Consider the following 72,089-nt stretch of genomic DNA (forward strand, 5'->3'; position numbering starts at 1 on the left):
GACCTTGACCTTTGACCAACTGACCTCCAAATCAGTATGGGTCATGCACAAGTCATGATCAATCGCCTCACTTAATCTTTAAAGTTAAACCCAAAGCATTGTTTAGTTATTGGTCATACAAGCTTTTAAGATAAATGTCATAGTGACCTTGACCTTTTTCCAACTGACAGGGGTCATCTTCTAGTCATGATCGATCTTCCCACTTCATCTTTAAACCCTAAGCATTCTTTAGATATTATACATAAAAGTTTTATTTGTGACATCTGACAAATCTCGTCAGATTGTATACACCCACTTATTGGGGGAAGGATTCTTCACTTTAATCCTTTCATTTAATGTCAGAAACATCTTTTTCCATCTAATTGCATTTTTCATGTATCTTATTTCTTAAAGTAGACTTATTTATCAACAAAAGCTGAAGTAAGTTTTGACGGCATGGCCAAGTGTTTAACATGTGGGACTAGTATTCTAATGATCGCTAGCCCCATGGGTTCAAACCCCTAAGGGGCAAGTCGTTGTCTTATTGAGCAAGAATTTTACACTCACTGCTCAGTGCTGGTTGGTTCCAGGAACAGAATTCGTAATTGTGTCTATAGCTTCCTACACAATCAAACTAAAATAAATTCTGTACAAATCAAAAGCTGTATGTTGAAGTGGGTTACGCAACTATTCTCAGTGCTTGACAGTAAAAAAAGGAGCATTGATTAAGTAGAAATTACAAAACAAAGATTTCACTATATATGAGTTTTACATAGTGACGAGAAATTTGAATGCAGAATTTTATAACCAAGAATTTTGTAAGTTCACAATGGGAGTATTTCACTCGAAATCCATGAAAGATATACGAGTCTTGACATTCAATTATATTCTGCAGTCATTAATAAAATTTACAGACCTTGAAAGAAAATATTATAATTTTAGAGCATTTACTAATAATATAATTATACTAAGTAAAATATCAATGGTTTGCACATCAGTGACAGCTACTTTATAATTTATCTACTGCAAAAATGATTGTTTAAATTTTAATGTGAATACCTCTTAAATGCCTGCATGAAAGAAATATGGTGATATATTAAATGCCGTAAAAGAAAATGGCACATGCACAAGATCATTGCTAAACAGTTAAAATCTTGCTTAAAAAAGTAGCATAATATTTTGTCCTGGAACATGTTATTCTTTTTACTTACAATATTCATGTGTGTTAAATACTAGAGACATTTTATGTCACAACTTTTTCGTGAATCGATCAGAAGATTATGGAAACAATATAATTTTACTATACTGTGTATTTTATAAAAGTATTTCAAGAGATATAGTATTTTACCCTTAAAAACTTATTCAAATATGAAACCCCTTGTCCAATAGTGGTTCATGAAAAACCTCAAACATGTTACAATTATCTGTACATAAATAAAGGCACTATAAGATACAATTAGTCAGTGTGACAGAAAGTTTGAGGGATAGACCACTTCATACTCTGTTCTTTTGTTGTTTTTATTTGGTTGGATTTTCATCACACCAGCACAATATAGGTAACATGGTGACTTTCCAGTTTCACCTCAGGTGCCCCTTATCACGGAGCAGAAAGTGTTACATGAGGGATGGAGTTCTTATGATAACTTGTACTTCATTTTATAATGGTTTACAACCTTACTGAATAATAAAAAAAGCTAAAACGTGACGTGATTTAGCACAAGAAACACATTGGCAGTAACAAAAGTTATCATAAGAACTCCAGGACATATTTTGAGTTATCACAAGAACTCCCCGACATTTGAAAAATCGGGTATAAATTTGTTATTCGGGGCTTTATGTTTGCAATTTTGCATTATAATTAGGTTATTATGTATGGCAAGGATGTAGACTTGAAATAAACAGGCCAATACTTGTGAAATGGCAATTAATTTGAAAATTTTACTCAAAACTACCAGATTTTAAGCAAGAGACTATGAATTAGTTTTTGACACATAATACAATATGTAAGGCAAGCTTAATCATCAGAGATTAATTTAGCACCTAAAACTCACTTTTTAAAGATGAAAATTACCATTTTTGACAAGAGTTTTTGCAGCATATACAATAGTTTTCCGACAAACTCTGTGACAGTTATCACAAGAACTCCTTGACAAGTTATCATAAGAAATCCATCCATTGTGTAACACTTCCTCCGCTGTGCTTATATAATGTACATTATTTCAGGCACAAATAGGAACCCGAGTTGAACCACAGACGCTCTGTAAGCTAGCTGGATAGCTTCCTCACATGTAGAATCTGACAAAGCACATGCCACTCAAACCTACAGCAATGAGGCAAGTGGTTTAAAGTCAACAGCCTAAACCACTCGGCCAGGGACGCCCCTCTCCATACTCTGGATGCACATAAAAACACAAGATCAACAACTATTAGTTTGCTATGATATTTGTAATATTTTTATTATAAAATATATAATGTATATCATCATTATCAGATTTAATGGCTATCTAGCAAATACACAAAGCATGGTAGCTCATAAAACTACAAAAACGTCAAGGTCATAACTTAACTATTTAACAAGTTGGTTTCATCATAAGGGTTATTCCTGAATCAAATCCATTAATAAATGATAAAGTTGTAACAATTTAGCTAAATTTCATAATTTTACCCCGACAGTCAAGGTCATAACGAGTAATGACAGACTGTTTTAAAGTCTTAGATGAGAGACAAAATGTTAATCAATTAAACTTGATTCAAAATAAAGCCCACATGTAACAAGGTAAACAAGGATATCTAGCACTAGTTTCTCATAAATAAATCAGCAAAAATAATTCAAAAATTTCAGAATGGACAGTGATTTTCCTGCTGATATAACACACTCTGATAAAAGGTCTCTTCCCAATTGAAATTTTCTTTAAAATCATGCCGTTTCAAAAATCTTAACTTAAACATGCTATTTTACTTCCCAAATAAGCAATCTTAGAGATAATTTTTCCCAAAATCAAGTGGCTAAGGCCTCTTCCAATTAAGTGAAAAACATCACTGCTGGACTAAACTATTATACCCCTCACAATCTTTTTAGAAACAGATATGTGAAGAACCAAAAGATAACTTCAATCTCAGCTTCTAGTCTAACAACTAAAAGAAAAAGAAAACAAACAAAAATTAATAGTTACAATATGTAAAATGTCTATTGTAGCTATAAATAACTTCATCAGATGTAGATTGGTAAATAAAAATAAATTACAAGGACTATGAATGTGCAGATACTAACAGGTGAGTTTCATATCAATTAACCTTTGTAAACTATGTACCATTAACCTGTGTAAACTATGTACCAGTGAAAATATAATAGCATAGTAAAAGCCGAAATTTTTCCCCATACGGCAGCCCGAATTTGCCTGCAATGAATATCATTTTTTTGCCACTAACTGCCGAAAGACTTACTGTTAAGCAAGGTTGTTTACAAATCGTTCCCGAGTAGGTAAAGGGAGCTACTCAGGGCGTCTCAGCAAGTTTAAAATTCTGCTGTCGATATTTCTTTTATTGTTTTTATTGAGTTTTAATGTTATTACAAACCGACACAGTAAAGTTCATATGGCGACGTTCCAGCTTTACTGGTAGAGGAAGACCTCAAGGTGCCCTTCCACCCATTATTTCAAAGGCACAAATGGGTACCCGAGTAGAAACCACCCATGTTTCGTAAGCAAGCTGGATAGCTTCCCTCACATGAAAAAAATTCAAAAAGTCCCTGTCTGGATTCGAACCCACAGTGATGAGTGTCGATATTTTAGATCCATATATCAAGAAAAAGAGTGTGTTGCAAGAGTTGCTCCCCTTTTCCACCGGAAAGAAAAAACAATGTCGCACAAACAGTAAATCTTACAGTGGTAAGTGGTATATTAAAATATGCACTGGATTCTTTTTCGTTTCTCCTCAATTGTGAAGAAATAAAATTCCCCCTCCTATTGCATTTTACCCCTCAAAAGGGCCTCAACCCCCTTCCCCCAAAAAGAAGGGGGGAAAAACACTGTAAACTCAAAGAATACATCAATAAATGTTCACAAATTAAATGAATGTTTGTTACATTGCATGTCAATTAATTGTTTTAACATGATTTAATCATAATTATGTATGAACTTAAATTCACATTACCCAAGATGAATATATGCATATTGTACACATTACATACAATATATAATGTTATGAAAATGCTCATAGAACAGTTAACTAGTGCAAAATTGTCATTATTATGTGATTATTTATTAAATAAATAATTTTATATGAAATAAAAAAGTAAAGTTTAAAATGAACTTATTTTTGTTGTCATTAATAACTTATTTAATTCTGGTTCTTAGAATATCATAAACATAGAAAAAAGAAAACAGAAGACCATTTACAAAGATATTGTTATAAATAAAAGATGACTGTAATATAAAATCTCTGATAACAGGGACCATCTGAAAACCAGACTTTTGGCCTTGTCCAGACAGGGTCCTGTTTTTCAGAGTTTTTTACTGTACCAGTGAAAATATATTAAGTGTAAAGTACCAGTGAAAATATAAGAGCAAAAATAGGAAACGTTATCACATCTATTCTTTAGAATTATACCATTAAATAACTAACTATTGGAATGAAATCAATTCAACTGGCATGCAAACACTATAGCCTTATAACAATTGCTGTTTTATGATAGTAAATGACACATTTCAGCATACTATCTCTGTAACGATGATTCTATATATAAAATGTATAATTATATTCTCAAGTCAACATGTCAGTAATCTAGAAAACTGCTACAATTTAAGTCTAATCATCAATAATCACAAAGTTATCAAGTTTTGGTAACGATGGTGTTTTACTGAACTTGGACAGTTTACTTTGACTAGAGCTTTTCTTGACCGTCGGCTTTTTAAAAGGGTTTCCAATAGGGTTTATATGCGTAGTATGACCCCCAAGGCCGTCAAAACCCTTCTGTATAATGCTACGTTGATTGTTACTGCGCTCCCCAAGTTCACGTTTCTTAAATATATTCATGGAAGCTAATGTTGTTATAGAATTAGAACCTTTGATAGCACTTTCACTTTTGATACGTTTCAACTTTTGAGCATTTTTCTCCGCTGCAGACGTTATTTTGAGGTATTTTGTTTGTTCCTGGTTTTCTGTGTCTTCGCTATCACGCGATCTTTTCTGGGATTTTCCAAATGACCTTTCAGATAAAGCAGTATCACAGGAAGAACTGGGCTTCTCGGAATGCTCAGCTTGTGTATTTTGAACAGGTGATGTGAACAAGTCTGGTGTCAAGTCCAAGTCAATATTCTGGCTACCCTCCGGGTGTTCTAATTTTGGTGTCGATGCAGAAAATGCCTGCAGTTTCATACTCTCGTCCAATAAATTTGTAAAACTTGAACTCCCTGGATTAGAACTAGGACTTATTGCTGATTTAAGTCTATCTCGTAACTTCCTGTTTTTGTTTTTTAACATTTCAACCTCTTTTTCGGAGAGTTTAAGATCACCTTCTGAGCGTTCCAACTGCTCCTGAAATATTGCACATTGTTTAGTTAGATCATTAATTTTCTTATTTTTCGACATATCTGTCTGTTGAATTTTCTCGTAATGTTCCTTCATTTGACGTTTTTCTAATTTTAGTTTCTCATATTCACGCTTCATAAATGCCACTTGCCTTGACAAATGTTGGACGGCACTCCCACCTTCCCCGGCACTGGAAATGATATCAGCTGCGTCAGATTCGGCACCTTAAATAATGAGAACACATTCTATTTTGTCTTTTATTTGCCAAATTATTACCATGATTAAACAACAGCATTTTCTTACAGCTTTATTGTTAGCATAAATCTAAGACTTTAAATTTAAAATGGGTTTGTCTATAATTGGCAAATTTTCCAAAACTATTTCAAATAATGATAAATTTTAGCAATAGAAATGTATCATTTGAATATTCTTATAAATTATGGCTAGAAAAAAGATTGTTGATAAAAGTTACAAGAAATAAAGTGACCATTTATATGATAAATCATAATATTTTGTTCTAGAACGTTTTATTATTTGCTATGTAATGTAGATAATGTCCATCCATGTATCTCACATTTACCAACAACAGCGCCTAAATAATTACTTTGTGCTTTGTTGCTATGTCTGATGCTAAATACTATCAATATTATCTACTAGTATCAATTGTACGAGGGGTGTTCGGGAAGTTTAAGGACTTTTGCTGTATTTTTTTCCTTTATGGTGCGTTTTTATCCATATTTCACAAAATGTTATTTAAATATGTGCTCAATATGTAGTATAACGCTTACTAACAAGAATAGACAAATACGCTCAAAATTTGTTTCTATAGGAACCGCATAATGCATACCTGGAGCACTCAGATTTTATCGTATTTATGATAATGGTACCGATATATTTAATTGATTATAATTTTCTTAAATTTCAATGGATAACTTCAAGAAAAAGCAAGAGCGTTAAATACAACGTCAACGTCATTTCCTGAAAATTCTACCTGTAAATCGTTACAATGGTTTGAATAACAACAGTTTTAACATCACTGGTGCTTACACAAATCAAGAGAAAAATGACGTCAATAGGCGACGTTGAAGTCAGGGCAATCATCAAGTTTTGTATAGGAATAGAAAAGACACCAACGGAAATGTATCATCTAGTACAACAAAGAAATGCTGTAAATCACTAGTATTAAGACGGCATGACATGTTCCGAAATGGAAGAGAGTCAATAGAGGATGCCTGGACCTCGCGCCGATGGATTTTCGAGTTTTTTCCGGAAATCAAAGCACAGCCGCATTGTCGACGCTTTGATTCCGGGTTGGAACTACAAATTGAAACCCAGAGAATAGTTTCGTCATTCGACAACATCTGGTACGAGGACAGGTACGACAAATGGTTCAAGAGGCATAGAAAATGTATCGCTGTGAATGGAGATTACGTCGAGAAGTGAGTCGATATCGGGGAAATTTGACGTTAACATATTTAGCACTGACGTGTATGTTTTGTTTTATTTAGGAAATAGATATCAATTCTGAGTGCATTGTTGTAGAATAATGCACGGTTTGAGTCCAAATGCGTAGTAATATAATCACGAAGGCCAATACTGGCCTGAGTGATTAATTACAAAGCATTTGAACGAAAAACTTGCATTATTATACAATAATGCACGAAGAATTGATATCTATTTCCATTCTAACACGTCAAGAAAAAATATAATTATTATTATAACGTTGGACTTTATGTTTGGTGGTTGAATTTGTTTTCGCCTCAGAGTTTCCAATAGAAACGTTCTTTAAAGGCTGTTCCAGTGGGTTGAAAAAAACTGTCGTTAAATCTACCGTGTGTAGAAACATTTTGAAAATAACGAATTTTGAAAACGTTGATACAACTTTGTTTGTTTATTTATTTCAGTTTATAATTTTCCAAGCGAAATACAAATGATTAAAAGTGAAATAAATGTAAAACTAAACTCGTTTGCGACATTAAAATAGCGTACTTGATTTGATTGTTTTGCACGTGCTGTTTGGCGCTACATTGTGACGTCACGTAAACAACACTTTAAACGTCTGTAAAGCGTTAACGACTGAATTTAAGATATTGGTGTTCGGATTAATTTTCTTAGTTAGACCATTTTCTTTCATTCTAGATAGTTTTCACAACAAAATTCGACAAAAATTGTTTTAATTTATCAGATTTTTTAAACAAAATGGCGCCTTCAATGTGGAAATACACAGGGAGATAATAAGAACGGCGAGTGCATTGTTGTAGAATAATGCACGCTTCCGGCCTTCTTTGTCTTTATAGAAAAAATTCCGATAGTGTTAGAATTGTAATTTACTTATTGTTTAATGTTTTTCATTGTAATTTTTACAGCTGGCTGTAAAAGAATTAAATATTTTATGGTGTTTTTCTTGTTTTTCAATTCCTATTATTTATTAAACTACAGCAAAAGTTCTTAAACTTCCCGAACACCCCTCGTACTATAGACCTTTCATTATAAACCAGTTCACTTTAAGTATAATACTTCCATATTAATTTGTATTAAATTTCAATCCAAAGACAGTGAGTATTCTATTCGTCCACACCAGTTCATTAAAAAATAATTCAGTTTGCTTTATATGCATCTGGAAGGGAAAGTTTTAGTAGAACGATGAATAAAATAATTCTGTACAAGTGATCAAGTAACAAAAAATACAAAAGAATAAAATCAATTTTTCATATTGAGATAACAGTTGATAAGCCAGCACAGAGTCAGTGTTGATTGTGGGGCGAGGGTAAATGTTCAAACACTATAAAAATAATAAAGACAATAGTCATCTTGTATTGACAAAAAAAAATGGGTCAAAGACAGGAAAGGCCGGGTTGCATTTGTATACAAAATATCATGAGGCTGTGATGTTACAAAAAATGTTAACCATAATGACCATTTAAATGTCAAAAATTTAACTAAGTCGGTAAACAGGAAGTGGATGAGCGACATACCTGAAATCAAATCCCACGGTATGGGACCATGTGTCAATGCTGTATGCCAAATATCAAGAGGCTGTGATAAGTAGTTGCTGAGAAAACTGTTAAGGAAAATTCCTAACACTGACCATTAATGTCAAAAATTTAACTAAGTTGTTAAACAGGAAGTGAATGAACGATAGACCTGAAACCAAATGCCACAGTATGGGACCATGTGTAAATGCTGTATGCCAAATATCAAGAGGCTGTGATTAGTAGTTGCTGAGAAAAATTTCCTACCACTGACCATTAATGTCAAAAATTTAACTAAGTTGTTAAACAGGAAGTGGATGTACGACAGACCTGAAATCAAATCCCACAGTATGGAACCCTGTGTCAATGCTGTATGCCAAATATCAAGGGGCTGTGATAAGTAGTTACTAAGAAAACTGTTACGAAAGTTTTTCCCCACCCACCAGCTGCCCACCGCCCCACATTCACCACACTATAACCCTGGGGTTTCCACCAGTGCAACATGGCCAAAACTCATCTTTTTCAACATTTATAATATACGCAATTATATTAATGATTGCAGGCATGAGAAAATAACCCATAACGTCATTTATCACATAAACCGCGACGCAAAAGTGTAATAAAGTCATTTAATAAAAACGATATTACACTAGTGTAATAACACTTTGACATGACGTCATTTGCGTTATGTTAAAGCGCGCTTATGTTAGCGTTACACTATGGGCGCGTCATTGAAAAATTACCCATTTTAACAGTTTACTGTTCTTATTTTATAAATGTGATAAATAGAATATTACATTCTTGTAGATTCAATACTAAATTTATTGAACTCGTTGAATAAAACAATATTATGCTCGCCAGAGGCTCACATAATATGATTTTATTCAACTCGTTCAATAAATCTAGTATTAAACTGCACTCATTTAATATCCTCTATTTATTATTTTTATAAATTGACATATTCGAGTTTCAAAAATATCTATTTCCATTCCCTTTGAAATTTGCTTATTGTTACTTATTCCTATTTAACTTTAACATGTCACAAAGTTTCATTCACACTTTAAAATAGTAGGTTTGAAACAAAAGATGTGAGAGAAACAGTGAGGTGCTTAATGATTATCAGTGCTTCAACCTTAAACTGCAAAAACCATGAAACTTGAGTGTTTAGCCAGATGAGCCAGGCCAGCTGTCTGACAAGACACCATACTGACCACAGATCAAGTTTTCCATTCTGATACTGAAACATTTAAATGAACTGTTACAATTCAATGCAGGGCAAGTCCATTAAACAAATTCAACTGGTTAATAAAACAACAAGAGAATTCAGAAATAACTTGTACCTTAACTTAAAGGAATAATATAGGGTTAACGCACGTTTTTCCGTGTTATAACGTCTGCAGAGTCCCGAGGAACGGCTGGTGCCCAAGCCCGGTAGGGCAAGGGCTTCAACAGTTCCGAGGGACTCTGCAGACTTTATAACACGAAATAAACGTGCGTTGACGCTATTATAACATAAAATTTTAAAGCAGATTCATGATGTATATTAAATATAAAACACAAACATAAAATCCTTGCAAGGGGGACATAATTCTGGAAATAGTCTTGCTAGAGTATTTAACCTTCTCAAAAATGTCGAGTGATAATAAGAAACATATATATGAAGTTTGAAGTAGATACATTAGGAAATAAAGAAGTTATTTAAAAAAGACAACATTTTTTCAAGGGAGGTAATACTGATATTTTTTGTGCTAGAGTTATAAACCTTGTCACATATGATGTGGTTGATGACCAGAAACTTATATTTAAAGTTTGAAGTAAACACCTTAAGAAATAAAGAACATATAGTGAAAAAGCTGAAAAATTTAAATCAGAAATCTTGAAATTCAGGCTGTTTGTTGCCATAGCAACCAGAATTTTCAACATAAGAAGAAAAGAAAAAGATGTGCATAATCTCCAGACTGCCATCTAGCCATATTTCAAGTTTCATAAAAATATTTTCAGTACTTTTTGAGTTATCACTGGATCCAGTTTATGTGTTAAATTTGCCATATTTTCAGACTATTTGTTGCCATAGCAACCAGAATTTTCAACATAGGAAGAAAAAAAAAAGACGTGCATAATCTCCATACTGCCATCTATCCATATATCAAGTTTCATAAAAATATTTTCAGTACTTTTTGCGTTATCGCGGGATCCAGTTTTGTGGACGGACGGACTGACGGACTGACAGACAGACGGACAGACGGACGGAGGGTAAACCTAAAGTCCCCTCCGGTTAAGCCAGTAGGGGACTAATAACATTACTCTACCAAAGACAAAACAGGGGCCTCAGAAATTCCTAGAATGGTTACAGATTGGCGGTAGGAAAAGATCAGTGACAGATTCAATTTCAGAATCGGTTTTTTAAGCACGCAAGTTTAAAAAGTTTTCTTGTTTCTTCGCCTAACACATTTATTACGCAAACAAGTTTTGTATCCTTATAATGAACATTTTGTTATTTAAACTTGTCTGGGAAGGGTCTTCATTAATGTTGGTAAAACTTGTGGCCCAACCCATTTGCTTCAAACTGTTAACCCGTTACCCCATGAGCATTTTGTGAAAAATGGCTGTTTTCATTGAAAAGTCTCCCGTTACAAGTTCAAGTTGCTATAAAACTATAAAAACTGCTTCAATACTAATCAAACTTGGCACAAATGTTGACTGGACCATTGCCTTTGTAACAACATGCTCAGTCTGAAATTTCCTGTTACCATGGCAACAAGGGGACATCTCAAAAATGCCAAAAATCACTATTTTGCGTTGATTTTTTCCATCAAAATTGATTTCAAAGTGCTGCCACTTCTCAATGGATTGAGATAGAGTCAAAGGCTTTTCAGCATTGGTTACACGTTACATTATGATCGACCTTGGGCCATTTTTAGCCTTCCACAAGTCCAAAATTTTCTTGGCGATGAGGGGGACTCCTCCCCCCTTCAAACCCCCCAAACAGAAGGGGGCACATCCCCCTTCTGGCAACCCCCTGATGTATCTTTTGGATGGGGGACGCGCCGAAAAAGTGGTTAATTTTTTAAACAACATTTCTCAAACAAAAATAAGTGTCTGGGGGCCTAAATAAGGCACTTTTTCACCATTTGAGAAAGCAAAAGAGGGGGGTGAAAAAGGCGTAGAAAGGCGTATATATCTGGTAATGGCTTAACATACATGTTTCCTTATTCATATTTATTGTATTCTGTTTTGTATCAATGTAATCTCTATGTTACGTGTACATGTTTCAAGCAATAAAATATGATTACATAAAAAAAAATCAGGCATAAAACATTATTCTCTCAAAGAAACATAATGAACATTTATCAATATAAACATCAATAAAACAACGTTTTCTTATATTCATTTTATGCTTTCCATTTTTGTAAGTTAATCAGGGGACTAAACTGAATGACAGATTTTATTTGTTTACATTGACAACTGTCCGTTTCTAAGAAAGGGCGACAACCAAGATAAGCGGCAATGTCTATACGCCGTATTGCCGGCATAATTACTTGAATATGCGACTGAGGCCCTCGAATTAATAATTCCAATATAACAAGAGCACATGACTCTGGCAAACAGGCCAAATCATCATTTTTTGTATGTTTTCTGGGCCCTGCATGTACAGTACAGATATCGAGGAATATGCAAAATCCTCCGAGGATCGAGGAAAATACTCGCAACTCCGCGAGAGTATTTGTCCATAAAAACGAGTGACTCCGCATGAGAAACGTGTGATGAGAGTGACTCCGAGACGAAAATAAAAGCGCGTGACTCCGAGAGAGAATTACTGCGTAACTCCGTGTCAGTGTCTAGCTGGTGTAAATAAATGCAAGTGCAATCTCATTTTAAATTTAATTCAATTCTTTAGATTACCATTCGAAAATAAAGATGATTTTTACGGTTGTTGTTTTCAATTTACCCTGAAACAGTTGAAAGGTACATTTGATTAGAAAAAATCACTACCGTAAGCGTCATCAGTTCTCAAGTTTATTTTTATCCCAATTAATTAGGTCAGTAGCAATAACCACAGGAACCCGAAATTCTATCAAAAACAAAAAGCGATTTAAAATATTCCATATAATAACGGCCCAACATTTTTTTATACTTCTTTAAGAAATGAATTAATTATATAAACTTCTTAATCTTAAATGTTTCTATATGAATCAAATACCGATAACGTGCCGTTCTAATTTATTTCAGGTGCCAAATATTGTGTTGTGTTTATTTTTTTTCAATGTGGAAAATGAGTTTCGATCTTCATAATATTTTAATCATTGATAACATGTGCACATCAAAAAAATTGACTTTCCCAACTTTTATATTGGTTCGTATAGTTTTAAAAATTGTCATAATGTGCATGTACGTTTCTTCATAATCCATTGTTTACATGTATTTTAGTTACGTGTCAACCTGTCACATCCGCTGTTTTAATTAGAAGACACTTGATTTATATATAATTTTTGAGAATTAACATTAACTTAATCGTTTCTAAATAAAGCTGCATCAAAATTAGTAATATATTGTTGTAATTTTATTCCAAGAATATCTCCGAAAATGACTGTCAGTCTCATTCTGTTATCAAAGTCATATGTATGCGTATGTCGATATTGATATCAAAAGTCAGTTGTCTTGTGATGATCATTAATAAATTAAGATTTTTGTTTTTTATTTCAGGCATTATGGAGGAATTCAAGAGTTATAGAGGTGTTAAACAAGTTGACAGAGGCCGTTCAACTTACCTAGCGCACTGCTCCCGTAATTCATTCACCTGTAATCAGCATTACACAGATTGACAAAAAATAAAAACAGCAAAGAATAAAATGATCATTTTATTTGTCTTTTTGTTATATTTGTTTATGGTTTGTACATCATCTATATCATGTCATTTTATAAAAATAATAAAACAATTTTGACAAAGATTACACTACTTCCGATTTCACGTACATGTACTGTTCATAGATGATAAAACAATAATTTTATAATAGCATATGAACATATTTGATCGTCACAGCAAGCGGGCATGCGTTGTACATGTACGTATGTGGATTGAAAAAGACCGCCATGCCTTTAAAAAATCACTGCCAATCTCAATGTTCTTGTTTTATAATTCATGGTTTTATTTTTGAGATGACGCAGAAATACTAAATAAAATAGGTTTTTGACACTGGGCGTTACGGGAATTGCGGGAAATCATCGGTTATTCTTTCCTTTAATTAATTAATGAATCAAGTGTGTCTACTTTCGTTTTCACTTGTGATACATGTACTTTACATCAACGGAGAATTTTCGACAACATTGTTATTTTGAATGAATAATACATGCGTTGAAGGATTTTATTTAGAGGTAGAGCATTAAATTAATTAATAATTAAATAAAGCATACGTGTACCAAATCAGTCTTATTTTCTCGGAGTCATTCTTTTTGACTCGGAGATTCACGGAGTCCCGCGGACAAAATTGTCACTCGTTTTTGTCTCGGAGTCACTCTTTTTCACCCGAGAAATTTATAATCCACTCGGAGTCACGCTTTTTGAGATTACTCGATACTCGCAGAAATTTGCATATTCCTCGATATCTGTACTGTATTGCGCATAGGTAAAACCGGGCTATAACAAGAGCGCGTGACTATGTTAACGCATGGTTTTGGCCCCGTTATAACATGCAGGGTTCCCCGCTGTCGCTCGCGCAATGGCGCCAAATGCGACAAAATATTAATTCTGGTGCATATAATCTTTAATTGGCGAATTTTACTGGCGCCAACGTAAGATAAAAGCATCCGACAACTAGTACACTTTAATATCATAAGCGGCCGCGTCAATTACATAAGCGGCCCTAATGTGAAAGGTCACGCGCGATTAGTTTGTTTTCAAACTGTATCATCAATTATGTCATCAATTGTGTGACACTTCGGGAACATGACAAGATAAAAGTGTCAATGTGTTAATTGGAACAATTTACGTCTTTAATCCTCTGACTTGGAGCACTGATAATTTACACATGTGGTCAAATGGTGTTAGTAGCGAATCAGAGAAATGAAAGATCGTCCGTAATGTTGACAAACATTGAAATTTAGGTAAGTTGGCTCGTCAACTGATTAAAGATAATTACAGTTTGAAATATAAAAATTGGATGACAATTAAAAAATAATTTCACTAATAATTGATCTAAAGCCACCGTTTACTGCAGCGTTTATATTTTCATATCTGAATGTAAAGTGCTGAAATGTCTAGTCACATGCAAAACCTATTAAAATAAACAATATTCTTCATTGTTAAAAAGTACTTGGTATCTATTTCATTTTTTGTTCTTATTAATTTTTAGATGAAGTCAATTTGCAGTAATTTTTTTTTGTATTTTTTTTTTTTTGTATCTGTAGATCACCAGAATGTCGGGTAGAAGCTGGAAAGATCTTGGCTCAGTCCAGTCAGTGAGAATGAATAAGTGATAAGAGCTGCAGTGCTATAGGCAAAACGGTGGAAAACAGGAACTCCAAACCTCATAGCTAATATGAAATGAAGTTTTTGATTACATTTATGTTGTCACATGTATTTATTCAAATGGAATTTGAAAACCACAGAATACTATGTCTATATTTTAGATAAACATGTGCAGCTGTAATAAAATGAAACATTGTAAATATATGTTTGTAATCTTAATGATATAATTGCTAAAGACAGGCATGTCTCCCTTGCAGTATTGCTGGCTCCAACTTTGGAGCCATTGGCTCCAACTTTTTCTGATTGGCGAATTTGGTGGCGCAAACTAATTTTGACCCAGAGGGAACCCTAACATGGGCAAAAGAGGGAAAAATAGCCGATTTTATGCTATAATTAAGAAAAAGGAATCACACTATTATTACATGGTGTGACTTTCAAAGTGAATACCTCCACTAAGTCGCCCATTCAAAAGACAAAATGGGCTATACAATGTATATTATGCATTTTTAAAAATAATAAGTCAGAAAATTGTCCAAAACTCTTCAGCACACCCCCATTGCCAAATATCTAAAACTGCCATTATAAAGTCAGTTATATGCTTTTTAAAATATTTGCAAAATATAATAACCCAAGTGTAACAGCATGGTACATGAGTCACCTAACATTATTAGTGCCAAATATGATAAGACAGATTCAAACACTGTTAACCATACCAAACCTTACACTCATGACATCATGTTTTAGATTGCCCCATTTTTGCTGATAAAAGTCATGTTGAAAAAGCAATGTATTTCTTTTTACTATTCTAGAAACATTAATTTCATTTCCTACAAGTAAATCATATTTATCACTGAAAGTAGATAGACCTTATGCAAAAACAGATTTAATCGAAAGTCTTTATTTTTCAATAACAAATGTTAACATATATTAAACTTATTAAAATCTTGAATATCCGTTTATAAAACAGTAATGGCAAATAATAAAGCAAAACGGATAAAACAGTAATGGCAAATAATAAAGCAAAGAATCTTCTTTAAGTGCTTTTCTTTCTGTTTTTTTTTACCTTCATATTTCCTTCAAATGTTGCAATCACATCTTAATACAGTCAAACTATCAACATGGACAAGACTGTTGGAGGTGGGGGGAGAAGACCAAGTGAGGATGGTGAAAATAGGGGCATTAGGGTAGTCTTGGAAGTTATACAAGAACAGGACTGGTGAAGAAAATACAATCATTTGTTAATTTTACGAAGCTATCTGTTAATACGGGGAAGTCAAAGACCGGGCCCGCGAAGCGGGTCCGGGCTTTGGCTTGCCCGGCTGTAGACTACACGTGAATATTTAAAAGAAAATCAAATAAAAAACAATTAAGAAATATATAGAATTCTATACCTATCAATGAAATTTTCAGTGTCAGTTCTAGTCGGGCGCCGCCATTTACAATGTATGTCAATGATAATAGGCGGGGTAGTCCGATAACGGAACAAATCTCAACTTTTCGGATTAGTAATAATCGTCGAGTGTTCCGAGTGAAAACGGAAGCGGTGTATGTAATATCGAATGACACCTTTAAAACGGAAAGAATGAAAGGATTTTTTTAACGACTTCCCCGTTCATAGGCTTTGCCTAATTTCATATTAATTACAGAGATTTGACAGAAAAAGCCAAACCTATATTTACATTTCTTTGACAGTAAATCCAAGCTTCCAGCAACAAGGATCTTACAGAATCTCATTTCTTTGACAGTAAATCCAAGCTTCCAGCAACATGGATCTTACAGAATCTCATTTCTTTGACAGTAAATCCAAGCTTCCAGCAACATGGATCTTTCAGAATCTCATTTCTTTGACAGTAAATCCAAGCTTCCAGCAACATGGATCTTTCAGAATCTCATTTATTTGACAATAAATCCAAGCTTCCAGCAACATGGATCTTACAGAATCTCATTTCTTTGACAGTAAATTCAAGCTTCCAGCAACATGGATCTTACAGAATCTCATTTCTTTGACAGTAAATCCAAGCTTCCAGCAACATGGATCTTACAGAATCTCATTTCTTTGACAGTAAATCTCTCATTTCTTTGACAGTAAATCCAAGCTTCCAGCAACATGGATCTTTCAGAATCTCATTTCTTTGACAGTAAATCCAAGCTTCCAGCATGTTGGATCTTACAGAATCTCAAACAGAGATCTGCCGAGAATTTGAAAGTACTTGGCCCTGGGCCCATTTGGTCTGAAAATGATGGGCCATTTTGACCAAAGTATGAGCTTTGGGAAAATAAGTAAACATTGACCTAAATGACTGGTAAAAAATTGTAGATAGTAAGTAAGTAAGTAAGTTACGACTATTTAATGAGGCTTACACATTCGGTTTCCCGATCTTCCATGTGGGCCTCATAATTGAATTTCCTTTGTAATGGAACTTAAATCATATTTTATGACAAGTGGTTCACTTATGATTCAGTTTTTAACAGAGAAGATAACCAACAATTAAACAAAAGGGCCATGATGGCCCTGAGTCGCTCACCAGAAACAATTGCTTTTTAGTGTTGGAAATTATCCATTGTCAACATTTTCTGATATTAAATTTGAGCCAATCTAATTAATATGAGCAAACTAAAAAGAACTATCTAATAATGCTACAAAGTTTGGTGATCATCTATTAATTATTTAAGTAGGAAATGATGTTCAAAGGTTTTTCTATTTATGGCTTTAGTGGATACTAAAAGGGGCCAATCAAATTAATATGAGCAAATTTGATAAAAGCGTACCTAAGAATGCTACAGACAAAGTTTGGTGATCATCCATCAATTAGTTTTGTAGAAATTATTAGACATTTAAAGGTACAGTGGAGCCTTGCTAATCCTAACCCTTCTTATCCAGAATTCTTTCTTATCCGAATGAAGTGTCCAATCCTGATTTTATTTGCTCTATTTTCAATAGTAAAAAACCTTTTGGATCCGGAACCTGTCTACTCCAAATTCTGGATGATTTCTTCAATTTTTATTCTTATTTTACTCTATAATTAACCTCTCGGATCCGAACAGATTTTGCCAAATGTCACACCTACATTCAAAATAACAAATAATCACACATCTTGCAGGTGTAAACAACACCAAACTGATAGTAGTAATCTCGCTTGATTATTGGGAGAAACGTATGATCTGCGAAGGTGTGAAAATTACACTTAGCTTGCCTTGATATCTACTATAATTGCTTAATAAAATTATTGCTAGTTTTTCATCCCCTTCATAAAATATTTTGATATAATGCAATAGAAATATATTTTAATCCTTTGTAATGAAGTTATTGACACGTGATTAAGTAAGGAAATTGATGGAAACTGTCTGTAAATTCGGATAATCGCTTAAACGGAAGAGAGGTAAATCGGTAGACCAAACAGGACATATAGGTGAAATTGTAAATCAAACAGGACATGTAGGGAAAATTGTAAATCAAACAAAACGTACAGGGTATATTGTAAATAAGACACAAATATACGTTTAAGGTAACTTAATTATCAATTAGCTAGCTTTTTATTATCTGCTGCATTCATTTCAGGGTCTTTCACAGCTTTAATTTACCGTATAATCAATGCGCTTTTTTTAGCAATGTGGATTTCCAAGTGTGAATTCCAAATGTTGCTGTGGCCACGCTTCAGTGCGTGTGCTAATTACGTCAAATTACACAATTAAATCTGCCCCAGGCAGTTTTATCCAGTGGTGAAATATACATGTCAGGCCTTTCATAGAGATTTTAGGGCCACTAGAATTTCGCTTTTAAGATCATAAAGGGCGAAGTGAAAATATCTACAGCGAAGTTTTCCCCAGACTTCGCCCTGAACACAGTCCCTGACTTCATCAGCCAAAGCTTGCGTGAACTTGAGTGACCTTAAGGGGAAATCAAGTTGTACACCTGTCAGATTATACTGTAACTTACAGCTTTTCTAAAAATAGCAACTCTTTTTTTTTCAGTTACCAATAATCATTTTAAATATTAAGTAGTTGTATAATTTTTTTGTTAGTTTGTTTTGTTGGATGAAATTTACGGTAGTAGAAATGAGTATCTGTGTGGGAAAGGGATTATGAGAAGAAATGCGGTAAGTAGATAAGGTGAACAAAAGCTTAGAATAGGGGAATGGATAAACTCAAGAATATTCGCAATTACAGGGGAATGGGTCACGTGTTGCTGTTGTTACCAGTTTTGACTGGATGACTAAATAACCCAGCAGACAGTTTTGTTTTCATATAAATCTGGCACAGATTTTAGATGCGCCCTTGGCCATATGCTGCTGATTTTCCTGCGCCATTCTCATTTTTTTTCTGGGGTATATGGCACAAAATCGCGTCCTCAGCAGATCACTGTCCAAGTCTGTATCAACAAAGGTGTGACAGAAATTTTAAGTCTATTTTAACATAAGAGGTTTGGCAGTAAATACAAGCCTATAGAAACATAAGATTGGTAGTTAATACATGTTTGGCAGTAAATACAAGCCCATAGAAACATAAGATTGGTAGTTAATACATGTTTGGCAGTAAATACAAGCCCATTGTAACAGAGATTTGGCAGTAAATTTGAGCATTTAACAAAGGAGAATTGGCTGAAAAATACATGCCCATAGCAAAACACAGTTAATAGAAGCCCATAGCAACAAAGTTTGGTAAATATAAATGCAGCAATATGGCTATGACAGTAACTTTAGGAATGTCACAGAATTATAGGTTTGACAGTAAATTCATGCTTGTTTTACTCAGATATTACTCCATCTTAAAACATGAAAATATCTTAACAGAAATTTAATTTAATAAATATTAAACAGTAAGAAACTGATTTCAAAGTAATATTACAGTAATAATACATTTTTTTTCATTCTAATATTCAATAACAAATTTTCATTATTAACATGCAATGTACTTCTTTATCATGTTAACATGCATTTGCGTGATTTAATTAAACATCTTAATATGGTATACACAAAAAAAAAAAACAATCATTAATGAATGGTGAACTTTATACCTGTTTATACCAGGATTATGAGCTTAAAGGTTTGTCAGACACATGGTGGTTTTGCAAAACTGCAAGAAACTGTATGATGAAAGACCAAAATTTTCATCATCTTCTAAGTAAAAACTTTTTGTTGAAATTACCATCAGGAGATATGGACCAGACATCCTGCAGGACTCTTAATTAAGACAAGACTTAAAGTTAAGATCCACCTCTTGTTTATACCTTGACCTTTGAGCAAGGGTCCTGAACCTTGCATTTCATACATTGTGTGTGCTTATGGTCATCATGTATGTCGAACTGATATGTTTTATTTGTACTAAGTTTCTTGACGAGAAGTGATTTGTTATGCTAGTCAAGGTGCTCAAAATCTATCAATTTTTACAAATCAACAAGCAAAACCAAAGATGTATAACTACACATGTTGACCAACATTCCTGTAAAGTTTCATTACTCCTGGTCATATACTTTTTGAGTTAAATACAAGTTGTAAGTTGCAAATTTTTTAATAAGTCCTCAAGGGCAATAATTCTAAAAAAATTCTGAATAGATCCTCAGGCAAACCCAAGGTGTATAACTACACAGTCATGTTGACCAGCAATCCTGTAAAGGTCAAATATTTTTTAAGTTACATGCGACACAAGTTGAAAACTGAAAATTTTACTAAGTAAAGGTCAATAACACTAACAAAACTGAATTAAACCACAAGCATAGCCAAGGTACACAACTTCACATGCTAATCAATATTCTGTATAATCTCTTAACGCTAGCTCATGCACTTTTATGTTACATGTGACACAACATTTTGGAACGGACACATAGATAGACAAGAACAATTTAAATGCCCCCTCCCATGTGGTCGGCAAAAATCTTTTTTTAGGTTTTATGCAAAATCATCATCACTTATAATCATTATCACATATCATGCCAGTTTTCCTACTTCGTATATTAATTTGGCATGGCCTTACATAAAATATGCAAATTACCTATTTCACAATGTTATGATATATATATTACAGGTACACAAGTTTGGACTGACCACTTTTAGGTATCAAACAACATCAGTGCCTTCAGTTCTTTGATTAAATCATTATATTTCAAAGTAAATTAAAATACAGTTTCTAATGAACATTTCTAATTTGTAACATAAGGGTGCAAAAGAAAAAGAAAAAGGCACCCTATGTTGGATTCAAAGTTGCGACAACCAGCTGACAAGTAAATAAATTCTACACTCCTGATCACCAAACCTGATTTTGAAATCTGTTGTTAGAGCATTAAAAGTCAAAAAGTCTGTGAAAGTTTGGTGACAAAGAGATTGATCTAATATCAACTAAGAAATAATCCAGTGTTTAAAAACATGTTTTCAGAAAATTTTCTTAATATTCATCATTATCCTAATATGTTTATAAATGGCTTTTTTAGTTTTTGTTTCTATATACATACATATGTATATTTTTTTATCTGAAATTCATATTAATTTAATTTCAGCCCCTATAATACATGTACAAGTTATTAAAGGAAATAAATGATTTTTTTGTCATTATGTGGCCTCATTAGATTTTAATTAAAGATTCTTCATTACAATCTAATTATAAGCATGAATTAATCATTTACATAATTATTATCTTCCTCCTTAGCAAGAACCAAAAGCAGGAAAAAAAACCACCCAAGAACAGTACAACCCTGCCTTAAAGTCACTCATATCTAATCTAATGCTCAGTAGAGATCTTTAAAGACAAGATTAATGTCCATATATGTTGTATTTTGTTATTTATTTTGTTTTTTGTTGTTGTTTTTTTGGTCATAATAATTACAGCAAAGATATAGTAAAATTAAAGCTGATAGTTTTAATTACTTGATTAAATTTTTTTGCTTTATCCCATTTTTTTGGGGTTTTTTTTTAATTTTTTTTTTTGAACTGCATATCATTTTTATTGACAATTATTTCAGTTTGATCATTTATTCTTTTCTACAGACATTTCTGATTATGTTACAAAACAAGAGCTGTCACTGAAAATGGACTTATGCCGGGGGGGGGGGGGGGGGGGGAATCGGATCAAAATATTATTCAAGATATATTTATTTCCTACTGTGAAATATGAATTTTTACCCAAGATTTTCAAATTTAAATATTTTCCCATTCAATGATATTATAATAAAAGCATGATTTTAACTGATTTTAAAATTGTTAAATTCTTGATAATGTTAAATTCTTGATAATACTTCAGTGATTTTTTTCGCTGTATTTTACAGCCGAATAAAGGCTGTTTCCCCTAGCCCAGAATAGGTATATTTTCCCCTAAAAATGCTAATATTCTTCCCTAAAATGCCTCGTGCTCTTCCTTACCAGAACCATGACTTAACAGCATCTGACTTATATTTGCTCAAAGACTGAAAGCTATCTCTATAGATAGCCTCTGCTATGTACCATGCATGTTAAATTGAATTGATATAAAAAAAAATTCATAAAACTGTAAAATGTGTGGGTGTGTGGGTAAATTCCATTTTCATTTGATGGAATTTGATTTCAGGTTTACCCCTTTTCTGATTTATTGCACTATATTTTCCCCTTCAGACAGCCACAGGTTGTTTTGAAAACTGGGAAAAAATCACTGTACTTTTCAAACAAGTTATATTATTGCTCTTATTATTATTCATCATTAAGACAAAATACAATGAATAGCCTTTATTATTCAAAATTCACCATCTAGCTTACAAATTTTTTCTTTTTTTTTGAGCTAGATCACCTCCTATGGACCTCAACCTCACTGTTAACTGGCAACTCAAGAGTTTTGGCAGTAAAAAAGTCCTAGTACAAAGATATCATATATATAATTAAAATAGTGACATAATTTTATATTTCATATAAAAGTCATCACTTACAAGTAGACCCAATCCTAGATTGCATGTCATTTATCGTCTGTCAAATTCTGCACAGATAGCATGCTCAACTATTCTCAGTGCCTGACAAAAAGAAAAGGGGCATAACTCTGTGAAAAAGGTAACTCAGAGTTATGGTACCTGTGCCCATCATGTAAGATAATCACAAAGATCAAGTGTGTAAAGTTTCAATTAATTCCCGTCAGTAGTTTTGAAGATATCAACTTGCACGCAAAAACTTTACCGAAGTGTGACTGTGGCACCAATATGACAGGGTAAGTTTCTCTCTATTCTTTAAATACTCAAACTAAGAATTGTGAACATTTTTATTTCCCTCCGGTAAGCTCACATATAACTGTTGGTATTTTTGCTGACCTTTTTACGAGACACCTCCCTACATGAAAATGCTCCAAGTACTTTTCAACTTGATTTGGGGATATGCTTGCTGCGTTATGAAATATAATTCTTGAATTTTTGTCTTCCTAGTGGTTAATTGAACTTTAAGTAAAAGTTAATAATGCGTCACAGGTATAAATAATTTACATGAATTTATGATAAATCATTTACAAGAATTTATCTTCTCATGGAAGGACTAGCAACTCTTTTTTTCATTTTAATATTAATATATATCTCAGGCACTCAGATGCATATATAAACTTAATAACACAATATTATAAAATTCCTCCCACCACCAAGAATTCTATAATTCATTCATCAATAGAAATGTTACACAGTATTTATACACTCAGGGGAAATAACTTGTGTAGTATGTAAAGGATTTTACATACAAGTAGGTATTTTCAGGTTTAAATAAGCTTGTGAATTAAAGAATAATGGTATATGGATTCATCATTAAATAAAGGGCAACAACTTAAAACTTTATTGACTGTAATAAGACGGCAGGAGTTAAAGGCCTTGAGTCACATTAAGTGTATTAGATTTATTATAGAAACTGACTAAGAAAACCACCATGAAAACATCTCCAATTCTATACAGGTTTTCTACTATCGCTAAATGTAACATACGGCATTGCAACCCATACTACATATATGGCTTTCACTAAATATACTGCATGGTATTGCAACACAGAAGGTATTGCTAAAAATACCACATATTAATGCAAACATGTGCTACATGTATGGTAAGATTATTTCCAGGATTGTGTCTCACACCCATTCCAAGAGCCTGTAAGTATGAAACACTTCAGTAATTTCCCAATTACACCAACACAAAATTTGTCGGTGCAATTAACTCTATAAAATTTAATATTGACTCTGCTCTCCCTTTTTTTTAGGATAAATCCATTTTATTGCTTACATAAACACAATTGTTCTTTTTTTAATCCAACTGTATAATGTGCCCTAATATAACAAAAAGCTCATTATAACACTCATATGGGTCACGACTTCCCCCATAAATTGTATTTTTCACCTATCACAAATATATTTAACCAATTACCACATGAGCGTTTTGTGAAAATGGCTGATTTCATTGAAAAGTCTACCGTTACAAGTTCAAGTTGCGATAAAACTATAAAAACTCCTTCAATACTAATCAAACTTGGCACATATGTTGACTGGACCATTGCCTTTGTAACAACATGCTCAGCCTTAAATTTCCTGTTACTGTGGCAAATTGCCAAAAATCACTATTTTGCGTTGATTTTTTCCATCAAAATTGATTTCAAAGTGCTGCAACATCTCAATGGATTGAGATAGAGTCAAAGGCTTTTCAGCGGTTACACGATACCTTATGATCGACCTGGGGTCATTTTTAGCCTCTCAAAAGTCCAAAATTTTCTTGGTAATGAGGGGGACTACCGCCCCCTTCAAACCCCCGAAACAGAAGGGGGCACATCCCCCTTCTGGCAACCCCCTGAGGCCATCCTTAAAAAAATGTTTGTTTGCAGTAACCCGACCCAAAATTTTCAAGGTGGGTAGGTAGGTCGATTTTTTTTTTTTTTTATTGAGCTGTACTCCCAAATTAACATGGAATTTCAAAATGCTGGACAATATATGCTTTGATAATCTGGTAACAATTAATAAATTGATAACTGAATTCTAATTTAATAAGACCTACATTTTATTTCTTCTATTAACCTTTAAAAGAACGAAAACAAAGCACAAGGCATAATTTTCTGATTCAAAAAAAAATTTTTTTTATCCAGACCATGAAAAAGTTTTTGAGTAGGGGCAAATTTTTTGAGTCGGTCGCGTTACTGCAAACAAACATTTTTTTAAGGATGGCCTGATGTATCTTTTGGAAGGGGGATGGCCCCAAAAAAGTGGTCACTTTTTTAAATAATTTGTTCAGACAAGTACAGTTAACAAGTTATTTAGACCTTTAAGGTAGCCAAAGGTGTGGAAAGCATGCAAAACCATTTGAAAAAATCTGCTTATTTGTTTATTTTACTTGTTGATCATTCAAGTAAATTTGTAGCAGTGACAAGCAAACACAGATGAAGTGAGTAAACACAGGAGTTAAAAATTTACAATAGTAAGAAGGCTTATTTATCATGCAAGTTAAAATTTGCAAATGTCTGACAGGTCAAGTATAAAATTTGAGAGTCAAATATCAAACATTCACTATTTTATGGTCTAGAAACAAACACACTCTTGTTTACAATCAATCCCTGACAATTGCACACTTAATTAAGGTTTGATTACACTTAGAAAACAGTACTGCATGTACAACAGGTGCACACTTTAATAGACTTAAGAATATTTTAGGTATTTCCAAGCTTAACTGTGGGTACATACAAACTTTTGACAGTTACAGCTTTGAAAATAAGCTCAACAGGTTGACTAATCAATTGTGATGGTAAACGCACCGTGAAGCTATAACAGTAAAAGTTTGTTTGTAACTATGGATTAGCTGGGGGGTGAAAAACCCTGATTTGCCAAGTTACAGATAACATCTATTCAGACACCGCAGATATAATGGTTAACAATATCTTAGACATTGGAATTTGTGCAGTGTATGAAAGTATTAATTCCAATGATATGCATTTTCAATTTTATGGCAAGGTGGACATCCAAACTGGTATGCCAGGTGCTCTTAATGGGACAATGTGTTTTGTAGGTAAGTTGAAATGAACAGCAGTAGTCAGTTAGTACAAAAAATGTACTTCAATGTAAAAATCCCAAAATCTACAATAATCTTTCAATTAGAGAAGACACCCATACATGAAACATGTCTGAAAAATGGTTAATCTTACTTATTCTTATGCTACTAAATGACCACCATGGTGAGGGCATTTCCCCCAGGTGAATGTTTCATAAAACTTTTGAAGAGGTCTATCAAACAATAAATGCTCGTGCCAAATATCTAAGCTCTAGGCATTGAATTTTTTCCACAAAAAATATCTGATGTGTTTTCATATACATAAGTCTACATGAAGCAAGTGACCTCCAGGGCAGGACAAACTTTGTTCAAGGTCATCATTAATATAACTTTTGTCTGACACATTAAGCAAAGCCTACAATGCTACATGCCAAATATCTAATCCCTGGTTATCCTAGTTTAAAACACATTTTGATGTAAGGAAATCTTAACATGCATTTTGCATAACATTTCTGCCAAAAAGTTTAAATTGGTTCAAAAGATAACCAGCAGACAAGAAATTTTGAAATTCATACATTTTGATTGTGACCTTGACATGAGGAAGGTCAAACCTGCGCTCTGCATATCATCTCAATATGGTCAACATCTCTGCCAAGTGTAATAGCTTTCTATTGGTTTGAAAAATATTTAAATTTTCTAAAAGACGTATAGATGACTAGGTAGTCCATTAACCTGGTGTAAAGTTACGCTTGTTCGGGTAAAAACCATACAAGTACCTATCCACTAACAGCAGCCAAGCTGGATTCACAACCAAAAACAACCTGAAAATTTTGATCAGAATGTGTACACATGAAAAGTCAATAAAAAATAATAAAATCAAACCATTAAGCAGGACTTCAAGGCTCTGTAGTGTCACTAATTTCTGTTTGATTTTACGGTACTCCTGTCGTTCCAGATCCAATGATTTCTGTTGGCTCTCATAATACTTCAACGTCTTCAGATGAGCACTGACTTTAGTCTGTTCCTCTTTAAGCAGTTTAGACATTCTATCTCTGGCTTTCTGTAGCTCCTCAATCCTATCATCTTGTTTCCCCTTTTCCTTCACTATATCATTTTTTTCTTTGTCTCGTTTTCTAACCTGTTATAACATAGTTTACTTAATGAAAAACACCATAAGTGAATTGATAAATTTTCATTACAATTTACGTATTAAATGTACCAAATTTAATATAAATGCATCAGGTTTTTTCTCTTCACAACTATGTCATAATACACCTAATAAATGTACCTTTATTTATCACATAAAAACAATCAATTTATCCTATTTAAACAATTTACCTGCATAAAAGCACCAAAATTCACATAATAAAATGCACAAGTGCATATAGGTTACCTTATAACTGCACCGAAATTCAATTTATCATTTTATATTTACAATCTATTTCCAGTTTATGCCTGTCTAATTTTCAAGACTTCAATTTATAATTCCGACCAGAAAAATGTCTTGTATTTTCTTGTTATATACATGTATTTATAAATGATTGCAAGTGTAAGTCTGTCTAGCTCATTTTGAAGTATACAGCACTATATTTACCTAAAGTTTATGTCTGACTATCTTAACTATATAAAAGGTTACTTACACAATACTTACCTCCATTGTAAGTTTATCTATCTTATCTTAAACTAAATAATATTTACCTCAACATAAGTCTGTTTATCTCATTTAAAACAATATAATTTACCTCCAACATAAGTATGTTTATCTCATTTGAAACAATATAATTCACCTCCAACATAAGTATGTTTATCACATTTGAAACAATATAATTTACCTCCAACATAAGTATGTTTATCTCATTTGAAACAATATAATTTACCTCCAACATAAGTATGTTTATCTCATTTGAAACAATATAATTTACCTCCAACATAAGTATGTTTATCGCAATTAAAACAATATAATTTACCTCCAACATAAGTATGTTTATCACATTTGAAACAATATAATTTACCTCCAACATTAGTATGTTTATCACATTTGAAACAATATAATTTACCTCCAACATAAGTATGTTTATCACATTTAAAACAATACAATTTACCTCCAGCATAAAAATGTTTATCTCATTTTAAACGATATATATATTTTAACTCCAACGCAATTCTGTTTATCTCATTTCAATTATTATATTATTTACCTCCAATTTAAGTCTGTTTATCTCATTTGAAACAATATGATTTACCTCCAACATAAGTAATACTATGTTTATCACATTTAAAATAATACAATTTACCTCCAGCATAAGTATGTTTATCTCATTTTAAACAATATATATATTTCAACTCCAACACAATTCTGTTTATCTCATTTCAATCAATAAATCATTTACCTCTAATTTAAGTCTGTCTATCTCATTTTGCAGTTTTCCATCATCTACAACACCGTCATTATCTTCAGGTGCATCAAAATATAATCTGTAAGTATAATATAGATACATGTATCATCAAATGACTTGAAACATTTATTACACAATATTGAACTTTTTAAAATTAGGCTCTAGTTTACAATTACACTAGCAATGTTTTGAGGTGGCCTCCAACCTAATTGCTAGATATTTTCTTGAGTAGAGTTTGCCACATGGTCATGAAAGCATGATTCCCTCATTTTCCTGATGTGGGAGCCCCTCATTTTCCTGATGTGGGAGCAGACAATTTTTTATGTGGGCATGGCAGAGGCAGACAATAGGTGACGACATCAGCTCAAGATTATTCTTGATTATTCAGGCCCCTCATGGACGGTTTGCAACAGCAATGCAGATGGTAGATAGATGATAGAATTACAGAAGGTTAAAAGAGGGTAATCTGCAATCAAGAAGACCTTGTTTAAGAATTCCATTTACTCATCATGACCACCAGGAATGTTAGGTGGACCAGACAAAACTGGAGACATGTTCTCTTCACTGATAAGTCTAGATTTCCCTAGACTTGACTGACAGACAGGCCAGACTCTGGAGAACACCTGGGCAAAGGTTTCATGCTGGAAATTCTGTTGAGCCTGAATGCTGCAGGGTGGGTCTCTTATGGTGTGGAGAATCAGCTAGGATGGACTAACTGACCTTGTTATGCTAAACAGAGGTACATTAACAGGTCAGCAGTTTACCTAGTATGTTAGAAACCTAGTATGCTAGAGCACAAGGTGTGTCAGAGCAGTTGTCTTTTGCAATGGGTCACAAAAATGCTACTAAGTCTGAACTTGCAAACATAAATGAGGTTGTCAAAATTTAGAAAATAAGTTCTGTGTGTGTGTGGGGGGGGGGGGTTCTCCCTGTTCTGTTAGTGATCTATCATCACTAACTTACCATATACTTAACAAATAGATCTGTCACCACTAAATTACCATATATCCTTTATCAATAGATCTGTCACAACTAAATTACCATATTCATTACTGTTATATAGTGTTGTTATTAATAATACCTTTCGATGATCTTTCTCTTATCAACCTGTACACGACAGCTAGGGCACGTCCTACCATTCTCTAACCACTGGTTCAAACAATGATTATGAAATGTATGACCACAACTAATTGCCGATATCACCTGCAAACAAATACCTCAAATATCAACTATGTATACATTATATTACATGCAATCTGTATAACATGTCAAAACTTAAATATTTTAATTATATAATATATATCAAAAATCATTATCACATTGTATAACTATTAAGTCCATCTGTAAATAATTTCAGTAAAGGCTAAAGCTTGGTTAAAATCTACAAAATGCTTTGTTGATAGTCATGAAAACATGGTCTGAAGGCATTTGTCTTTTAAAACTTCTGACCTTATAAATTAAAAATATGTACATAAACTACCTCTACAATATCATCCTTAGTAAATTTCTAGTTATTGTCTGGAAGCCATTTTTCTATTTTTAGTAACAGTGACATTGACCCCACAACTGACACCTTTATATCTATACCTGATCATCATTCTCAAACAGTTCCTGACAAATGATACATTGTGCCCGCATTGTGTGTCTAAAAATAAATAAACACAAATTATTATGATATATGATAATCTACATACTTATTTGCTGTATGGATTGGAGATACTTCTTATTTATAATTAAACACATTTTTATCAAATTAAATATAACAAGAAATGTTGAACGACACATAAGGTAATTTGTAACTTACCATATATGGGTACATGGAATTGTTCAGTTATAGAAAAAAGAAAAATAATGACCTACTAGTTATAACCAATCAATATATGAAATATAAAGACCTTGACCTTTGAACTAGTGACCCCATTGTGACTTATAAACATGTGAAATATGAAGACTTTGTGATAAATAGTTTTCATGATAATGACAAAAACCATTCCGACATTTAAGGCTCCTGTGACCTTTGACACAGTGATCCCAATATCATTCGCGGACATCTACTTGTTATGACCAATCAATATGTGAAACATGAAGACTTTGTACCATTCTGACATTTAAGGCCCCTGTGACCTTGATCTTATACATAGTTACCCTAAAATCAATAGAGGTTATCTAATAGTTATGAACAATCAATATGTGAAATATGAAGACTTTGTGATAAATAGTTTTCTAGATAATAAGCGGAAACCATTTTGACATTTAAAACCTCAGTGACCTTGACCTCTGCCCTAATGACCCCAAAATCAATAGGGGTCATCTATTAGTTATGACCAACCAGTATGTAAAATATGACAAACAATTTTTGTGTGCCCATGGTACTAAGAATTTATTTTAAAATATGAAAATTACAGTTACCGGTACTTTAGACAATTTTTCTGCGTTCATGTGTACGCAGGATTTATTTTTTTGTGCGTACAGGATGGCATTTTATGCGTATATGACACAGGATCAAGTGTTCGGTAAATCCCTGACAGTGGCAAACAGGACGATTCATACGAAGCCATACGATGTTTTCTTGGTTTATTTAAAATCCTCATTTAAAGACATGAAATAACACATGCATTTTTGATTTTCATATTACTGTGAAAAGTGCTGTACCGCTAGTGTGTCCTGGTGATTCCGTACAACTAGAACTTTGGCTGGTCCTAAGGACTGGTATGACTAGCCACTTCCTTACCTAAAAACAACTCAAAATCAAATTACTTTTTGGGTTACGGATAAGGGTTAGTGTTATTGGTTAGGGTTTGTGGGTTAGGGTTAGGATAATAAAATATGGATTTTAGGCTAGGGGGCATGTGGGGTGTTGCACTTAATCATTACCCCTCATGTACAGACTCAATGACAACTGTAATTTTGTTATGATTAATGCTTTCGAGGAATCACTATGTTTATAGATTTTTATACTTCAGAACAGCTGGTGTCAAGTGATGTGTGGCAGCCGTAAAAAGTTGCCCCTTACTTCACTTCAGTGTTGTTATAATTTTCTGGTATTTTGGGATCATTGATGCCAGCACTATTAAGTGTTGAGAATTGAGTAACGCTCAGGCCCGTGCAAGGGGCCATGAGAGATGTTGCATTTAATCATTATCCCTAATGTACAGACACAATCAAACTGAGTCTGCAATTTTCATGTAATTTTGTTGTGATTAATGCTTTTGATGGACCACTATGTTTCCAGATCTTTGGAAGCCTGAAACCCTGTTGTATCCATCTAGATATCTAGATACTCATAAATCACATCTTATTTAAAAGAAATAAAACTTCCCTGAATCCTTATTGTAAATAATTTATTTTGATCCTTCTGTTATAGCATTTACATTTACAAACCGTTTTCCCGATATGTCAAATTCAAAATCGTAATCCAAGTAATGGTCCTGCAGAGTGATCTCCTCTTTTTTTTTTGTACAGAGTATTTTTATTGGTCAAAGGTTTTTCACACGACCAATGAAAATACCCCATACGAATGCATCCGTTTATACATGTGTACTTTCATTTCTGATTGGAGAATTTGGCAAATAGGAAAAACGGTTTGTTATAACTTTATATGATGTTTTGATTGAACAGTCATTACAAATAATAATATAATTTGATCATATATATATGCGCATTTCAAAAAATATTCATTCATTTCCAATAAACTGCCGTTTAGTCGGGTAATTTTGAAAAAAAACGAGCGGTCACGTCTCTGTCGAGTTACGCTTGCGGTGACTTTGAGATTACATATCTTCTTATAACTTGAAATGATTGCAATGACAGCTGTATTTGAACTATTTCCTTTAAGAGTAATCAATTCCCTATCATTTGGTACCAAGATATTGAAAATTGGTGAAAAAATCTTTGAGTTATGGAGTTCATATTAAGAGGAGTACTGGAAAAAACTTTTGCTAAATATATAGATTATCTAGATCTATATCAATTTTTTATTTTTTGGGAAATGAAAGTAATTGAATTAAAAGCATGTACCAAATATTAAAACATGTTTCAAATTAAAAATGCTAAATTTTACATGGTTTTGAGAGGTAAAAGGGTTGTAGAGTGGGTGAGGGGGGCCCGGGGGCAGTGACTAATCAAAGCACCGAACACCTATGGTCAGACCATTTTACATACGATTTATACTGGGAGATACGCCACCTTTTATCTTTACTCGAAATACTACTGATAAGAATAGCCTGTCGTCAGCTAGTTCTGAAAGTGTTTATCGGGGTTCCACTATAGCTACTGAAATAATTTATTCTCCAACTAAAACTGGAGCGAGTAATTATGTGGCGAATAATCTATTTAATTTCAGTGCCTTTTAGCTAACAGCGCAATTTGTTCGAAATTAAAGGTCAATAGAAATATCTGTCTCACTGCTTATAAAATACATACGTGTTCCACAAATCTGTAAAAATGCGCTATCAAATCATTTTACACATTTGTAATCAGCGCCTTGATTTACCGTGATATTTTTTGTTTTATTTGTGAAGAGTATTCTTTGCACTCGGAACACCTCGTCGATTGGTACTACTAAAATACATAATGGAGATATTTTGGCGCAACGAGCACAATGGGTGCAAAAAATAATAAATTTGTACGTTAGCAATGCATTTTTTGACTTTGCATAAGTATGTGAGGAATAAAGTCATTTTTTGAAGATACAGAACTAGATACGAACTAAAATCAAGTTTTTATTACCAGCATTCATAGGAAAAGAGTCAACTCGGCCCTATACCAACTCGGCACGGGTCAACTCGGCACGGGTCAAATAGGGCCACTTTACAAAAATATATATAACATATTAACTTTGCTTTGCATGTTGTTAAGGTAAATGAATAATAAGAAATATCTTATTATTATATAATTATACATTGTACTTCTTCTGAAATAAAGTATATTTAGAAAAAAAAGTTATTTATCTGTCTTGCAGATTCGATAAAATTAATATAGATCTAAATTCTAATAAAATGTGTTTGTAAAGTAATATTTAAAAAAATGAAACAAAAACGTGTTTACTTAATATCTTAAGCTTCTAATTAAATCTTCCGTATAAGCGCATTGATTGTTGCCGAAATTTATTTACACGTGTCATACGTTTTTTTTTCTCTTCTATCAAATAGAAAGACCTTGTCTGTGCATTATCTAGTTAAAGTAATAAAGAACAGAACAGAATCGTTTATCTTTACTCGCAATTCTACTGATAAGAAAAGCTTGTCTGCTGCTAGTTCGAAACTGTCAATCCGTGTATTATAAATAATTACAATAATTACAATAAGTAGTGTTAACACAAACCTAAATATTAATAATTGAAAAGTGGGCCGAGTTGACCCGTGTCGAGTTGGAATAGGGCCGAGCTGACTCGGGGGCCGAGTACGTTTTAGGGCCGAGCTGACCCGGATTCCATTCATAGTAGCGGCGATCTTATTTTCGCGAAATTAGCTTATTTTCGGTATCCATCTATACCGCAGCATTCATTGTATTGTTGTCATACTTTTCATAACTCTGTTGGTATTGGTTATATTTTTAACATATATTATATATGTTTAATTTGATTTAGGTAGTGAATATATCAGATTCTAAATGAACGGTCAAATTAATGGACATAATTTCTGCGCAACGGAAAATAAAGATTTGTATAACGGGTATAATGTTTAAAGATAACTTAAAATCGTGATGTAAGTAATACAACTTGAGAATAATAAATAATAGCCTTTAAAAATGATTTACTTTCCTTTATTGTTGAAAATAGAATAAATCTAAATAATATTTACATGACGGCGAAATGGGCACATTTTCAGTGCATCGGAGATTATATTTTCATATAATTGTTTAGTTTAAGTTTACTACTACTACTACTACTATAATAATATGTAAAAAAGCAAATTTCAAATCGGAAAATTCGTTCGCACAACAGGGATATTTTGCAAAAAAAGAAGATTTTTAATTACATGGTCCATGATCTCAATTGCGGCAACGAATTCACCCACTTTCATTTATTAAAGTGTAATTTTGTAAAAAATGTTGTGTATACATTGTACATTTAATCAAAAGCAAAATTATGATATTAACAAATGGAGCCAGCAATCAAATACGCAGAAATCGTTAGCAATTAGCTACATATCGTGCACGTGTTTGGCGCGGGTGTTTATTGATTATAACATTAATAATATTTAATTTGACATAGAAATTTCCACCATTTTTGAGAATCATGTGTCGCGGTGCCATCTTTTATTTATGATTTATACACAGCTTAAAAAAACTGACACTTCTTATGAAAGAATTTAAGTTATAAGTTATCCTACATATTTGACTTCTCATATCTGTTTCCTGGTAATAACGGGTACTGTGGAAACATGGCCGTGAACAAAGTTGTGTTCAAATTTACATTTGTTGAGAAAAAATACCTAAACCACTTAGTCATTAATCCTTTTCCTTCCATTACGATACTGCATTCTATTTGATTTCGTTGCTATAACTGGACTCTATTAAGCACCCTAAAAGAAGAAAATCTCCTTTGTGCAGAACGATATTTTACGCCGAAAATAAGTCCATGTTTCCAAGGTTGTAATTCTTCTAACAATTATTTTCAGAATTTGTTATTTAATTTAAAGAAAAGACTTTCAATATGATGCTACATTCAATATGTTTGTTCAATTCCATTTTCAAAGTTGTAATTCAGGACGCGTCCTTTAAAGGAAAAACATACGTTGTGCTTAAATACATGCATATTTCTGTTGCGCCGCGTAAAAGTCCATTTTCATATAATCTTTCAAAACAAAATTTAATTCCACATTAAAAAAACAACATACGTTTAATAAACTAATTCAATTATTTAATTCTTCAAATTACTATTTAGGACAAACATTTTATTTCTTGGACAAACGCTTTTTTTTTAAAAAAATTCCGTTGCACCAAAAAAGCAAAATCTGCACTGAGGATAAGTCCATTTTCATTATATAATCTTTCAAAACATTACAAGTCGAAAATTGTCCATTTGAATATTAAAATAACGTTAACTATAGTTTACTATAATTATGATTTATAAACGTACATGCTGTACCCTAAACTAAAAATCTCCGTTGCACCATGAAATGCCCATTTCACCAGGCATATAACCTTTCAATGCAATTAAACATGTACAATTCATGAAATTTTTTAAAACATACTTACTTACAAGTGCTAAACAATTATTTTAGATGCTCGAATATAACCTATCGACTTTAAAAGAGGCGTTGTGCCGCTGTGACTGGATAGACATCGGAGATCTTTTGGCGCAACGGAGTGCAAAATTGCCTACCAATATCACAGAAGCTAGAAGGTTTCCTGCCGAGATAAATTGTTTAAACAGACCCTTGTAGAAATTTATAGGAATCAGCTTTTCATCATTATTAATAATATTTAAAGTACAACTCCTAAATATGGACTCGGCCCGGTGAATTTTCATTTTCTATGTTATATAGTAAATCAATCACATTTAAGGCATAATTCTGGATTCCACTGTTCTTGATGAATTATATACTATCTTCAACTTTAAACATTAACACTATCTCAGTCCAATGAGGCCCAAAATATAATAGGTTAGCCATCTACTTTTTTCAGAAATCTTCATTCTGTTGTAACACTGTTTAAATTCACCACTTTAAAAACTCCTGACTGCTGGTGGGTAGTACATCTTTAATCCTTCCGCCAACAAATGAGTTCCTGGAGAATACACAAAAAACAACTTTTAAAGTCATCATATAACACACAAAAACTACACACATGCAATAAATACACTTTAATTATGACCAATCTAACTAGAGATGACTTAAATTGCGCCACTTCAAAATTTTAAAGAACTACTTTCTACAACGGGTTGGGTCTAATTCCGTACCGGGTTGAGACCTAAATGAATCCAAAATTTATACTAATTTCCTAGTAATTTAGTGTTATATAAGTACAATAATAAAGGTTTGACATGTCTCTAGCAAATTACATTAATGCAGTACAATTTCTTAAATATGAACCTTCATGCGAAAAATCAGGCTAGGCCAATAGAATTTTTACGCTAAAATTTATATTACAAATTCTGTCACATCTTTTGATTCTGTCAATGGATTTTCTTCGAATAAAGTTTAATGTTACCGGCTAATGTAAGTTAGTCATTTACCATGAAAGAATAAGACCTTATTGCTTTAAAATTGTAATAAAAACTCCATTTCTTTTAATGAGAGCATGAAATTTTGGGCTAAAATACAAGTAATCACAATTAAACGTGCTTTTTTCATAACTTTTTCTTTCAATATTGTAATAAAACTTACTGATTATGATTTTACCTATATATCATGGTAAATAAAGTAAAGTACCAACATATCTACCCTACATTGTTTGCTTAAGATATTAATAAAGACAAACAGAGGTAATCTTAAGGTTAGCAAAGAGGTTACCATATCCTCATGGGCTGCTATGTCTTCTGACAAAGTAAGATTAGCCAACTCTCACACAAATAAGGCTTAAAAAAGATGGCACACACCGTCTCCCACTTTAAATCATTGAGTAGTCTTAATATAGACAGAATTAGAGAAATTTTCTCCTGATATACATCAAAATATCTACCAAATATTGCCCGAGCATTGGGAGTCGTTACCGTCAATAACCAAAGTTAGAAACTAGACATAACGGGTTGGGTCTCATTCCGTACCGGGTTGAGACCATATATAAGACTTTTGTGGAGCCACTTTTTTGTGACCGCATGTCTTCAAACGTAGTCTCCAGCATGAATGGCACTCAGTGTGTTAAATTCAATCATGGCTTAAAATTAAAACCATGATTCAAAAAACCTTTCAATCAACAAGTAAACAATGATGCTAAAACAGTTAACAATATGCAAGAGGCTTTTTTATATTATAAGTCGTTTATTTTACAAATTATAAAACATTATAACTATTTAAGCTATATAAATTAACATAATTACAAAGACCATAAAACAAGCAAGAATCTAAATAGCAGTAAGATCTAATCAACTTTGACTTTTATCATACAGAATTTTGTTCGGCCTGACTGTTAATTTACCATATCTATATTTAGCTCCATGCCAGTTATTTACATTTATTTGTTTTCTTTTTGTAACCTATGTGACATGCATACCGTGCATCCGTAGATCTCACAATTCCAAAAAGCGCCATACTACTGGACCAAAGCCTAACCAGAAAAAATAATTATTTTTTCAACACAATATTGTTTATCATATTTTTAGAACATGAATGTGTGTGCATTTCAATTGTTTTAATTAACCATTCACGTAAAATACAAGATTAATCATCAATTAATCATGTACAATTATTTCTAGTGACCAAAAACATGTATTGTATGATGTATTTGTAAGAAATTAAAAAGACAATGATGATGAGTGTAATATACATGAGAAGTATTAAATGCCGCCCTTCCTTGTTGATCTTGTTTTTTTTTCATATTGTAAAAGTCTATCCAATCGGAAATAATTGCACAGCTTAGATAGCCCTTGTCTATACTGGTCTTGGATAGGTGCTTCTGCAACGTCACTGAGAAAAAAAAATCTAGTGATATAAAGGAGAGATATATGTAGTGACACTTCTTAAAATAATATATAATATTAATATAATACTTTTTTTTTAATCGCTATATTTAATATTTTAAAGCACAACTAATTATGGTAAAAAGAGTTTTCGCTTTGAAGCATCTAAAATCTGGAATAGTTTATCTAATGATCTAAGATGTACATCTGACTTAAATGAGTTTAAACGACTAATTGAAACATGGAGTAATGACAAGTGTACCTGCTCTATGTGCATCTAATCGTTAATGTTTCTATTTTACTTGATTCCTGTTTGTTTTTTTTTGCTTGTAAATAAATTTAGTCTTTTCCTTAAATTATGTACTATGTACCTGTATATATGTAAAACCCTGTTATACTACCTTTAATAGATATGACTGTATTTTCATTGTAAATGCTCAGATCTCATTACAATGACTATATAAATTAATTGTATGTATTATTATCTTATGGTGTCTGTTTATTTTTGTTTCTATTATCTTATGGTGTCTGTTTATTTTTGTTTCTTTGTTTCTTGTTATTATTTTCTATATTTTGTTCATGTCGGATACAAGCTTAAAGCTTATGTTTTGTACTGTTAACCATAACCGACTATAAATAAAGTTTGTCTTACTGTCTTACTGTCTTAAAGTCACTTTCGCTTATTTTTACCTACTTTCGTCAAAAAAAGTTACTTTCATATTTTAGTCAAACTTCTCTAGTATTATATAATAATCTATAACATGTTTAGATACAAATGTCAAATAAATTCAATATATACATATCTTTTATTTTTTTTTCAATTTATTAATTAAAGCATGTAGGCCTATGATGATTTTATTTTGCAAATGCAGATCGGATGTTCTGTATGGGTCGAATACCTAAGGAGCGAATCGAAGTGGGACGAATAGTCACAATACCCAATTATAGAGGTCAAGGTTATTTGAAAAAACGTGCTTATGGAAACTGTCAATAATGTCTCAAATCTTGCGAATAGGTGGAAGATTGTCATTGTCAACGTTCAGAACTAATGACAAACATACTGTCTGCGAATCTTGTTACCTTTTAAGAAATGGCAAGTAGAAACAGTAGTTATTTATATTCAGTTATACAAGTTTGGGGAATTTGTGCCAAGAAATAATTTGGTGTTGGTGATAGAAGTGGGGAAATCGGCAGGCTCAATTCTGAGGATTGTTTCATAGGTTTGGAGAGAGATACTTGATTTAATTATGATTTGACAGCAATGACTTTTCACCTTACATAACACACAATTGGGTTATGTGAGTGGCTCCCCTTTTCGATCTGCACATACAAACACCATTGACAAATTTATTTTGCAAACCGTAAATCAAACAGTACACCCCCTGGTGTACAGTCTTCACCCCTCGACGTCGTTGTCTACCAGGTGGATGTTGTCGAGAAACCCTGTTGAAGTTGAAGTCAAAATATTTTGCATACCAGGTCACATGTCTTGAACATGTAACTTGTATTCTGCTAATTTGTCAATGTTTAAAAAACTCCCTAACATATCATTATTCATAATTTTATATTAAAAGACAACAACGTACGCTTCCCTTAGGCCAACAAATTGTACTGTGCGATAAGACATTGTGCAATTTTGTGTCAGGGCAATATCTAGCCTCTAAAGCAAGATTCTGATCTAGAACAAAAATATCTCAGAATCTGGATTTGGCACGTCAGTATTTTTTGACTAGGTAATTATCATACAGCCATCGTGACAAATGCACATGATAATCAAATACATGTAATATGACAAGATTTATAAATCTAGCATCCATATTTCCAGAATTATCTCCTCCTTAAACTTTGAATTTTTCTTATTCATTCAATAACTTTCTTATTTCTCATGGATTTTATTTGATTAGATTTACAAGTCATGGCTTTCCATGATTATTTTCATTTTGAACTTGAAATTTATTTGATTTTTTTTTTTTTAATTTTCTTCTTTGTTACTATATAATGGTATCTTTAACCTTAAGATAATTGTTCTTTGTTACACTTACATCATGTATGACCATGTTCATAAGTCTAACATCTTTATTTCAAGAGTAAGCTTCTCTTTAAGAATTATGCTTGTTAAATGTTAAATTCTTGTCACAACAAGGGATGTTTAAAGATTAACCTTCAAAGTATCTTTCAGTCCGTCTGTATGTTCCGAAAAACTGCTTTCTGAGATCACTTTTAAAGAACTTGAAACGTTTTGAATAAATTTACTTAAGATAGATAAAAGTTTAAGCATTAGACTTAGTTATGGAGAAAATTTGATCTTTTGATTATCTGTTGTATAAACATAATTTCTTTACTAGGCAGGGAAACTTACATTACTATGATACAGACAAACTAAGAACTCAAAAGATTCTTTCATGTCATTCATTCATGTCATTCATTCATGTCATTCATTCATTCATGTCATTCATACATTCATGTCATTCATTCATGTCATTCATGTCATGTCATGTCATTCATGTCATGTCATTCATTCCATGTCATGTCATCATGTCATGTCATCATGTCATTCATTCATTCATTCATTTGGATAATTGAATGGCAAATGGCCCTTCAGAATGTTGCTGGGGTTCTAACCGGTAGGCAGTAGGGGACTTATGGATTACTTGCAATACTTTGATAATTGATTGTTATGAGAATGATCATGTGCATAACATAGGTTTGGGAAAACCTTGTATGGAAAAACACATTTATGTTTTATTGTGAGAAACTACAATACATGTACCTAGAGCTTAGATATTTAGCATAAAGCATAGCCTTATTAACCTTTACAGAACTGATATTAATTAATCATGCCCCTTGGGTCAATGTTGGTCCCAACCCAGGGATCACTGAGATGATATAGTCTTGTATGAGAAAACACATTTCAGTCCTCTTTTGTGAAACTACAATACCAAGAGCTAACAGGGCTTTTTTCACAGGTTGGTGAAGCAGCCCTGCCCTTACTTTTGGGGAAGAATTACATAGTATATTTGCAAAAGGGGAAGAAAAACCTGATGTAAATTCAATTTTTGGGGAAAACTGCATGATTTGAAGAATTTTTCTTTGGAGAAGCAGCCCTATACTGGCCCCTGCTGTAGAAGGAAAAAACGCCCTGGCTAAGCAATTTGGCATGCAGCATTACCTTGTAAAAGTCTGCAAAATTGATATTAATCATGCCCCTGTGGTCAAAAGTGGCCCTGTCCTGGGAGTCACTTGCTTTAACTAGACTAAGGTACAGGAAAACACATTTTATCTTTTTGTGAATAAATACTATGCATATAGCATGTCCTAGTAGACTTCTATAAAAGCTTAATGAATCATGCACTCAGGGTAAAAAATGCTTCCACTGTGGATGTCATATACATGTAGTATCATAAGGATAATTAAGTTTTTCTTGACTGGGTCTCTAACCTAATTGAAAGATTATTTTTGATAACTCAAATTTACTTTTGTGTTGCTCTTATCGTATATTCATATTCCTTAATATATTGATAATACATGTACATGTTTAGCTATGTGAATATGCCACTATGTCAGACAAATGAAATGAGCTATGAAACAATTCTTGTTTTAATTGTGTGTTATTAAAATGAGATACTGTAAAAAAAAATAAGCCATACTCATAAAAGATTTTTTTTATAAATGAACATTTAAAATTTATAATATTAAGAAAATCAACACATGGAATGTTTAATACTTTACTCAAGACTACAAGACAGCAGTATATTGTACAAACACTAGCATCTACGTTAATTATTACATGCATAGATTTATATTGTTTTCGTCACATGTTATACAGAGTTATCTATCACAATATGTTATACAGAGTTATCTTTCTTCATAAATATTACACAGTTATCTTTCTTTATAGGTTATACAGAGTTATCTTTCCTTATAAATTATACACAGTTATCTTTAAAAAATTTACAGTTATCTTTCTTTATAGGTTATACAGAGTTATATTTCTTTATAGGTTATACAGAGTTATCTTTCTTTATAGGTTATACAGAGTTATCTTTCTTAAAAATTATACAGAGTTATCTTTCTTTAAAAATTATACAGAGTTATCTTTCTTTAAAATTATACAGAGTTATCTTTCTTTAAAAATTATACAGAGGTATCTTTCTTTATAGGTTATACAGAGGTATGATTATCTTTCTTTATAGGTTATACAGAGGTATCTTTCTTTATAGGTTATACAGAGTTATCTTTCTTTATAGGTTATACTCCGTTATCTTTCTTTGTAGGTTATTCAAAGTTTTCAACACAAACTAAACTTGGACCTAATCAAACATTTTTCCGTAGAAGGAGAAAGAAAAAGCAGCTCCCTGACAAGAAAGAGTTACATCAACAATTAGTTAAACGTAAGCTACTTTTTTCTTGGTTAAAACATAGTTTCTTTCCATTCGGTACATTTTGTAAGTAGTAAAACCCACTATCTTTGTAAGCAATAAGTCTGTTAGGCATCATTAAATTCATTTTGGGTCGAGATGACTAAAAACTGAACCAGAATTTAAAAAAGTAAACAAAAACAAAAAACAACTTTAATAAAAATACTTTCAGTAAGTTCAAGAATCTATTTCACTAACTGTGAAGACTGGAACATTAAAATGTTTTACTATTACTCTTTGTATTTGTTTCAGTACTGGATGCATCACTGCTACAGTCATCAGCCTCTACTGGAAAAGGGTATCGTTATTTAGAATCTGAAGTCCCCTTGAATATAAAGCCAGAATTCTGTAGACTGAATAAAGATAATCTAAGACTTGGTTACCTGGAAACAGACAGAAATGTTGGTTATTTACAACAAAATGACAGTGAACTAACAGAAGGTGTACCATCTTATAAACATTCAAAAGATGTTACGAAAGCTCAAGTATCAAATGTAAATTATTCATCTGTGATAGCAAAGAAAGAATATTTAAGTAAAGAAAATGAACTGGACATGTTTGAAGGATTTATTAAGAAACGGTATGATGGATTTCAAAGACAACATATAAATAAACCTGAAGATCAGAAAAAAGAAGTAAGTACACCAAGACAGAGCCTTAAAAGTGGAAAAGAGGACATTAAGTTTAAGAAAGGCAGCAGAAAGAAAAGAAATAAGGCTGAGTTACATGAACTTTATGAGAGGAAAAGTAAAAAAATTCATGATAAAAAAGTAAAAAGAAAAGAAGAAAATGAAAAAAATGAACAAATAAATAGAAAATTGTTAAAGAACCCGCCTAAATATTCGAAGTTACCGTCAAATTTAAACGTTGCTTTGTTTGAAGAGGGTCTGAATGAGGTGAAAGCTTTGTTTAAATATGAGCCTGCAGATTCAAATTTGGAGCAGTTGGAACTATTACATAATGATGAAAGCAATGAAAATGTACAAGGAACTGAAGACGGTATAGAAGTAGTAACAAAAGTTGGAGAGGAAAGTTTAGGTGAAAATAGGGATAGTGCTGATAATACTGTAGAAGAAGGTGAATCTTTAAACGATGTAACTGACACTATACCAGAAGCTGAATTGGCCGTATTAAAAGCTTTAAGGTAAAACATGGCAATATTGTTAGTAAGACTTTCTCAAGAATTTTAAACTAGCTTGATTTCTTTAATACTGCATATATAGAAGCAAGGTATATTTCATGGAGGCTTTAGAGATGCACTTTGTAAAACAAAAGAGAAACTTAAATTGTAAATTATACAAATTTATCAACCTGTTCAGTTAAAATTCAATCTATCTTTTAATGTTTGGTTAACTTTATTAAGGATCTGTGGCAGTATGTCAACCACAATTGTTTCAAATGACATCTCTTTAACATATGAACTAAACTTTATAAAACTTACTATTTATGCTCGGTTCCTTGCACGAATCCCCTACCAAAGATGTTTAAATGCATACAATTAGCAAAAATATTATTATCCCCCGCTGAAAAATTTCGGCGGAGGATATAGAAATAGTCTCCGTCCGTCCGTCCGACCGTCCGTCCGTCCTTCCGTCCGACATTTTTGTCCGGTGCATATCTCTAAAAGTATTTGAGTTATCAACTTGAAACTTCATAGGTGGATAGACCTCATTGAGGAGGAGTGCAGTGCACAAGAATGATAACTCTACCTTGCATGATTTTTGAGTTATTGCCCTTTGTTATTTTTCAAAATTGATTTTTGTCCAGAGCATAACTCCAAAAGCCTATGAGATATTAACATGGAACTTCATAGGTGCATAGATCTCACTCAGGACGTGTGCAGTGCACAAGAATGATTACTCTACCTTTCATAATTTTTGAGTTATTGCCCTTTGTTATTTTTCATACCTAATTTTTCACCTGAGTGGAGCATAACTCAAAAAGTGTTTGAGATATCAACATGAAATGTCATAGGTGGATAGATCTTATTGAGGAGGAATGTTGTGCACAAGAATGATAACTCTTCCCTATACAATTTTTGAGTTATTGCCCTTTTTTTTCATGCTATTTTGTCCAGAGCTTATCTCAAAAAGTATTTGAGGTATCAACTTGAAACTTCAAAGGTGGATGGATCTCATCGAGGAGGAGTGCAGTGCTTAAGAATGATAACTCTACCCTGCATTATTTTTGAGTTATTGCCCTTTGTTATTTTTCAAAATTAATTTTTGTCCAGAGCATAACTCAAAAAGCCTTTGAGATATCAAAATGAAACTTCATAGGTGCATAGATCTCATTCAGGAGGTGTGCAGTGCACAAGAATGATAACTCTACCTTTTATAATTTTTGAGTTATTGCCCTTTGTTCTTTTTCATACTTAATTTTTCTATTCAATTTTTTTCTCAAAAAGTATTTGAGGTATCAACTTGAAACTTCATAGGTGGATAGATTTTACTGAGGAGGGATGCAGCACACAAGAATGATAACCTACCCTGCATTATTTTTCAGTAATTGCCCTTTGTTATTTTCAGCCATCAGTATTCACATAGGTTTCAAATCTGTAATCACTATAGCCATCAGTTTTCATTACCAAAAGACCTCTTAAAATGGAATTATTCCCCTCTACTACATATACATTCTTCCAATGAGCAAACACATTCGGCGGGGGATGGCCATGTTGACATGGCTCTTGTTTAAAAGTACAATGAATGCAAATTCCTTAATAAATGCTCCCTCCCCATACCTATTTGACATAGGAAAAAAGACTGAATTACCAAGACTATAATGGGCTATTAGTAAGTCCAAAGGAGCATCCATGGTGGAGTGGTTAAGGTCGTTGACTACAAACCACTTGTTGTAGGTTCAAGCTGTGCAAGGATCATCAGATTCTAGATGTGAGAAAGCTATCCAGCTTGCTTATGAAACGTCGGTGGTTCTACTCAGGTGACTGTTTATACCTGAAATATTGCACAGAGGGGCACCTGAGGTTTACCTCCAGCAGTAAAGCTGGAAAGTCACCATACAGTGTAAAACCCAACCAAAAACAAAAATATAATAAATCCAAGGAACTCCACACAAATTCTAATACTTCTAATCTTGTTATTGCAGTAAATATAACCTAGTGGTGAACAACTCTAAATCAGTAGGTTCTTTATATTTGAATGATATGTAACTTTTTAATGTCCCCTTCTTGGAAAATTTAACATCTATGGGTGTTTATCAGAAAATATATACTGTACAGCAGATAAAACAAATATTAAGTTTGCTAAAGAACAAATTATTTTGATAGAAGGAGGAAAAAGGATGTTCCGCAGGCTTTGACACTAGAAGAGTGGGATGAACTTGAGATGATGCACAACGTATTCCACGAGGACACAACTGCTGGCGAAGATATCAAATATGATCATATAGTTTCTGATTGGGCACCTGATGTAAAACACATTGAAGGGATATTAACATCTAAGGTGAGTATTTTTCTATCTGTCTGATACTATGAAAATGGAAATAAAGATACAAGAATGGTATATAATGCAAATGATGTTAAGTCAGTATTGTTACACAAGTGTAATATTATTTTTATTTAACGGCTTTATGACACTTCTGCGTCTTGGTTTGTGTGATATATCAGTATCTCAACATTTAATGACATATAACTACCTTACTGGCTGGTTTGGCTGGTTAAATATGAACATAGTCATACTTGCTGGCTTGGAATTCATGTATCATTAATCATAAGGAGGGCTGGTAAAATTGGAATTTTATTTTACAGGCACAAAAGAAATTGAAAGAAAAACAAAAAAAGGAAAAGTGGAAACATTTAACTGTTGACGAAGATCTGATTCTGCATAGTAAACAAGAAATATTTAATGAAGATTTACTCTCCTATGTCGGGGCTTGTATAAGTGTTGGTATAGTAAGTGTTCTAAAGTTTATATTATATATCTTCAGCATTTTTTTTCTCTACTTTGGGAATGGTGCCGGTACCAGATTGATTGGGAAAAAATGTGTTATTTTGACTTACATTGGGAATTATTTTAATGCATTTTTTCAGCTACAAATAAGATTAGTCATCATGAATAAAGATAGCTAACAGCTTCCACTGTCCAGGTAGAACTATTAAGTGGTGATTTATATGAATATGTTGGATTTAAATGATTTCAGAGAAATCACTTGGCCATGTGGGCATTTTGAACAGCCATTTTGGGAATTTAAACATTGGAAATTGGGAATTTTAATGTCTATTTTCTTTTGGGAACAGTACCGTTTTAGGGAAGTAGTTAATATATAAAGAAAAAAAAACACTGGAATCCTACATAATATTGCTTTTTCAGTCTGATCTATTATAAACCTTAAACTGCTAACTTGATTTGTTTTAAAGCAACATGCCTCCAGATTCATGCTAATTTTCATGTAAATGTTTAACATGTATTAAATAAATTAAAATATTGTCAACTGAACAGTGAAAGTACTCTACACATTGTAAGTGGCACTTTAAATTTTCGAAAATTACCAAAATAGGCCAAAATAAGCCAAAACAGCACTTACTGTGTTAATCACAGAATTGTGGTGATAACTACTGCAAAATCATTCATTAATTGCATATAACATGTATATTAAGTCTTGAATTGTGTATATTTTTACTGTTCTTAAAATGTTAGTACACTTTTTTTCAAGATTGATTTTCTTAAAATATTTTGGCTCATCTGGATGTGTGCAGCTTTAAACTTGATTTTGTTCACTGTTCACACTACCAGGAAACACTGATATAATGATATCATTCTGTAGCAATGTTTTGAGCAGATATACCTTCAGTAACCCTGTTCACCTACATTAATAACAGTTGGTTTAAACATATTTATGTTAGCTCAATTGCAAAACAAGTTCTTGCAACTTACATTAATCACTTTCCTGGAACCAACCAGTACTGGTGTCATATGAAGAAACATTTACATGGTTGTGACCCGAGTAGGGCTCAAACACATGATCTCTTGGTTGAGAGGCAGACACCTTAACCACTAGGCCACCGCTCCCCTTAATAACAGTTAAAATGATATAAGCATGTGAGAAAGTTTATGCACATTGTTTTCTTTTTTTTAGGCTGACAGAGCCTTGGAAGATATAAGAATGTACCGAGCCAAAAATGACATAAAATACAAAATTACTGATGTGAGGACATACAATCTGCTACTTCGAGGTCTCGGGAAAGAGGTTAGATACTGTTATACTGATATTGTTCTATCAAGAAAAGTCTTATGTTTTAATGCTTGAAAAGAAAAAAGAATATAAATAGAAAAATCTTGTAATAAAAATAAGGGGTGTCAGGGTTAGCAGAAATGATAACCGTTTAAACGGTGAATTAGTAACCGAGTTAAATGTTTAATCGACCATACTAATAAAATCTTTAAATTTTCAACATTAACTTTGTTTCTTTATGACAAGATATGCCATTTTGTTCATATTTTGTTGCACTTAATATGATTACAATACATATCCGAATATCTAGTAAATATTTTCCGCTAGGATCTTACCATATTCAATCAGATTGGAAAAATACATTGTTGAGTACAACTTAAATACAAACAATTGTCATAAAAAAACTTAAGGTAATATTTAGAATCAATTTTAAACTTTTCCGCCCCTTAGTCAAAAACTAACCTCGGTTTATTTTCTAACCAGTTTTTGCTAAAAACCGACCGTTCTTGTTTAAACGGATAAACGTGATGCCCCTAATAAAAATGAACGGAAATTATTTACTGGAAAAGTATTGCAAGTTCAGCTTGAAATTCACAGGAGAATAGATCTCGTTGAGAAGTGTAGTGAATGTTTTCGTTGATAAGGAACATGTTTTATTTATAGAGAATGTTGAAATGAGCCGTGTCACGACAAAACCAACGTTTGCGACCAGCATGGATCCAGACCAGCCTGCGCATCTGCGCAGTCTGATCAGTATCCATGCTTTTCAGATCGACTATTCGATAAGAATAAGTAGAGCTATTGCAGTCACCCGAGCGTCGGCGTCGGCGTAACCACTTATGTTAAAGTTTTTGTAATAGTTTAAATATTTTCAAAGTCCATTGACATATGGCTTTGAAACTTTGCACACTTGTTCACCATCATGACCCCAACCTGTAGACAGGAGGAGGTAACTCTATCAAGCATTTTGACAGAATTATGCCCCTTTTTCGACTTAGAATTTACGTTAAAGTTTTTGTAATAGTTCAAATATTTTCAAAGTCCATTGACATATGGCTTTGAAACTTTGCACACTTGTTCAACATCATGACCCCAACCTGTAGACATGAGGAGGTAACTCTATCAAGCATTTTGACAGAATTATGCCCCTTTTTCGACTTAGAATTTACGTTAAAGTTTTTGTAATAGTTCAAATATTTTCAAAGTCAATTGACATATGGCTTTGAAACTTTGCACACTTGTTCACCATCATGACCCCAACCTGTAGACAGGTGGAGGTAACTCTATCAAGCATTTTGACAGAATTATGCCCCTTTTTCGACTTAGAATTTATGTTAAAGTTTTTGTAATAGTTCAAATATTTTCAAAGTCCATTGACATACGGCTTTGAAACTTTGCACACTTGTTCAACATCATGACCCCAATCTGTAAACAGTAGGAGGTAACTCTATCAAGCATTTTGACAGAATTATGCCCCTTTTTCGACTTAGAATTTATGTTAAAGTTTTTGTAATAGTTCAAATATTTTCAAAGTCCATAGACATATGGCTTTGAAACTTTGCACACTTGTTCACCATCATGACCCCAACCTGTAAACAGGAGGAGGTAACTGTATCAAGCATTTTTTTTACTATCAAGCACTAAGAATAGTCGAGCGTTGCTGTCCTACCGACAGCTCTTGTTTGCTATCAGTTTCTCTACTTGTAAAAGAGTTGGTAAGCGAACAGCATGGATCCTGATCAGACTGCCCGGATACACAGGCTGGTCTGGATCCATGCTGGTGGCAAACGCACTATGTTGGTTTTGTCGTGACACGGCTCAAATATTTTTCTATGTTCTCAGGAGACGGACTTGTCAAAAGTTCGGGATGTGTTCTCGTACATCAGGGAGGACGGATTGAGTCCAACATTAGAGACATACATGGTTTGTTTGTCGTGTATTGGGAAATCCAGTGACTACAATGTCATGATGGCATCTTTAGTTGTTAGAGATATGATAAATGAGGTAAGTTCTTGAGCAGTATGACAATTATAATGTACTGTGTATATGTATATGAAGACTTTCTAAAATTGGGTTATTGTTAAAACATTTTATATTCAGTAATTAATCAATGTGCGTCCTGCGTCAAATATGCATGAAAATCAAGAAAGACACAAAGTTTTGTTATATATGAGTAATACATTACTTGATTTTATTTGTTTTAATTATTTACATGATTTAAAAACAAATTTGTTGTATGAAATAATTTTCATTAATTGGAATATAACAGAACTTTAATATGATTTATCACAATTATTCAGATTTATTTTGTTTCATAGATTTTAATAGAAAAAAAGTTTTATCAGTTATTGTCAATATTTTATTTTTAAGATTATTTTATTGTTGTAGGGTTTGGATGTAAAGGACATCTTTAACAAGTGTACGTTTGTGTACAATGAAAGATGCAGAGTCTATCAGGTATGAGGAAGTGTTTATTTGCTGGGGTTTATTGCAAAATTGGTGCCAGTGAGGTGCCAGTTTGGTGCCAGGGTTTATTGCCAGTTTGGTGCTAGTTTATTGCCAGTTTGGTGCTCATATATTGCCAGTTCTGTGCTAATTTATTGCCAGTTTGGTGCCACACCAGTTTGGTGTCAATTTGCCAGTTTATTGCCAGTTTGGTGCTGGGATTTATTGCCAGTTTATTAGAGGTGTAACGATTCATCGATGCATGGATGCATCGCGATCTGCCCTGTCCTCGATGTATGCATCGTAATGAAATTACAAATTCCAATATATTGCGATGCAATACAAATTTCATCTCCTGATGTATCGATATAGCGGGAACGTATTGCAATACACTAACAATATCTAGGAATATAAGGACAAACGTCTTTTTTGAAAGTCTGAAGAACGAAAACAGGCTTGGATGAAAACAATGAACAAGCCCGACTATTTTCATATCATCGTTGTCATCTCGTTTCCCCATGTCCGCAATCATTTAACGGTAACTAACCAAGTTTTATCAATTCCATATAAATGGGCTGGTGTTCTTTGAACTTGTTTATAATTAAAAAATAATTAGAGATCTATGCGTTTTCAAGAAAAAACAACTTACAAACATGAATTTGTAATTTTATTTAGTCGCACTTAATGTCGGATTAAAATAGTGATGGTGACAACATCCCCATGTGATATTCGTCACGTATTTATACTTTCATTTCCGTTGACATCATTTTCCCGTAAAAAAACAACAAAACAAACAAACAGAAAACATGTAGACTGCAAAAAAATTAGAAGTGGAAACTATAGTTAATCCTCCCTTGTCATATAATTCACGAGTTTTGGGAACATAGTAGACAGTGTTGTATAATGTGGAAGACCGGACGTCGAGTGTTTGCAAAATTTGCAAACTCAAAAAAAAAAATAATACTCTGGGGTTGAGCACAAATCTTTCGAGAAAACTGAGAGTGAAACGGATAAACTGTTATTTTCAAAGTTGTTGACCTATTTGTTAACCACTTGTTACTATTTTTTTTTCACAAGAAAAATCTTTAGTGGTGTATTGTAAGACTGAAATGTTAAACTGCCATTTTACAGTAGTGGACTTTTAAGTGTTAGAATAGTAGATATCAGTTTGCTGTTTTGGTATAATTAACAATACCTTTAATCCTTAAGTAATCAGAAAAGTAAATTGTTAAAAGATCAAAATCGGAAAACCAAGTTGTAACAACAAGATAAAGAGTTTATTTTTTTGTTATTGTAATAGTTTTGTATAATATTCATAATTATGCTGTAAACAAATGGCCAAAATTTTATATACTAAGTCTGAAAGTCAGTATCGTGATACGTATCGCATCACAACATAAGAATCGCAATAAGCATCGCATTTCTTCAAAGTATGCAATATATATCGTGAATCGCATCGTTTTGAAAAACAAATATCGTGATACGTATCGTGACAGAAAAAAATGGCAATGCACAGCCCTACAGTTTATTGCCAGTTAATTGCTAGTTTCATTCCCATGCCAGTTTATGACATTATGTCAGTCTCATTGAGACCTTTTAAATGCAAGGTTTATAAAAATGCTTGTCATAACAGCTTTAGCTTTACTGGGTGAGGAATAGGAAAAATTGATCTATATGTATGTATTTACTATTTATTATGTACTGCCACAAAAGGGCTGGGGCATATAGTGTTAACCTGTTCCTTCAGTCTTATTATTCCATCATTCTGTCATTCCGTAATCATCAGTTTTCATTCATTATCTTTGCAACAGTTGCACACATTCAGGTCAAAATTGACATACGGATATATCACAGGAAAATGCAGGTCAGATTTGAATTTGGTCATGGTTCTGTAATTTTTGACAGAGTTATGACCCTTTTTCAGTTTCTATTCATTGTCACTACATAAGTTGTACATATTCAACTTTGACGTATGGATACGTGAAAGGATTGCACTGGCCAAGTTACAATTTGGTCATGGTTCGATGATTTATAGCAAAGTTATGCCCCTTTAACTTTGAAAAAAAAAAAAAAAATTCAGTTTCATTATCTCTTCAACAGTGGTACACATTCAATTCAAATTAAATATTTAGATACATCATAGGCCAAGTTTGAATTTGGTCATGGTTTGATGATTATTGACAGAGTTATCCCTCTTGAGCTTTAAATTCAGTTTCTGTTCATTATCTTCCAAACAGTTGTACACATTCAACTCAAATTTAACATTTAGATACATCATAGGAGTAAGCAGGCCAAGTTTGAATTTTGTCATGGTTCTATGATTTTGAATGTTTGAAAAAAAATTGAAAAATTTTCATTTTCTGCACTGTTACTTTTGTAGAAATGTATTGATAAGGTTGAAATTGCATGTGCAGGTATTTAACCAGAAAATACAAATCTAAGTTCAAATTTGGTTTTGATCCGATGATGTTATAGTGCAAACCTATAATAAGAATGTAATATTTCTCTTTGAACAGATACTGAAAGAGGTTATTCCAGACTTTGAGCCGAACCCACCCGTTGTTAGAACAGATTACAGTGGAGAGTTGGTGGAGCCTCTTAATGAAATGTTGCCTAAAGAGGAGGTATTTATAATATGAGCCTCCCCATGACAAAGTCAACATAGTGCGTTTGCGACCAGAATGGCTCCAGACCAGCCTGCAAATCCGTGCAGTCTGATCAGGATCCATACTGTTCGCTTATCAACTCTACTAATTGAAAGCGAACAGCATGGATCTTGATCAGACTGTGCAGATGACTTGGCTTTGTCATGGCCCGGCTCATTTGTACCTGTATAAAGTTTCATTAACATTATACCACACATTAACACAATAGGGCAAGCATCAGTTTAGTTATCCAGGAATCCCTGGTCCAATCCTCAAAGGAGATGTAATTTCTCGGTGACATTTGATCTTAAAACATTGAGTGTAATGATCATTTATTTCTAACCACTAATTCAGAAATTGTGTGAGCTTTTAGTGGCTCACTTATAGAGAAATTAGTAATTACTAGTTAATAATGTAGGCGAGTGTGTTTGGTGGATTGACTACCAAGATATGAGTCTGTTTGGTCAATTGACTACCAAGATAAAGTCTGTTTGGTGGATTAACTACCAAGATATGAGTGTTTGGTGAATTGACTACCAAGATATGAGTCGGTTTGGTGGATTGACTACCAAGATAGTCTGTTTGGTGGATGTGTAAAGTCGTTGTTAAAACTAAACCAAAGAAAATTATTTACATCACTGGTTGATTTATTGGCTACAAACTTCAGAATATAGGTTTTTGAATTCATTTTGGATAAGTTATTTAAATTATGCTCTCCCCTGGGGTCAAAAATGTTCCACATCACCCTGGGGTCACTTAAGTTATGTAGACTTGTACATGTATTGTCAACATGGTTTAAAATCTTCTTCTCCAAAGCTACATTCTCCAAAACTACAATGGCCAGAGCATAAACATTTGACAAAAGTTTAATAAGTCAAGACCCTGTGGTCAAAATTAGCACATCCCTAGTGTCACTTAGGTTATATAGACTTATATAGCAAAACACATTAAAAAATTTTGTGAAAAGACTGCCCAGGGTTAAGAAATACAAAAGTTATATAAATCATGCTTCAGGTTTAAATTGTCTCTGCCCTAGAAGTCACTTAAGTTGTATAGTCTAGACTGAAATAATTAAACACTTAAGTCTTCTTAGTCCATGTGAAGAGCTTTAATATTTGCCATGTAGCATTTCCTATCATACACCTACAAAAGTTTTTATATTTTATAAATTATTTAACTTTGGTAAAAGAAATGACACATTACTATATTGAAGAATTGTTACTTTTTAGTAATGTATCTCAGGTGAACTAACCATGGCCATCATAGCCCTCTTGGTTTGATTAAGTTGTTTGTGGTCAATAACCTCATTCATGACTTCGAGACTTAATATTTAGATGCATTGTCTCCTGCCAATAGTTTTTACATCGGACGACTTTTGTTTAAAGTGACTTTAATGTTTTCAGAAAGTAGAGATTAATCCATTTACTTGTGGGATGAGTAAACAGGAGATTCTGAATGCTGCAGAGGAACAGTTTGTGAGAGAACTTGATGGGCTTGTGACAGTCAATTCAATATTCAAGTCTAATATGGAATCAGATGATATAAAGGTCAGGGTTCCGTTGTTTTTGTTAATTTTTTAACTGAGAAAAAAACAAACAAACAAAAAAACAGGAGAAAAAAAAAAACACTTTTCAATTATTTGTATGCTAGTGTGCATCAAACTCTTGTTCAATAATTGCAAACAATTTTTCTGCTGTTACAGCTGTTTTCATGATGTCACTTAATGAACTATAAGAAAAAAGTGAAAAAATATTGCATTACAAGGCACTATCCAGTGAGCTTATTAGGTAGTGTTGGACCGTGAATCAGGTGATCCAGGTTCGATTCCCAGATTATGTTGGTCAATTTCCTTCTTATTGATCATGATATCCTTTCTATGGTCATTTGCACTGTACCTAAGCCCCAGGAAATGTCAGTTCCTTGCAAGTGAAGGCAATTAGTACTGGTAAACTTCTTGACAGCCTGCCTAGAACCTATCCAGAGGCTGAACCGCGCTCTGGTATATTCAATATGGCTTTCTGTCATGATCTGGAATGAAAACATTAACACCAACACCATGTTACATTATTACCTAGAAGATTAACATCTAGCACATTAGAGCACTTATGTTGAAGTAGTGTACCCCTGCAAAAGTTATATAAAAGTCAAAATATCTAATATGGCCAAGATTCATGGGGCATTTGTCCAGTTCCAACAACTGCTGCAAAATCATGATTATTTGTGGGGCACTAATTTTTGTGGTTTTTGTTGATGGGTCAGTCCACAAATTTAAGATCCATTGAAACTTAATTTTGTCTGTTGTAAGATTATTTTGCATCACATTGTTTACATTTTACCTTTTGGAAAAATAAACGGTCCACAATTTAAGAACCCATGAAAATGTTCTTTGTGACAGAACCATGAAATCTCATGTCTACGAAATTTAGTGATTTCAAGTTATTTTTTGTTCTCTTTCAGAACGAGACAGTAGAACAAATACAAGAACAGTGGCGAAAACAAATCAAGGATGCTTTCTTAGAGCGTAAGAGCCTAGAACGTTTAAGAGCATATAGTAAGTTGTAGAAATCTTGTTTTGTTTTTGCTTATTAGGCCGGGTCATGGGAAATTGAGAGAGATGAGATTGAAGTGGGAGATTCAAGTTGGAGGTAGGAGATTGAAGTTGAAGAGTGGAGAGTGAAGTAGGAGAGAAGTTGAAGAGTGGAGATTGAAGTAGGAGATTGATGTTGAAGAGTGGAGAGTGAAGTGGGAGATTGAAGAGTGGAGATTGAAATTGAAGTTGGAGATTGAAGAGTGGAGAGTGAAGTGGAAGATTGAAGAGTGGAGATTGAAATTGAAGAGTGGAGAGTGAAGTGGGATTTTGAAATTGAAGAGTGGAGATTGAAGTAGGAGTTTGAAATTGAAGAGTGGAGAGTGAAGTGGAAGATTGAAGAGTGGAGATTGAAATTGAAGAGTGGAGAGTGAAGTGGGAGGTAGGAGATTGAAATTGAAGAGTGAAGTGGGAGATTGGGAGATTGGAGTTGCGGAGTGGGAGATTGAAGTTGAAGAGTGGAGAGTGAAGTGGGAGATTGAAGTTCAAGAGTGAAGATTGAACTGGGAGATTGAAGTTGGAGAGTGAAGTGGGAGATTGAAGTTGAAGAGTAATGGGAGATTGAAGAGTGGAGAGTGAAGTGGGAGATTGAAGTTGAAGAGTGAAGATTGAAGTGGGAGATTGAAGTTGGAGAGTGAAGATTGAAGTGGAAGATTGAAGAGTGGAGAGCGGAGTGGGAGATTGAAGTTGAAGATTGAAGTGAAAGATTAAAGTTGCAGAGTGGAGTGGGAGATTGAAGTTGGAGAGTGGAGTGGGAGATTGAAGTTGAAGAGTGAAGTGAGAGGTAGAAGATTGAAGATGAAGAGTGAAGTGGGAGAGTGAAGTTGAAGAGTGAAGTGGAAATTGATGTTGAAGAGTGGAGATTGAAGAGTGAAGATTGAAGTGGGAGATTGAAGTTGAAGAGTGGAGAGTGAAGTTGAAGAGTGAAGTGGAGATTGATGTTGAAGAGTGGAGAGTGAAGTTGAAGAGTGGAGAGTGAAGTGGGAGATTGAAGTTGAAGAGTGAAGATTGAAGTGGGAGATTGAATTTGAAGATTGAAGTTGAAGAGTGAAGATTGAAGTGGGAGATTGAAGTTGAAGAGTGGAGAGTGAAGTGGGAGATTGAAGTTGAAAAGTAGAGAGTGAAGTGGGAGATTGAATTTGAAGAGTGGAGAGTTAAGTGGGAGATTGAAGTTGAAGAGTGAAGTGGGAGATTGAAGTAGAAGAGTGGAGAGTGAAGTGGGAGATTGAAGTTGAAGAGTGGAGATTGAAGTGGGAGATTGAAGTAGAAGAGTGGAGAGTGAAGTGGGAGATTGAAGTTGAAGAGTGAAGATTGAAGTGGGAGATTGAAGTTGAAGAGTGAAGATTGAAGTGGGAGATTGAAGTTGAAGTGTGGAGAGTGAAGTGGGAGGTAGGAGATTTAAGTTCAGATTGGAGAGTGAAGTGGGAGAAGAGAGAATGAACTGGGAGATTGGAGTGGGAGATGAGAGATTGATTTTGAAGACACCAGGTCAAAGGTTTGGGTGTTGTGAGACTTAGTTTGTGGAATCCTTTTCTGATCAATAAATTGATAAAGAATAAACCTATGTTTGTGACCTATGTTTGTGAAACTTAGTAAGGACAAGGCCCAGGGCATTTGGTCAAGGTCTCAGTGGCACTTAAAATTCTTGCCTTATCAATAAATAAAGATTCCCTGCACATAAGTCTGTGAAACTTCATACTTGTAAAAGTACAATAATACATGTTTACTAATTCATATTATAATAAAGCATTTTACCATCATAAAATTTGTGTAAGTTTGTAAACATGCCACTACGAAATAATAAGGGTGTAAGAATGTCGTTTGGATACATTTCTATTTCTATCTTACCTCATAGTCTACATTTATTGACCAAGATCTGAAGATAATTAGTATGTACGCATGGACTTGTTCCATCATGTGTGGTCTGAAATGAAAGTAATGGTAACCTAGTCTAATAATATTTTATATATATACAGTAGAACTACTATGAGTCAAACTTTAATTAGTGGATTTTCTCGATGTGTTGAAGTAAAATGAAAGTCCCAATATTTCCCATTACATTATTCCTTATAAAAACCTACATATGAGTCGAATTTTATGTGTCAAATTTTGTGATGTGTCGAAGTCTTTTCGTGGTCTGTATAGCATAAATCGTGTACAATTTACTTTAAATAAGACGAAGTCAAAAATAAAATTCGATTATTTTAACATCTTCAATCTCAAGATATTTTTCACACCTTTTCTAGCTGCGAAGATGATTTCCGATTTGCTTGTGTGACTGGTGATAATTACACAGCCTTGTATTCTAACAGCCTATGTATGCATACAAATGTGTGATGAAAGCTTAAATTGTTACCATTCAAATTGCCGTAGTTGTATTTGAAAGTAAACAAAACAAACAACTTTCATTTGAGAACTTCCATGAGCCGATGTCGCATGATAATCACATGGGATGTATTTACAATAAGCTGGTTAATTATCGCTCTTTCTTTTCCTTATGCCACTTGCTACGCGCCTGTAAACATCGACGGCTTGACTTTTGTCATTAAGACGGATTCATGAGTCAAAGTCCCTATGTGTCCAAGTTTTGACACAAGTCCCTTCAACTTGGACCTACCGAAAGCTCTACTGTATAATAAATATAAAAAATAGAAGAAAAAAACAAAACAATTTAAATATATAAATATAATATATATAAAATATGACAAAAATAATACATATATAAGATGGGCAGCATGGCCTTCTAAAACCATGTAGTTAATTATTGTATCAGGTAACCTATGTGTGGTATCCTAACTTGATCTCACAGTAATGTTTTGATTTGCTTATTTTTGTTCAAATAGTTGTCTCACACCTGGCTTTATTTGAGTCGCGTCAGGGCAAAACCAACATAATGGGTTTGCGACCAGCATGGATCCAGACCAGCCTGCGCAACCGCGCAGTCTAATCAGGATCCATGCTGTTTGCTATCAGTTTCTCTACTTGTTATAGGGTTTGTAAGCAAACAGCATGGATCCTGATCAGACTGCGCATATGCATGGTCTGGATCTATGCTGGTCGCAAACCCATTATGTTGGTTTTGTCAAGACGCGGCTCATTTCTTCATATCTAAGTAAAGATTTCATTTTTTGTTCCTTATCATTTCAGGGATGGAGGGGATCAACATTTACCCATTCTTGTGCCTTTTTCCAGATGATGACTACGTCAACATTCTATGTCAGGTAAATAATTCATGAGTTTGTCATAATTCAATTGCAATACAATACTGAAGCAGCAATTTCACAGGCAAAAATGATTTAGTCACAGATTAAGTAAGATTTTTAAGCCCTCTCTTTAACTGTGGGGAACATATTAGTGGTCTTTATTTTATGCTTTTCAGTGGATTACTGATTTATCCGTGAAAATTATATTTGATAATTTCACAGTGAAAATTATCAAAATATAATTTCACTTTTTTCAATGACGAAACTACTTTTTTAAGATTTTCGCCATGTGGTACCTCAATTTTATTTTTACTGACAATTCTGACAATATCAGGCTGTTAAAAAAATAGCAAAGCTGAAAAAGATAAATAACTTATATGTATAAAGTAATAAAGAGAGAAAACTTACTTCTATTCCTTCAAATTCCAATCACAAAATTTCGTCTCTAAATTTTTTTGTTTCGTTTTTACAGTCTGAAAAATAATCTCCTTCCCCATGCAAAACTGCTCTTGATGACATTTGGGCATATTAAAGTATCCTACGAGCAATAACTGCCGTATGCTTTATGAAAAATTGAAAAGCATTGACAGCTATCACTCGTAAAATAAGTAAAACAACCCGGCCAGCGTTCCTTACAATGCCTAAGCAAGCTTCCAAGACCAAGTTTTCCATTTTCCTAGTTCATTTTCTGAATGTTTTCACTTCTGTCAACACTTATTTTTTGTCTGTTACAATCCTCAAATATGTTTTCTTTCTTTTAAATAGGTGTATGACTAACAAATCCAAATGATATCCCTCTGAATCAAACACAATTATTTTTGTCCCGTGAAATACACAACTTTAAAAAATGGCTGCCGTTTTACATTTTACAAAGCCAGGTCTAATATAAATTCGCAGTAAGTAACAGAAATATGGATGGATGGTTGGACTTTTTCTCCTACAAGAATTGTTTGTTTTTATTATCAAAACAAGCGATCATTCATATTTTTTTAATAAAATTAATAAATATCACATTCATTTAACCTTCATTGGCGGACTTATTTTTCAGCTCAAGACTTCTTGTTTTTTAATGAGAAATTCCCTCTAAATGGGGCTCTCAATGGGGGAAACAGATTTTAATATTATCGTTAAAATTATAGAAATTTCGTTTTAACTTGTTTTAAAGCATAAAATAAAAAGAAAATTTGTCTGTTTGTTGTGTAAGATGTAATTTTATTTCATCTCTTGAACTTTTAAAACAGTATTCTCACTCGTGGCTACGCCACTCGTGAGAATACTGTTTTTAAAGCCCACTCGATGAAATAAAATTTCATCTTACACACAAACAAACAAATATCCTCTATATCCATACATGTGTCTTTCTGGCATAACAGTTTAAGGAGAGTGTTTGTGTACATGTTGACATTTTGAGGTTCATTTCATTTTCAACCGATTTACTCACTATTTTTAGGTAACAATTTTACTTTTGGGTGCAAACAAGGTTGCTAATGAATTTTCAAAATTCAAATATAAGATTAAAAAATGACTTTGTAGCGTCAACTCGGTAGAAACATTAATCTGGCTGTCTGTAGACACAATCTTGTGTTGTGCTTCATATCCAAAAGTTCATAAAGTAAATAGGTCTTCTTGCTTGTAAAAAGGAATTTGACCTAGACTTATAAATAAGGTTGACCTTAAATAATTTATTCTTTGAACTTTGCTTATATTGGCTTTACATTATTTATGGATTTATTATATTCATACTTGGACCTAAGAACCTTTGGAAAATATCTTCAAATAGGTTAAACTAAATTTTACCATTGTACTCTTTAAAAACACCTGCAGGAAAGAAAGAAACTTGTATATTTCTGTATGAGCAAATTGATGAAATCATCCTTGGGGTCCTCTATGGCCCAGTGGTTAAGGTGGCTGGGTTCAAATTACTTTCCCGTTACCTCTGAGGGCTCAAATCTTGTCAGGAATTTTGGAAGTTTTTTCATGTGAGGAAGTTATCTAGCTAGCTCAGGGAGGTCCGTGATTCTTCTCGGGGTGCCTGTTCATGCCTGAAATAATGCACAAGGGGCCACTATAGATATGCCTACACTAATAAAGCAGGACAATCACCATATTACCTTTAAAGTGTTGCTGCAATTTAAATCTAACCAAACCAAACAAAATTGATAATGCACAAATGAAAAATGTTTGATACCTATGTTCTATACAGGAGCTGAATATGTGGTTGTCATTTTCAAAGATGTTTAGCCCTGCTTGTGCGTTTCTCCGTAAATCTATAATCACCAAAATTAAACAGAGGTTTAGTATACAACAAATGATCGAAATGGACGCGTTTCCAAAGGTATTTATATTTATTGTTCATCAGTTTTCAGGTTATATTTTGAAATATTCGAAGATTGTATATTAAGGGTGTGTTTGTAGAAAAGTGTAATTCAGTTTGGACATAGAAGTAGGTAAATGAAGGCAGTTTAGTTTTATCTGAGGATCTGTTGTATAGGAGCCACATCACGACAAAACCAACATTATGGGTTTGCGACCAGCATGGATCCAGACAAGCCTGCACATCCGTGCAGTCTGATCAGGATCCATGCTGTTTGCATACCAGCCCTATTACAAGTAGAGAAACTGATAGCGAACAGCATGGATCCTGATCAGACTGCGCGGATCGCAGGCTGGTCTGGATCCATGCTGGTCGCAAACGCACTATGTTAGTTTTGTCATGACGTAACTCAATTATATTAAAACAAGCGGTTTTGCCGAGCAATCAAATTAAAACAGTTTGTTGTTTTAACTTGAACTTTTAACATGTTAGAAAGTGATAGGCATTTGCAAGGATAATACAGTCATGCTAGCTTGCACATCTCTGCAGTCTGACCAGGCTCTCTACTTTTTTATTCCGAGAGGCATTAACCTATTGATTTTTGTAAGAATTAGAATTATCAGTAAAACCATAAATGCCTGCCGTCTAACACACACCTCCTATCCATCCCCTGTATTTATATAATAAACATTATATATATAGGGATAGGGGTGTGTGTGTGTAAGACATCAGGTTCCCCCGTGGGGAAAATTGCTGATTAGGGAAAGTAAAAAGTGGGTATAAGGTTGTGCTTTGTGGTCAATGGCACAACTTTAAACAAAATTTCTATAGTTTCTACATGTTTTTGTTTGCAGACAAGAGCATATGAAATTTAGAAGTTTTTGATCGAGACATGAAAAACAAGATTGTTACTTTATTTATAGCAGGATTAATGATGATGTAATGATTTCAAATGTATAGCCGATTCAGTGTTTCTTTTTCTTCTTGTTTTCTGAGTTTTATGTACAGCAAACTAAGTGGGGTAGAGTATATATAATGTATATAATTAATGTGAATTACAGGTACATAAGGCGTATTCCACATACATTTCGCACCTTGTTAACTCGGAGGAACAAGTGAAGTCACAGAGAGAGTTGTGGAAAGAAACGATGGAGAATTTAAGTGATGGGAACAATATAGTTAGTTTAACATCGATAAATTTGCCGCAACTTTTATATGTTCCAGGCCTTTTCCTAACCATTTTGGAAAAAGTACCTAGCCCTGTTTGGGAAATTTTGCGTTGTAAAATTATGTAATTTGGAAAAATATTGGGAACTTTTTGGGAACATAATACTTTGAATTGTGCAATTATTCCAACCAATGTAAATATTATTAAAAGCATATAAAATGCATTAAAGTTTGATAGGGAAATGTGTGAAAACTTTCTGTCAGATATTACACTGGAACTCTCGCAAATTTTGATTTGAGAATTTCAGTTTTGGGATTTTTCTTTTAAAGATTGGGAAAAAATAAGCCTATTTGCAAATGTGAATGGGTCTGGTAATCTGACCGGTGATGACACTAGGAAAGCATGATGTTCACACATAAAAGAAAATGAATTAGTAGCTATGTTTTAGTCCAAGACATTAGGTGTGCTTGAAAAATTTTGTGATTGTTAAGAAAAGTTCAGTTTAAGCCTTGAAATTATAACAGTGAAAATATTATCACAATTTTACATTATTTGTATTTGTTTAAATTCAAGTTTGTATTTAAATCAATTTTAGCTTGATTATTATACAATATATGTATATATAATAGGGAGAGCTATTCTACTCACCCGGTTGTTGGTGTTGGCATCTGCGGCACACTTTTGTTTAATAAGTTTTTCTTACCACCCCATATATTTGTAATACCCTTTGAGGTATTGCTTTGAAACTTTAAATACTTGCGAGTGACCATCATTCCCAATTTCATGCAAGTACTTATAGTAGTCCAGTGACCTGTCTTCGGGACAGCTCTTGTTATTTTTTAGCTCACCTGAGCATATGCTCAGGGTGAGCTATTAGGATCACTCTTCGTCCGTCGTACGTCATCCGTTGTCCGTTCACACTTTTAAAACGACATCTCCTCTGAAACCATAAGGCAGATCATAATGAAACTTCACAGGGATGTTCCTTGTGTGAAGCCTTAACAAAGTTGTTCAAAGAATTCCATTCCATGCAGAACTCTGGTTGCCATGGCAACCAAAAGAAAAAACTTTAAACATCTTCTTCTAAAAAACCAAAAGAGCTAGAGCTTAGATATTTGGCATGAAACATCTTCTAGTGAGTGTCTACCAAGATTGTTCAAATAAAAGCCCTGGGGTCAAAATTGGCCCCGCCCCAGGGGGTCATTGATTTTCCCTTTATGCATATAGTAAAAACTTAAAAAATCGTCTTTTAAAGAATCCAAAGAGCTAGAGCTAAGATATTTAGCATGAAATCTTCTAATAGGTGTCTACCAAGTTTGTTCAAATAAAAGCCCTGGGGTCAAAATTGGCCCAGCCCAAGGGGGTCATTGATTTTCCCTATATGCATATAGTAAAAACTTAAAAAATCTTCTTTTAAAGAACCCAAAGAGCTAGAGCTGAGATGTTGAGCATGAAACATGTTCTAATGAGTGTCTACCAAGATTGTTCAAATAAAAGCCCTGGGGTCAAAATTGGCCCTGTCCTAGGGGGTCATTGACTTTCCCTATATGCATATAGTAAAAACTTAAAAAATCTTTTTCTAAAAAACCCAAAGAGCTAGAGCTTAGATATTTGGCTTGAAACATGTTCTAATGGATGTCTACCAAGTTTGTTCAAATAAAAGCCCTGAGGTCAAAATTGACCCCGCCCCAGGGGGTCATTGATTTTCCCTATATGCATATAGTAAAAAACTTTAAAAAATTTTCTTTTAAAGAACCCAAAGAGCTAGAGCTAAGATATTTAGCATGAAACATTTTTAATGGGTGTCTACCAGGTTTGTTCAAATAAAAGCCCTGGGTTCAAAATTGGCCCCGCCCCAGGGGGTCATTGATTTTCCCTATATGCATATAGTAAAAACTTAAAACAATTTCTTTTAAAGAACCCAAAGAGCTAGAGCTAAGATATTTAGCATGAAACATGTTCTAATGGATGTTTACCAAGTTTGTTCAAATAAGAGCCCTGGGGTCGAAATTGGCCCTGCTCCGGGGGTCAATGATTTTTTCTTATATGTGTATAGCAAAAACTTAAAAGTCTTCTTTGAAAAAACTCAAATAGCTTGAGTTTAGATATTAAGCACGAAGCATCTTCTAGTGTGTGTCTACAAAGTTTGTTCAAATAAAAGCCCTGGGGTCAAAATTGGCCCCGCCCCAGCTGACATTGATTTTCCTTTTATGTGTATAGCAAAAACTTAAAAGTCTTCTTTGAAAAAACACAAATAGCTAGAGTTTAGATATTAAGCATGAAACATTTTCTAGTAAGTGTCTACAAAGATTGTTCAAATAAAAGCCCTTGGGGGTCAAAACTGGCCCTGCCCCAGGTGTGTCATTGTTTTTAACTACACATATATGTGCAAAGAAAAAAACTTGACCAGCTAGACCTTAGATGTTAAGCATGAAATATCTTCTAATGGGTGTCTACCAAGTTTGTTCAAATAAAAGCCCTGGGGTTTAAACTGGCCCCGCTCCATGGGCCTACATACAGGTGAGCAACTTCAGGGCCATCATGGCCCTCTTGTTATATTTTGAGACATAAATTGTTACATTGAATATATTTTATTAAAGGAACTCCACTGAAGGCCAAAATCCTAAAAACATAAACATTTGAATTTTTGATCAGCTGGGGCACTTAAAACAGAAAAGATATGCAAAAGATAATTAAATAAATTCAAAATTGTATTTTTGTGCTAATCTCAGCCTGGTTTAAGTTAAAAGCATAGCAAGAATTTTTGGTCATTTCAACAATAAGAATAGTTTTTGTGGAAAAATGGCGTGATCTAATGGTCAGAAATTTTGCACACATGTTACTGGTCTAGACCTATAATAAATGGAACATTGATCTCGAAAACTTATTTTTAGTCATGTCATGTCATAAATACCTCAGTGGAGTCCCTTTAATATTCAAGTAATTTTGAGATTTTTGAGATAATGAAATGAGGTGCATGAATTATTGTTTGGTATTGAATTCCAGGAAAGACCCTTTGTTGAATGGTCAGAGTCCATTAGATTAACGGTAAGTTGATTTATATATGTAATATTCAGTTACACATCTCGTGCTCTCAGTCAGCTGGTCTCTCAGCTGGCTGGAGTCTCAGCCATCTGCTGCTGTACATGATTACTATCATTAGTCTTTGGCATTTGCCATGCCAGGACGGTGATTTGCACAGTTTGATCAGGTTCTATACTGTTGTTATTTTGACATTAAATTTACAAGTTAAGAAGCTTGGATAGGGTATTTTGATATTAAATTTTCACAAGCTAGGTAGGATGGGACAGCCTTGCTTGATTGCTGTATTTCTTGTTATATCTGGACTATATTTACTTGAGATTTCTACAATGATTTAATTAGTATCAATGCAATCATTGATCTCTGACAAAGATTAGTAATTTCAACACTTCTTAACTGTGGCCAAGTGGTTAAGGTTGTTGACTTAAAACCACTTGCCCCTAACTGCTGTGAGTCCGAATCCCAACAGGGACTTTGGATTCTTTCAAGTGAGGAAGCTTTCCAGCTAGCTTATGGAACGTCGGCGGTTCTACCCTGTGCCAGTTGTATCTGAAATGCACATATTGCTGTGACAGTACATTAAGGTTTTGACTCTTTTAAAACTTGAAAAAGTCAAAATACATAAACATATGTTTTGATCTAAGACTATATTTTCAAATTCAACAGCAGATACCCAGAAAATGAGATCAGTGACCTCATTTTTTTTTCGCTAAAAATGTTTCTGTTAATACCCTGACACATTTATATTTGTATAGATCAGTTTGTAACTTTTGCCTTTTCAAAACAATTATTTTTATTATTTTTTTTCTTACAGATTGGAGATATTTTCTTTGATTTAATTGTGAAGAACACGAAGTTTGATTCAAACATAACAATTGATGGACCAAAGTAAGTATCTGTATCTACTCTCCTTTAACATGTCTGTAAATCTGTAGTAGCTTTCGGAAGCTTAGTATTTTGCTATGAGCAGCTTCACAAATTTTATATATAGCTAGACCGAGTATCAATTTGCCCATGCTGCTAATAGCAAAATATACCGCGTCAGAAAGCTACTAGTATATAAAACCTAGTAGGGAAATATAAAACTTTGTAGGGAAATATCCCATGGTCAATTGGGAACCCTTGTTGATTTTTAGGTTATTAGGTCAAGGTGACAGTGACACTAATAAACTAGAAATACTTTTCTTATCAACCAAAATTAAATGTTTTCAAAATGGTCAGTTTGTGAATCTCTTTATTATTGTATTATTATAATGTATGCATTACTTTTACGCTTGACTTGAATAAAATATGTCCTGGTGTGCAAAAAGGGGTATTAATGTCATATGGACACATTTGATTTCAATTTTTGAAATGTTTTAGTTTCAGACATATTACTGTCAAAACACTTTTACTAAAATTTAGCTGACAGCTGTACATGGTAACATGACTATATTGATGAGTCTAAAGCTTTCCTATTTGTGCTGAAAAAATAATTGTGGAAAGTGTATTTGCTGCATTTGACATGAAGTCGGGGTTTTTTATGTTTTGATGATTGTACATGTGTATTTATAGGAAAATGACTGATGCTTTCTTTCTTGTTGAGAGGTCAAGAGATGGGACTCGTAACTTAGAAGTCAGGGTAGGTGACAGAAATACCAGCATAATATTGGTTAAATGACTTTGCTTTGTTTAATTAATTATTAATTAATTGATTAAAATAATTTCTTTCAATGAGCTCCTACCATACATTTTCTTGGCATTTTTAGCTTTTTGTCCGGTGTCCGTCCGGCGTCTGTTAACTTTTACTTTAAATGACATCTTCTCATGGGTGTCTACCAAGTTTGTTCAAATAAAAGCCCTGTGGTCAAAATTGGCCTGGCCCCAGGGGTCATTGATTTTCCCTATATGCATATAGTGAAAACATAAAAAATATTCTGTGAAAGAACCCAAAGAGCTAGAACTAAGATATTTAGCATGAAACATCTTCTAATGGGTGTCTACCAAGTTTGTTCAAATAAAAGCCCTGGGGTCAAAATTGGCCTGGCCCCAGGGGTCATTGATTTTCCCTATATGCATATAGTAAAAACTTATAAAATCTTCTTTTAAAGAACCCAAAGAGCTAGAGCTAAGATATTTAGCATAAAACATGTTCCAATGGGTGTCTACCAAATTTGTTCAAATAAGAGCCCTGGGGTCAAAATTGGCCCTGCCCGGGGGGTCATTGATTTTCCTTCTATGTGTAAAGCAAAAACTTAAAAAACTTCTTTGAAAAAACCCAAATAGCTAGAGTTAAGATATTAAGCATGAAGCATCTTCCAGTTAGTGTCTTCAAAGTTTGTTTAGATAAAAGCCCTAGGGTCAAAATTGGCCCTGCCAAGGGGGACATTGATTTTCCTTATATGTGTATAGCAAAAACTTAAAAATCTTCTTTGAAAAAAAACCAAATAGCTAGAGTTTTAGATATTAAGCATGAAACATCTTCTAGTGAGTGTCTTTAAAGTTAATTCAGATAAAAGCCCCGGGGTCAAAACTGGCCCGCACTAGAGGTGTTATTGCTTTTAACTATATGTGTATAGTTACAACTTAAAAAATCTTTTTTTTATGCCACCGCAGCATCTCTGATGCGGTGGCATATAGCGATTCACCTCTGTGTGTGTGTGTTTGTTTGTTTGTTTGTGTGTGTGTTATATAGATTATATAGTGAACTTAAAAAATCTTCTTGTGAAAAACCACTAGTCCAATTTCAACCAAACTTGGCAGGATTGATCCTTGGGTGAAGGGCTTCCAAAGTTGTTCAAAGAATTTAATTCCATGCAGAAATCTGGTTGCCATGGCAACCAAAATGAATTATAAGAATAAATTTAAAAAATCTTCTTGTAAAGACCCAAAAGGCCTAGAGCTTAGATGTTTTGCATAAGGCATTGTCTGGTAGACCTCTACCAAGATTGTTCAAATTATAGCCCTGGGGTCAAAATCTGTTCCTACACTACTATTTAGTGTTGTATTATTGCGGTGGCATAGCATTTTTCTCAAATGCAATCTTGTTTTTCAAATCTCGATGAGCTAGACCTTAGATGTTTAGCATGAAACATTTTCTAATGGGTGTCTACCACGTTTGTTTAAATTAAAGCCCTGGGGTTTAAACTGGCCCCGCTCTGGGGGCCTATATACAGGTGAGCGACTTCAGGGCCATCATGGCCCTCTTGTTACATGTTGGCAATTGTATTTGAAGTGTTTGTGGTTTTTTTATGGCACAGTATACCATGTATTGTTATACTTTGTTGAAGAAGAATGTAATTAAGTAGCATTTTCCTACTCTATCATAATGATGACCTGGCAAGTAGCAGCCACTGCCTACTGAGTTAAATTTGTTTAATATTTATGGAACGCTTTAATGATTTTTCTGCATTATATAATTATGTAGTTTATAGCACACCTAAATGTTATTTCAGATGATATGTCTGTACAAATTATTGCTTGCAGCTGTTCTTCAGTCTCAGCCATTTGGTTTAGTATCTCAGCCAACTAGTGCACATTTAGCTACTTAACATAGTGTCTAAGCCAGCTATATGCATATACAGCCACTTGGCTTAGTGTCTAAGCCAGCTAGACGCATATACAGTCACATTGCTTAGTGTCTGGATATCCTTCTTTCTTTCCCTGATACTAGATCCAATTTCTGTCATAAGTCAAAAAAAAACAGACTAGGGAGCCATACATACACTGTTACAAATCAATGAGAAATATCTCCCTATTTTGTGGTACATGTACTAAAATATGTTTATGGTTTACAGTTTTTGACAGGAACATTTGAACTAACTTACCTGGAAACAAAAGAAACAAGTAACTGTGTATGTGTGTATTTTTCAGCCCAACCCTACACTTATTACACTACTAAATGCACAAGCAGATCTGATTATGCCAACTGAGACATTGCCTAGTTTGTGCCCACCAGTACCTTTTCTAGGTCCTAGGCATGGAGGCAACTTTATCAGTACAGGTGATTATGATTTAATTTTTTCTAATACAACTTCCAAGAATAAAAATTCTTTTTAAATCACACAGGATGTTCTACTGTTTATTGTGGTGCCAGATAAAACTCTGTGTAAATCTGAACACTGTCTGTGTTAGATTTACTGTATGATTCACAGGTTTTAAAATGCTATCAATCATGCACTATTACCAATAAGTTGTATTTGGATATTGTTATTTTTCTGATAATGAATGAAGTTGTAAATTGATAAACTACTATAAGATTAAAGTGCTTCTTAAAGACATCATTATCTTGTTTTGAAGTAAAGTTTATACGTAATAGCGAGGGAATAAACTGGTTGTTGACACAGATTTAAGTATCAGGCTGTTGGGTAGCTGTTCAGTAGAAACTGAGCTGTAATCTTATTTCAGCTGTGATAAGTTTTCTGTTAGTTATGTTTTCAAATCAAGCAAGTGTACAATGCATTATTTCAGCAGTGCAGAGTCATTTCAGCTTGTTAATTGATGCTATGTAACAAGATTGAGTATAATTTGTGACTTAATTAGAATAGATATCAATTCTAAGTGCATTGTTGTAGAATTATTCACGGTTTGAATTCAAATGCGTAGAAATATAATCACTAAGGCTGATAAGCCTGAGTGTTTAACTACAAAGCATTTAAACGAAAAGTCGTGCATTATTATACTTTCTTGCATATCAGACAGGATTATCTACCATTTACACTGGTGCCAGAAAACCCTGTTTTACACCCCCCATGTAAGATAAGTCGCGTGCTTTAAATGACGTCATTGCTTCGCGCCTTTTATGAATGAATTGCGTTCTGAGGATGACATCAGTTTACGTTATGAATGAAATTGTAAAATAGTGAAAACAGAATCCCTAAAGAAAGCCCAACACGGCAAAATTAAAAATGTTGCAGGCTCGGTTTGATTGAGCCTGTTCATGGACGGTACTGGAAAGTGCAAGTTACCGTACACGCCCCCTAGCACCGGCTTAAGCAGAATTCAACATTTAAACACAAAAATGGTGAAATTTTGAATTTAGAAACGCATTATGTTGGTTTTGTCATGACATGGCTCATATTTTGAACTGTACCATGTTGAAAACTTTGAATAAATAAATAAAAGTGTAGGATTATTATATCAATACATAGGGTTATTTTGATAAGCATTGACAGTTATCATCTTTATTTTGTAGTGAATCTTTTACGTTGGTGTACACCTCAACAGATAGAAACTTTGGAAGAAAAAACAGATGACGCAGGACCTGTTTTGGACAGTCTGAATATCCTGTCAACCTATGCATGGAAAGTGAATAAACCTGTAATTATCTTCATTACACTTTTCATAAGTTTGTGTGATAAGTGTTTTTGTGGGGTTTTTTTTTGCTGCAAAATTGTAGGATTGTAGTTATCAATATTCAGGTCAAACCTATTAAATAGTGCTAAAGGACAAACCTTGCTGAATATACCAATATTTCTTTAATTTTAGAATTGAAAAATCAACAACAATACAAGAATATAAATTGCATATAGTAAAAACTTAAAAAATCTTCTTTGAAAAAAGCCAAATAGCTAGAGTTTAGATATTTTCAGCATGAAACATCTTCTAGTAAATGTCTACAAGGTTTGTTCAAATAAAAGCCATGGGGTCAAAACTGGCCCCGCCCCAGGGGTGTCATTGTTTTTAACTATAATTATGTGTGTAGTAAAAACTTAAAAATCTTCTTGTAAAAAACCCAATGAGCTAGAGCTTAGATGTTTAGCATGAAATATCTTCTTATGGATATCTACCAAGTTTGTTCAAATAAAAGCCCTTGGGTGAAAATTGGCCCTCCCATTGGGGGGGCAGGTGAGATCATTGTTTTTCATTACATGTGTGTAGTAAAAACTTAACATTGTGAAACATCTTCTAATGAGTGTCTTCCAAGTTTGTTCAAATAAAAGCCCTGGGGTTTAAACTGGCCCCGCTCCGGGGGTTTATATACAGGTGAGCGACCTGAGGGCCATCATGGCCCTCTTGTTTTTACTTGTCAGCATTTAACTTACGCCTTCATCAGAATAAAATATATAAACAAATAACAGACATGACTTAATAATAGTTATATATTACTTTAAGATAGCACAAAATGTAAAAATACAAAAGTGCTTGTTGTTAAGTGTCTTAATTTTACAAATAATATAAGAGCTGACAAAAGTTTTAACTGTTTCCTACCCCTAACTTTATTCTTGGTCCAGGTATTTTTAAAGCACCTATATAACCTCATTTAACTCGCCTGAAAATAGAAAAGAAATAAAAAAATGTATTATTTAGACACTCCACAACCTTTGAACTGCTAAATTTACATAAATGTTAAGGTTATGGATGTATTACAGATGACATGTGTTGTTGACATTGATTTTGGGGTCAAGGGTTCAAAGGTCAAGGTCACATTGACTTTGTAGGTGAAAAACAGTTTCCAATCAATAACTAAAGAAAGCTTAGGCATAGAAACTTAAAACTTGTTACGGTGATTGTTCATGACCAGCAGATGACCCCCGTTGATTTTGGTATCAAAGATCAAGGTCACATTGACCTTGTAGATGAAAACGGTTTCCGATCAATAACTAAAGAACCTTAGGCCTAGGAACTTCAAACTTGGTACAGTGATTGTTCATGACTTCATGTCCAGCAGATGACCCCTATTGATTTTGGTGTCTGGGGTCAAAGGTCAAGGTCACATTTTCTGATCACTAAAGAACACTTCAAACTTTGTACAATGATTGTTCATGACCAGCAGATGATCCCTATTGATTTTCATATCAAGGGGTCGAAGGTTATGACCAGTAGATGACCTTTATAGATTGTTGGTTTAGGTCAAAAGTCAGTCATAATAACCTGATCACATGACTAATTGGCTGCCATTAGGGGGCATACATGTTTCACAAACATATCTTGTTTTTAAGATTCCAGATTTATTACAGATGACATGTGTTGTTCTTTTTAAGGTTCCAGATTTATCACAGATGACATGTGTTGTTAGTTTTAAGGTTCCAGATTTATTACAGATGATATGTGTTGTTCTTTGTAAGGTTCCTGATTTATTACAGATAACATGTGTTGTTCTTTTTAAGGTTCCATATTTATTACAGATGACATTTGTTTTTTTTTTAAGGTTCCAGATTTATTACAGATGACATGTGTTGTTAGTTTTAAGGTTCCAGATTTATTAGCTCACCTGTCACAAAGTGACAGGGTGAGCTTTTGTGATCAC

The 72,089-nt window shown here is 33.5% G+C and overlaps 2 protein-coding genes across 2 annotated transcripts in view; one reads left to right on the forward strand and one right to left on the reverse strand.

Annotated features, from left to right (window-relative positions):
- Positions 1-4,785: 4,785 nt before the first annotated feature.
- LOC132747583 (E3 ubiquitin-protein ligase TRAIP-like) lies at positions 4,786-34,132 on the reverse strand. Its single transcript, XM_060737003.1, has 6 exons — positions 32,710-34,132; positions 29,875-29,932; positions 29,369-29,490; positions 28,282-28,366; positions 26,774-27,029; positions 4,786-5,732 (listed from the first exon to the last, which is right to left on the reverse strand). The coding sequence occupies exons 2-6, from the start codon at positions 29,923-29,925 to the stop codon at positions 4,786-4,788; spliced, it is 1,461 nt and encodes a 486-aa protein (XP_060592986.1). The 5' UTR covers positions 29,926-29,932; positions 32,710-34,132.
- A 4,599-nt stretch (positions 34,133-38,731) lies between these two features.
- LOC132747577 (DNA-directed RNA polymerase, mitochondrial-like) overlaps positions 38,732-72,089 on the forward strand; it is a 35,198-nt gene continuing 1,840 nt past the window's right edge. Inside the window, exons 1-19 of the mRNA XM_060736996.1 lie at positions 38,732-38,942; positions 42,124-42,240; positions 42,520-43,411; positions 45,554-45,728; positions 46,034-46,177; positions 47,362-47,472; positions 49,300-49,461; positions 49,846-49,914; positions 52,419-52,526; positions 53,951-54,094; positions 55,005-55,098; positions 58,282-58,355; positions 60,541-60,672; positions 61,713-61,829; positions 64,826-64,867; positions 65,676-65,749; positions 66,416-66,482; positions 68,714-68,843; positions 70,035-70,159. Of these exons, the coding sequence (XP_060592979.1) occupies positions 38,843-38,942; positions 42,124-42,240; positions 42,520-43,411; positions 45,554-45,728; positions 46,034-46,177; positions 47,362-47,472; positions 49,300-49,461; positions 49,846-49,914; positions 52,419-52,526; positions 53,951-54,094; positions 55,005-55,098; positions 58,282-58,355; positions 60,541-60,672; positions 61,713-61,829; positions 64,826-64,867; positions 65,676-65,749; positions 66,416-66,482; positions 68,714-68,843; positions 70,035-70,159 (2,877 nt within the window). The 5' untranslated portion in view covers positions 38,732-38,842. The remainder of the gene's footprint in view (positions 38,943-42,123; positions 42,241-42,519; positions 43,412-45,553; positions 45,729-46,033; positions 46,178-47,361; positions 47,473-49,299; positions 49,462-49,845; positions 49,915-52,418; positions 52,527-53,950; positions 54,095-55,004; positions 55,099-58,281; positions 58,356-60,540; positions 60,673-61,712; positions 61,830-64,825; positions 64,868-65,675; positions 65,750-66,415; positions 66,483-68,713; positions 68,844-70,034; positions 70,160-72,089) is intronic.

Source organism: Ruditapes philippinarum, unplaced genomic scaffold (genome assembly GCF_026571515.1).
Source record: "Ruditapes philippinarum isolate M1 unplaced genomic scaffold, ASM2657151v2 ctg4346_1_1_1_1, whole genome shotgun sequence".
Taxonomy (NCBI): Eukaryota; Metazoa; Mollusca; class Bivalvia; order Venerida; family Veneridae; genus Ruditapes; species Ruditapes philippinarum.

Bases quoted from the DNA above. Each gene is read 5' to 3' on its own strand.
- LOC132747583 (XM_060737003.1), bottom strand. From the start codon at position 29,925: ATGCGGGCACAATGTATCATTTGTCAGGAACTGTTTGAGAATGATGAT. The intron at 28,367-29,368 runs GTATTATTAATA...TTATACTTACAG, and splicing joins AAGAGAAAGATCATCGAAAG to ATTATATTTTGATGCACCTG. The intron at 27,030-28,281 runs GTAAATGATTTA...ATGTTATAACAG, and splicing joins TAGACAGACTTAAATTAGAG to GTTAGAAAACGAGACAAAGA.